This window comes from Chaetodon auriga, chromosome 21 (genome assembly GCF_051107435.1).
Source record: "Chaetodon auriga isolate fChaAug3 chromosome 21, fChaAug3.hap1, whole genome shotgun sequence".
In the NCBI taxonomy this organism is placed as follows: Eukaryota; Metazoa; Chordata; class Actinopteri; order Chaetodontiformes; family Chaetodontidae; genus Chaetodon; species Chaetodon auriga.
The window spans coordinates 8,490,730-8,546,074 of NC_135094.1; the positions used below are offsets into that span (position 1 = coordinate 8,490,730).

Here is a 55,345-nt window from a genome sequence, read left to right on the forward strand (position 1 = left end):
TGGAGGTGAAAATGTTGTAATTTTAACTTGACACCTGCAAAGGAAGCCACTGGTGACTTTATGGTTAAAACAAAATGCACATTGAAACGTGTGATGAGCTCATGAACTGTTTTGGACTGAACTACCCAACAGTGTAAAAAGTAGCAGCAGCTCCTCTTAGATGAGTAACGATGCTGCAAAATGAGTTTCACTCGTAATTGAGTCTTTTCTACATCTTTTTCATAATTAAAGGTTCTGAACTGTGTATATGATTTTCACGGTTCAGATCACAGCAAATGCATGTAAATGATGCAAAATTGTATTCTGTGGGTCTGTGAAATGCAGCGTGCTTTGTTCCGCTGACTTCCATAATATATGGGTGTTGTTTTTTGGGTCCAAACTTAAGTGTGATGAGTTATTGGTGTCTGCTGGCATCTTAAACTTGCATGCAGTTACAGCTATAATCATGTTTACTGTGCACATGTCAAAGATTATATTTGAACCCTGTGCCGCTTCCTGTCTCACAGATAGCACTGCAGCATTGACTGTACATTATAAATAGCTCACTGTTTTACAAGGCATTAAATATTTGACAGAACAGTAAGCTCATAATTACACAAGACCATGGCTGTGTATAAATGTCAAACAAAGCAGGCTGATATATAGCCAGCCATGGGGTTTACATGCTTCACATGCTAGTGTCTGAATGACAAGGCTTGAGATGATGTAATTATAACATGAGAGGCTTTATAAGTGTGTGAACCGTCACAGTGTGCACACAGAGTTAAAATAGCACACGCTCGAGTCTGGAATAACCTGGCAGGGAAACATAGGCTCCCCTTTATTTACACAGTGTGCGCAAGACCTGCTGTGCATGTAGTGTAAGTACACTAACAATGAATCTCAATTACAGTACACATAGAATAAGTTGAAACATAATCAGGCTGCGAAATGCTGTCTGATTTTGCCGTTCCATTCCCTGCACCAATCAGAGAGCTGGCTGCGCTGATGTCAGTGCTGTCCCCGCTCAGCGGAGCCAGAGGAGCTGGCCTTTGGCTAACTATAGACTGAGAAATCCCGAGCGTGTTTCTTTAGGCCTCGGGGCTGTGCGGCCCACACAAATGTTGATGAGGATGAAACGGCGCAACTGCGTGGTGTCTGCACTGTGACCTATGCAGTGTGCCTTCAAAGAGGATTCTCAGGCTGCGGGAATTTCTCTGAGGATTTCAGCCTCGTGGCACTATGTTAAACCAGCATTTATTCACTTGGGTTTACCCAGCAATTTGTAGCAGGCTGTGACATGGATTGTGCAACAGGAAGTGTCATACCTGATCTGCGCTGCATTTCTTTGCACCGTGAGCCAGTTGCATGAAGTCAACGCCGTCCCCGATACCGTCACCATTCATGGAGCCCAAGACCTGTAAAGCAGCAGTGATTTCATCTACTTGTTGGCAAAATGTTGCAAGCTTTCACACAGTGGATGCAGACAGGAAGTCAAAGCAATGTGAGCCACAGATCCGTACTGTTCGTCAGACCGGGATGCTTGGCCGGGGTGAGCATACAGCACAGCAACACCAACATTAAAACAGTATGAGTGAGAAGCTGTCAAGTGTGGCTGTCAACACCTCTATTTCAGCAGACATGACAGGCCCTTTAAACCTTGATGGATATAAATCAGGAGGCCATTTTGAAACAACAGGGTCATATTCAATCCCTGTTGAATGTCCACATAAACCCTGCCAGCATGGGACTCCCCGAGGGCGCGCTGGCCTCCCGCTCCCATCTCTGCCAGGCAACAGTTTCATATCGAATTCTTCTGATTCCCTCCAATAAAGCCCTCGTTACTCCTAATTAAAAGTGTTGGTCTTTAAACTATCTTTAGGATTTTATATGATGGAGAAATGGAGGAAATAATATTCAGCATCTCATCCAAGAAATGATATTTGGAGCTTTAAATGCCAAAAATTAAAACCCCATGGATTTGCTGTTAAAAGTGACTTGTGTTGACACCAAATATACAGAAACCACTCGTTCTTAAAGTGTTTTCTTATTTAAATTATATTAACTTTGACGACACTACCTTGCAATAATTAAGCAGTAAAAGAGCTTAAGCTGTATGCAGTGTGAAATTAGATCTGGTGTGTCTCTGCCAGGAATAGGTGAGCAAACTCTTGTCTGCTTCTTAAAAGGTGAGTAAAGTCAGTTTGAGTGGGTTTATCATCCACTCCATCCCTAGTTAGGAAGGGAAATCAAGCACAACAACAAAACTTCCGTTCTTTCTCTAAATCTTCCGACCCTCTTTCAGACACGTCCAGCCCCTTCATTCCTTTCACCCCAATGGGACTCTACGGAGGGCCTTTGTGCTCGGCAGATCAGGCTGTGTCCACTACTCCCACTCCTTTCAATAGAGAGTAAGAGGACTGCTAAGGGCTGGAACGACAGTGTTACCCATGCAAGCAGAACATCCCTCTCTTTTTGTGCAGTGGGTTGGTGAGGGGGCAGCGGGGAAGGATGCGGTCAGTCTGCTCCGGGATAATAGAGGGCTGGGCAGCTGCCTTTGGCACAACAAAGGGACTAGTCTCCTGTTAGTCCTGTTTACTTTAGTGTTGTTTCTATGCCGCCTGCGTGTCAGAGTACCTGAAAGGGCGGATGGATAAAAATGTGCGTAGGCCTTACAATTGAGACATTTCAGCCATCAGCCTCTCGGGTCTTGTCGGGTTTGTTATAGGTAGAAAAAAAAAATAGTTTAGCACGTCTTTATATTCTATTCCAGGTGTGCTGATGCCATGTTTAAAAGCATATAAGAGGGAAAAAAGCTTAAATGGTTTTTCCTGATTATATTAAATAACAATGCGTCTTAATCCGTGCAGTCCTCGATGTTTGACTGTTACAAAACGTATAACCAGAACAGTGCGTAAATCTGCACGGAAGCTCGGGTCTGTTTATCTCAAAATATCCATTTTTAAAGTATAAATCATTCGCTGCAAAATAAATAAATATATAAATGGTCGATATTTATTAATGCCGACATAAACAATAACTGCTGCGTAATGAAGGAACTTTGCTGTAAAGTGCTTTCAAAGCCACTTTCAGGGACGCGGGCTGCAGAAAATGAGTCTCCAAAATCTTACCAACGCTTAAAAGTCAACATCGTCCATCTTTTCTTCACGCAAAAGCCTTCTTGAGCCGAGCCTTTGATCCCTTTGATCCCACTCCCCCCTTTTCCTACGCCAGATCTGTTATGCGCTAAAATTCTTTGGTTTTCCATAGAAACGTGTCCTTTCCGCGGGGATATTGATGTTTTTTTCCTCGCAGGGGTTATGATATGGTGAATCAGAATTTCAAAGCCGGGGACAATACTTGCATTCATGCGGTGTTTTTTTTTTTTTTTTTTTTTTTTTGTGCTTTGTCGGGTTTTGTCTCGTTGTTCAAATCCTCATTTCTCAAATGAATACAAATATTTATTCTGTGAATGTCGGAGCTCCAGTCACCTCGGATGCTTTTCAACCATTAAAGTCTTTGTTGGAGCAGCAGGTTGCAACGCAAAGACGCTCCAACGTGCGGACGCAGAGACAAGTCTGTCTCTGATTGACCCTCTCTGTCTCTCACACACACAAGATTAGACCTAACGCACCGATTTGATTTACTTTAGGCACCTCACTTCATGACAAAGTGTCTGAATCTATTGGGATGTCACCGAATGTCTCGCAAGATGCGCACAGGTTGGAGAACATCTATATTTGTCTATGCATTGACTTCCAAATACTAATCAATGCTGAGTCTCTCCCTTTTGCAAAAATCCTAAAATCAGCAATATCAAATTTGGACCCTGTTGTCGCCCATGTTCAGCAGATGCCCCCACTCTCCCACCCCTGCAGACATGGATCACAGATGCTAACTGGGAGAATGCTGAAGAGAAACCGACTTGGCCACAGCTAAAAGCTTCAAATTCCTCCAGTTGGGGTATTAAATCGACACCCAGGCCTTTCTCAGCCTCTCCTCCCTCTCCTTTCTGCGGGCTGACATGTCTGATAGACCACGCTCTCTCTGCGCATTGTCATCCTGTCATCTCAACAATGTACATCTTCGGGACACCAATTTCAGAGGCCTTTGATCTGCAGACCGAAGGGAACAAAGTTATGGAGAGAAGGAGATGATAGAGGAGGATTCCCCGCCCCCAGACCCGGTTTGAAAAAGCAGAAAGACAGAAATTGATTACCAGTACAACCCATAAAAACAACACTCCCCCCCCCCCACTGTCATCTCCCATGAAAAATAACTACAATAATTTTCAATAGGCGGCCCACATGCTACATTTATTCAGTTCTATGCAGCTACTGTATGAGCAAAGGTGCCACCAAAAGTCCTGCAGGAGATGCACAGGTGTGACATGCTCACAGCCAGCTCACTTACACTTTCCATATCTCCACCTTCTTCAGGAGGAACATCAGACTATAGCTTGTAATCAGTGTGCAAAGAGGGAAAAGCGAGGGAAAATATGAGTGAGAAAGTGTGAGCAGTGACTCAATTTGCAGGTCTTTCTGCAGGCTAAATGATAGGCATATGAAATTCCACACATTCCCTTTGTGCCCTGAAGGCCGCCAAGAGTCTACGTTTCAAATCTGCCCTAAACATTAATTATGATATTCTGGCAAGTCTCGCGGGAGCTTTAACATTTGACACAGTCTTGGTAATCCTTGTTTTCACCTTCTGATCTTCACCCCTGAGCCACACTGTATGAGCATGGAGTAGCGAATGCTGCAAAGGGTGCAATAGCTCCTCTTTGGGGTCACACTTATACCTCTGAAATGTGTTGGAGGGCGTCTGCTGTTGAGCTGAAGTTGTGTATGCATTAGTAGCAGTTTATTGGTGCCAAAATATTCCCAGTTTGAAGGCACTGCACCAATGGCAGAGAGTTGAGATATCACTCTGTACACATATTAGGGCAAAATCTGGCTAAGTGGCAAGTGTGAGTACATGCCTTTACAGCTGCAAAATTAGATGTTTAATAGATTTTTTTTTTTTTTTTTTACTTTGGCCAGATTGCAGATTTATTCTGCGGATCAGGACAGTTTTTCTGCACAATTCACGGTTAAAAAGCTACTATTAGTAACTCTAAGAAACAGATTGTTGCCATATGAATCATGCCCTTGTATGCAGCTGGGACTTTTATTTACATGACATCCCATATCGGTCCGGCAATCTAGTTTCAGGCAAATGCTGCACGAGCCTCTTGTGGTGCAGCAATTGCTAGAATCTCAAAGAAAGAAATTAAGATCACATGCCCTTCAATGTTACATTTATATTAAGTAAATCTGTGCATGCATGAGCAAAATCAGCCCAAAATGAAGGCTGGCAGTAAACGTGGCAGCACCTCCAACACTCAGCAGTGTAATTATCATCATATAGAGTCATTTGATGAAGCTTTATGGTGAAGAAAAGGGGGCTTCTGCTGTCTCGGGTTTGCATGTCATCTCACACGCTGCCACTCATGATAAATGAACACATTCCTGCTCCCCCATAGGCTGCGACCAACGCAATCATGTCCCTCCTGTCATAAACAGCAGTCGTTTTACTGGCTCCGTTAGTATTTCTATCGCTCCCAAGCAACTTTCCCGCAGTTTACTGAGTGAGTGCTGAGAGTAACTGCAACACAGAAATAAAGATCCTGTGAAAACTGACAACCAGAGTGCTGCAACGTGTCAAAAGCCTGGAGGAAGGAGGGTCTGAGCCACTATGCTGTTAGTGGGTGCATCAAAATAACTCCCCTAGCGATGCTCTCTGCGCGCATGTACTTCTCTCTTTAGCTGATTTATTGGAGTATTTGGGATATAAACGCGACCCATTTTTCTTGCACAGTTTAATCGCGTTACAGTGTTAAGTCCAACCACTGAAATTCAAAACATATGTATGGATTTGATGTGATTGACAAGCCTCGCAGGGACTCGATGGGTAAAAGTTATCAGTGTTTTCTGCTGCTGTTAGGTTACACTGTGAGATTTACACACGCTTTTAAGTGATTAAAACGGGAGAATATGAACCTTTTATGCTCTTTAGTTACACACTGCACCGGATTTAATCAGCACTTATTTACGTAATTGGTGCAAAACGAAGCCTTATAAGTGAATTCTGAAAATTAAAATCAATTAATTCAGAAGGATGTTGGGGGTAAAATTATATGTTTTTATATTTAATTGAATTATATGTTATTTTATTTTTTTGTAAATAGGTCTTGCCACTTAAATCTACAGTTTATGGAAGTTATGATATTATTTTAACAGACAAAAATCTGTCTGAATTTGTCATTTATTTACATTCATTACATTTTAATGTGCCCTACAGCACAGCCGCCTTTGGAGAAATTACCGCTCCGTGATTGTGCGTCCAGGCCAGCGTTTGTTTACACTCGTGAGAGACGCATGACAGAAACCTGGAGGAATCCCACCTCCGAGAGCTCCACTGACCCGTGTGTCCATCCAGCAGAGATGTAGGTAGACCTGCGCGGTGACATGAATGGTAACAAGTTTATCCCTCCCGCGATACGAAGCGTGCGCGTCCTGGAGCGTCGCGGGGGTCCTTAAACGCGTCTTCAACGTGTTTACAGCACACAGAAGCGAGAAATTAATCACCTATGGAAACTCGTGTTTGCCTATTCAGACGCTGTGCTTGATTTTTCCCACCCCTCTCCATCCTGCCCTGTTTCAGTGCTCCTTTTTTTTTTCTGAGCAGGTCACCAAAAAGTTTACAAACACCTATGAGCCATTGACGTCCCCTCCAGCCCGTCTGACTGCGAACATCCATCCGCTCAATGGGACGTGTCACGGCAGCGCATGTCCCCTCACAAAAGACAATTGTGATTTAGACAAACATTGGGGGGAAACATAAAGGCAAAGGTCAAGTCCTCTTTCAGTTCAAGTGTGCTCCGATTCACCTACAACACAACGGGCACAAAGGGTTGCAGCTACCTCCGTTTCTAAAGGGGGATGTGATTACCCGCTTTACGGCGGAGGAGGAAGATGCTGATTCTCAACCTGATTCGCATGGAAATAAGAGGAAGAGCATTCAGCACAAATGAGCAGATGATTCTTTGGGCTCCTTAAAGGCAAGCCCTGCCTCCCACACTCCTCACCTCCTCAGCAAACACACGCGGGAAGAGAGGGACGTTACAACCTGAATTCCTGACATACGATAAACAAAATTATTATCATTTTAATTATCGTGCCCGAGAAGAAAAAAAAAAAAGCATTTTCTACAATTGAGGCATGGGTTCGTGCTTGGCTTTTTTGTATTATTACTGCAACTTCAATTATTTCTAGAACAGAGGGATTAGCAGAATAAGTAGTGTTAATTGCGCGGCAGGTATAACGAGCAGGTCTAATCCTTCTTCCCCCCTCTTTGTATTGAGTTTTTGTGGGCTTAATGAGTGGCAGGTAGGGCTGCTTCCTGCTTTCTCACATGCTCAAATAGGCCTCTCACTGCTTGCAGTCCTGGACCCTGGCTGTGTACAGGAAACAATTGATTTTGAGCATAAAGTTAATTATGCCTAGAAATTAGACAGCCTTAACGTTGGGTGAGGACTCAGAGGTTTGATTTCCTGACAGTTCTCAACACACACTCACATATCATCCACGCATGTGCGTTTTTTCTTTTTTTCTTTCCCTATAGGCTGTGCAATAACGTGAGGGGAAAACGACACTTACCTCGTCTGCTCTTGCACTGGTTGTGCTTTTATTTATTTTATTTTTTTTATCATATTCCTTTAAAAAAATGTTGCTCTACTTGCAGTCATTTTTATTCCAGCCTTAGTGGCGAATTTGCAGAAATAAATGAACAAAAAAGTCTTTGGGCTTGCGTCTGCGCTGGTCTGAGTAGTTTCCAAGGCTACACAAATCAGTATTATGAAGATAGCCTAAGCTCAAAGAATGTCACAGTGGTCGACTTATTATTGAAACCAAGAAAAAAAAAATCTTATTGAAACTTTTTTTTCTTTTTTCTTTTGATGAATTAACTCGTGGACCAGGAGGATAAGCCTCGCATAGCGTCTTCTGCGCTGAAGTGGGAATATGTATATATATTTTTAAAGTGCTGCTTTGTGTTTCTTTGGACAGAATCAAGTGCCTTTAATTCACTGAGACTCCGAAATAAGAGTTTTTAACCAGAATTATGGCGTAAAATGCATTAGGACTATCATTATCATGGTTGCTGCTGAAGTGAACAGTGGCAGCAAAGTTTCCACGGACAGATAAAGACCCGCTGACCCCTCTGAGAGGAACTTTAGCCTACATATGGTTTACGCGTCAAACTGAAATTGCCTGCCGCTGAAAGGGTTTTCTTTAATTCTATTACCGGACGTGGGCTCGCTTTGTTTCAATGCCGTCGTATCAAAATGATTGACAAAGTAATAAACGCGTCATGCTGCTGCATCTGATTATGCCGCGGCATTTGCATCGGACATTGAGGGGAATATGACAACCCTGACACGCTGGGGATTTGCTCTGTCAAATAAACACGTCTCCAAGGATCTATATTGTTGCGGTGACAATGCCTCCCGTTCATTGAATTTCAAAGTATTCCAAGTTGGTGTATCGTTTTGATCAGCGCTGGGTTTCAGTGTGTGTGCAGCTCTGGCGTGCGTTGGGTCGAAGGAAGAGGAAATAATGATATGAACGAATGAATAAATAAACGGTTGGCCTGAGCGGAAATTAACTCTACACCGGCGACACTCTTCTATAATTAATATCCCCCCCCTCCTCCGCTGTTCCACCTCCTCTTCCTCTCCTTCGTTTCACAGGTTCAGTCCTCCAAGTGCCTCTTGACGTTGTAGTGGTCACACAAGCTGCGTGCACAGCAAAAATATCCGTTTTAACAAATCATGCATTACACTGTGTATTTATCTCTTTATTTTTCTGTGGAAGTGGAAAATATCGCAGTGGGATGTTCTCACACTTGTCAAAGTTGCTCCAAAAATGCGCGCAAAACACGGTTGAATTTTGAGCTACTTCTTTAAAAATATGTATATTTTTTAGGTATTTTTTTATTGTATCTTATTCATTTAAATAATAATAATCTCACTGACATTTAACACTTTTTCTACAGGCTACTGGCATTATGGATGGAGGCCATTTATATCCCACGGCGTGCCCACCTCCAGCAGGTGATCCTGATGTCGTAACGTGTCAGCGGTGGCCTGACATAAGTATAATAATAGTTAATAGAGCGTGATAGAGAGAATGGTATTAAACCTAACAAAGATGTGTCAAAAGCAAAAGTCTATGTCTTCATTAGCTGGATCTCCAAGGACCGTCGAACATTTCATTAGTTTGTAATTTATGAATGTTTGACAAATATTAAAGAGTATGTAAATATGAGAGGCATAATGTCTTTCCTGCGGGAGATGGCGAAATGACCCAAAGTCTTCGATACTGCTACACTGATCACATGCATTATGCCTCTTCTCAAACTGTGCATTTGCTTGTCTATTTGGAACATATTTCCAGTCTGACGTGTGAAATAGTGCAGATAAACCAATGATTCATAATACTGGCAGCATTTGCATCCCCTAATACTCTGTGTTATTTTGATATATGATGATATACTGTCTCTTTTATCGAGTGTAGAAACGCACTTTTGCCATTATGGCTTGGGCTAAATCAGTAGGAGGGTTCTTTTTGTCCTAAAACGGTTCATTTCCTTGTTTGTGAACCACTTCCAGTGCAGAACCATTATTTTGTTTTTATTTCAGCAGCACTGGCTATCTCAGCCTCTTCGGGCTCACGCATGGGGTCGTTGTGCTCAGCGCTGAAACTTGAAGCATGAGGCCTGCGGAACTTTAACATTTCTGTCCTTAGTAGAGTTTCATATTCTTTGTTGAATTGAACACACCTGTTCGCCGTGACTGCAGCCTCAGTGTCACCGAACACTCTCCCACATCACGCGGAGGTCAGCAGAGGATGATAAATTCACGTTATGATATATTACTGCGCGCCTTAGTCGCCAAAGGGCAAGTCCTCAAATTCAGAATCATTTATTCTGCATGATGCATGGCCCACTTTCTCTCAATCTGAGGTTTGAGTAGCCTACACCAGCCTTTTTTTTTCCTAAACAAACACCCTTATTCACATTAGGTTTCGAAATCTGAAATATTTTCCTTTGGTTTGTTGTTGTGAAACACTGAGAAGTTATTTTAAAAACACGACTCGTGTGTTAGAGCTCTGCGTAAATGCGCAGGAAGAAATCGAGTGCGCCACCAGATTACTGTTTACACTGAGCTGCGGCAGAAAGAATTGCACGTTTTCAATCCCCCATATTTTCCCTCCTCTTCATATGCACTTGCACGCGGCGACGTCTGAATAGACTCCTGGCAATATTTAGATCTATATGTTTGCAGCAACAAGTTCATATATGGAACGACTTGCATTAAAGAGGGAAGTCATCGTGGCTTACTCCTCCGTTCAGACCGCGAGATCAAGTGAGAGCAGGAGATCTCAGATCAAAAGAGACCAAATGAGCGGGTCGCTGATTCATTCATGCAGCTGCATTGAGACCAAGACCAACAGGCGTATCATACGCTGAAAAGGAGCTGCTATTCAGAGTGCAGGTGTGAAGTATGTGGCACATTCTGCCATATAATGTGGAGGTTGTTAGAAATCCGTGTTCGGGCCTATAGGCTACTGGGGGGCTGATTCGCTTTGGAGGGAGCCAGCTCATCTATGAAAGTAAAATAACTTGGTTTCCTGAAATCTGCGGATGACGGTAATCCTAAAACCTGGGAGTGGGGGGGTGGAGGTGGAGGCCGGTGGTGGGGGTCTATAAGGTCTTATTGGCACAGATTTTTTTTTTCAGCCTCTCCTGACTTATGTGAGGCTTGCCTGCTATATACAAAAGCTACCGCAGGGGTGTAGCCTTAAACCTGCCTCGACTCTGCTTGCTCACCTTTTTATATGCGGAATACAGTTAATTTAGCTTTAAAGGTTGTCATAAATCTTTATGACGGAAGCTCGTGGTAGCCTATACATCAAGAGCCATGTGATCGTGTAGTTAACTTGCGGGTGCGCACGGTTTGCCTTTTGACCTCACTCCTGCACACTCGATCAAAGTCGAAGAAATAAAGTGTAATGCTCCTTTACGGGAAGAAAAACGCTATAATCCTACAATAATATTTAGATGGAGGGGAAGGAAGGATGACGGTGTGAAATCGGGCATTCTGTGGAGATTTTTAGCCACATTTAAAATCTATTTGTTTATTGACTAGAATAAATGGTAAAATCAATGCCCTTCTCTCTTCGACCAGTGTTCCCAGGATGCCAGCTCTATTATAACAACTCTGTCCTGCTTTTCCGGTCTGCTTCTGGTGGCTCTATTGCACCTGTCTGCCTTTCTCCTTATTTTCCATGCCAATTTCGGCCACTTCATTCCTGATAATTATGACCTGGTTGGTGTAGGAGGTGCTGATGGTGGTGTTGGAGCGTGGGGTGGGCGTGGAGGAAGAGGCGGAGGGGGGACTGATGAGGGGTGGTGTGGAAGGAGAGGGGGGGTGAGCCTTTTACTCCTAGACTGCTAATCCCCCTATTAAAAGGGTTTTGTTCAATAATGCCGGACAGTTTCCGGAAGTAGGATTACCGCCTCCATTATTTTACAAAGAAATGATATTTCACACTCAAATGAGCCTTAGGATGCAGCCGTGCTGGTGAGAGGGCCTTGGAAGAAATGAAATGGATTCATTTTCTTTTTTCGAGGCGCTTTGGAAGTTTTGTCCTCCCCTCTTCTTTTTTTATTTTAAAACATCTCCTCTTCTATAATTAATGAGAATATTTCCTGTGAAACTGTGATGCCGCCACCAGCTTCCTGTTTTGTTTCTTGGAGAGGTCTGGCGTTCGTGTTGCTGCTCCACTGGAGAGTCTCTCCTCCTCCTCCTCTTCCTCCTCCTCCTCCTCTCTCTCAGACAGACACACCTGTTCTTGATTCTTGACCCCAGAGCTGATATCAGATCAGAGGTTGTCACTCAGCTGAAGGTGGGAAGCCCCGATGAGTGAACCCAACGGGACCAGTTGTTACAGATCCTCTCGTGCAGCTCTGGCTGCCTGTGGGATCCAGCGTCTGCGCGCCGGGAATTTAACTTTCACAATAAAAGCAAACAATCATCATATCCGCGCTGTGGTGCAAACACCAGTTCACTTAACACTTACATTGGAGCCGAGCTTCCTCGCTACTTGTACACCAGCTTCATTTCTGACTGAACGCAGGATGTTTATATTTGGTCAGAGTCATAAATTGTTCCGCGTAAATGTCACTAAACTGTTGCAGAGCAGACGAGCGCAGTCCTGCAGCACCGGGCCATGATTTTCTTTTACTTTGTGGCTTCTAAATGAACGCAGGGCCTTTTCTCTTTGATCTCCGGCTGCAGTAAAGATCACATTCAGAAACACTTGGGCTAAAAAACACTTTGCCGTACCTTACTGACTCGTGTTATAACTCTCTCCCTCTCTCCTTCTTCCTCTCATGAAACAACCCTTTAAAAATGTTGCCTATCCTTCACTCTCAGCGTTGAATGGAAAATGTTTTTACGCGACTCAGTTAGTTCTTGTCCGTTTTGACGACTGGAACTAAAAGCTTTAGACGGCCCAATAGAGAGGAGCCCAATAGAGAGGAGCCCAACAAATCGGTGACAAAAGGCTTTCCGTGTCATCAACGTCGTTCAGACGACCTAGAAGAATCCCTCTGATATCAACTCCCACTTCAAAGACTCCCACTTTCAATTGAGATCCAACTATCTTGTTTTTTTCGTCCTTCCTTTGTTTTTTTTTTCTTTTCTTTTCTTTTTACGCACAAGAACTGGTGCCAAAATCACCATCATCTTCTTCTGTTTGGTTGGTTTAGTGTTTTTTTTTTTCCCCTCTCTTTTCTTTCATCTGGGCCTCTTCCACAGAGCAAACTGTCATGCACTTAACCAAACTCTATATCAGAGAGTTGTAGCTCTGTTGTTTCCACCCACTTCTGCCTCAGTCAAGGCCGGGGTGAATTTTACCCCTCCGCCAAAAAGTTCTCCCACACAGCACAACAGAGCCCTTTTTTTTTCGTCTTCTGTAAACTGAAAGTTTTCACTCCTCTTCAACTCTATTTGACACTTTTCATTTTATTTTACACTACTGGAAAAAAAAAATAGGACTGAAAAAGAAAGTGTTCAGAGCTGAAATAATTAATTTCCACGTCTGTCATGAACATGTGCAGTCATCATTACAGGCAGCGCAGCTCTTCTGGTTTTACACATTTCATGTATTGAGCCTAAAATATGATTATGGTTAAATGTGTCCATTGAGCAGTTCGGCCCTCTCGCCATGCAAGTCTATTATGGTGGGAGACAACTGCGTTTTAGCGGCTTCTCCTTTGATTGTCGTAAAGTAGGCCTGGAGCAAAAGAATATATTTTTCTTCTTTATACTGCCCTCGTCTGCAATATAAAGGACATAGATTACCGTTTCCTACCCCATGGGAAGCAAATATTACATTCTTTAGAGCAGGCTTTTGAGTCCACGGACTTGGCCCCATATCATTTGAGTTTGACTTGGCCATTGCTATAGAAATCTTAATTCACCATGAGGATTCACCGTCGTGAAAAAATGGCTCTTTGTACCAAATGCTCTTTGAAGTCTGGATCAGAATATTGTAGACCTTCATCAGACTCTGCCCACGTCTGCCTCAGCCCGCAGCTCAGCTCAGCTCAGAAAGTAAGACTTTAACACAAGTGGGGCGCAATTGAAGTCGCTCCCTTTAACCGAGAAACACTTTAGAAAATAGAAGGTTTAAATGTAACGCAAAGGGCTTTTCTTTACATTTATTTCTTTGGGTTTTTGCAGTTTTGTCTGAGTCTGAAAAGCAGAAGTTGGTGCGTCATTTCTCGAGCTTAGCTGCAAGCTGTGCGTAAACAGCAACAGTTTTCTTTTGTTTTCATGGAAATATTATTTTTAAAGGCATAAACAAGTTCAGAAATTTTGCACATATTTTTTTTTTTTTCCCCAGAGAAGTGAGTAATTTTAAGAAAACTAACATAACCGGATGTAAGTTCCAGATAGACGCAGAATAGCTCAGCAGATTTCACTTTAGTCATACAAGATTTATTCAAAATACTCACAAATTACAAGGCAATTCGGTACGCATTTTGAGAGCCGCTCGATTTGAGATATTCAAAAAAGGAAAAATATATATATTGACGACAATGATACAAAACCACAAAATGCCCACTTTGATAAAACATTTAGAGTTTCACGGTCGTATATCAAATACTGCAGGGCTATGAAACAGTTCGATTGTTTACCCTCTGCACAAATGGGGGAAAAAATGCTGTAAACATAAAATGTTTGTACAAATAACGGCAGTAATCGGTAAGAGACTGCTTTCAGACAGATCCTTACAAAATTATCAACATCAACACATCGAAACTTACAAAATTTACAAATGTACAGTTTTGCCCTAATTGAAACATGCACTTTGGTTCGATAATACAAAAAATCCTCCAAGGTCAGATTGAAAAATAAATAAAAACATATTGAAGTCAAAACTCGAATTTACAAAATAACTTTACACCGACATGCCTAGCCTACAGTAACGTACCACATAGTCTAAGGGATTTACACGACTCTGTCCACAAGTGGAGCAGTGGGCCGTCAGGGCGTGTAGGCACCGAGCCAACCGTTTTCAATCGCTGAGGTTTGAATATATATTCTTTTATTGTGCCTGGAAATTAGCACGTCTTTAAGGTTTGCACACTTTCCTTCCAATGCGGTTAAAATGCGTCTCTTGGCTCTGGGTGTCTGGTAGCTCATCCAAAAAGGGGGGACCAGTGGGCCTTCACGGGCGTGCAGGCACCAAAGCCAAACCATTTTTAATAGCCAGGCTTTTCAAACTGTCACTTCTGGCACCGCGCTGCAGCTCTGCTGGGTTAAAACGCGTCCCTCGGTTCCGGGTTTCTGTACGGTGGCTCGTCTGTGGGGTCGGGCGTGGAGCGCCCGCTGGGCGGTGTTTGGGCGCCGCTGGCACCTGAGCTGTGACACACGTACCATTCGCTTAAATTCGCGGCCTGGGAGGCTCCCACCGGTTCCGACAGCACCGAGGAGCCCCCTGGCTCCCGGCCCAAGTCTGAGGAGGGGGAGACCAGGGACGGGGTGGATGACTCGTAGCCCGAGCTGGGCGGGGGGGACTTGCAGTGCACCTTCATGTGTTTCCTCAGGGAGCTGGGGTGTGTGTAGGACTTATCGCAGCCTCTCACTTTGCAGTTGTAGGGCTTATCGCTGGTGTGGACGTGGGAGTGCTTTTTCCGGTCACTGCTGTTGGCGAAGCGTCTGTCGCAGCCGTCAAACTCACATTTGAAGGGCTTCTCACCTGTTAACAGAGATGATGACGCAATAGAGGAGAAATCAATACATTAAACCATGTTATCTGGTTATTTTATGAGACCCCCCCCCAAATTTCTAGCAGCTTGATGTTTGAATACATTGATGTATGGGTGACTCCAGCCTATGGGCACACATGGGCTAAGAATAAACTACGGTAAGCAACAAGTATCAAAGTACCTGAGATCGAAAGAAAGAAAGAAAGAAAGAAAGAAAGAAAGAAAGAACGAAAGAGATTTAAAGCTGGCACTTTCATTATTTTTTGTTGTTTTTCATATGTGGTTTTATTATTATTACATCTATTTTTATTTTTATTTTATTTTTTTTGTATTTACAATAAGCACACTTCCCCCACCTGCACTCTAAAAAGTTTGCCTGTTTGGACAGACCTGCCATGAGTCTCAGCCTGGTGTAAACAGGAGGGCTGAACCCCCACCGTCCTGGGTCTATACCTGGCGTCTGCATGCATCAAGGCATACGTCAAAACAGACAAGCTAAGAGCACAGACCTAGCAGGCCTAAAACCAACTGAAAAGCATGATAAATGAAACCATCGCCACTGCCAGGCTTCACCCACTGCGTGAAATAACGGCAGCCTGTCTGCTGTTTGAAAATCCTGCAAATGGTTGCGGACTGCAACTAATTTTGCGTCTTAATAACAAGTATTCCTACCTGATTATGACAAGGCAAAAAAAAAGAAGAAAAAAAAAGACAATCTGAATAAATTACACGGAAATCATCCACTGCTGATTTTTCTCCTCCGATTAAAGCTTTTGAGAATATGTAATTGCCTCTGTCTAATTACACTTGCGGGTTGAATATCAATTTGACCTTCAGCTGTTGGGTTGAGAGAGCCAATCAAGGATATTAGTGTAGTACAAGAAACCGTCGAGGAACAGACCCCAGGGGCAGCCCCAGTCATAACCACACTTTCGGATAGGTTTTAAACATGATACCAAAGACCAGGCCCCTTGGGAGTCAACACACAGAAATAATTTAACAGATTTGTACTTAGGTAATGTGAGCAAATTATATGAATAATACATAGAGCGCAGAAATGGAGCGGAGGGGGGAAGTGCCATGCAGCCACGAAAAAAAAGAGGGAATGTAATCATTGTATTCATTTACAAGTCTGACTCGACATTTTGAGGCCCTTTTTTTTTTTTCGTCTCCTCACTGGCTCCACTGGGCCACAGAGGCAAGCAGCCATACTACACTGGTGTGTGCTTTTAAAGTTAAAAACCAGAGCTGCATATGTGCACACGTCAGTGCTCATTGACGCTCTGCCAACCTGTTGGTGAATTATTTTAGCCGCCTGCACTTGTCGACTTGTTGCTTTGGCTCCAGGCTATCGAGAGCTGATCATTCCAAAAGCGTTATTGCACCAGGCATCCATGACATATCACTAAAACATAAGGGTAACATAAGCCTTCAAATACTCTAAATCAAAGCACTCTGTGCAGCTTTAAATTTAATAGTGCAAAACAAATTAAAAAAAAATCCAACTATCATCATCATCATAACAACTAATTAATATTATCATCATTATTATTATTAGGGGTTGAAATAAAGCAACATGCTTTAAATAGCAAATAAACAGAGCAACAAGTGGCGGGGGTGGGGTGGGGGTAAATAAAAGCATCATCACCACATCATCATATCAGTTACACTGAACGTGAAGATGCACCTCTCCAACTTTGCTGCCAGTCATGTGTGGCGTGCACTGAGCTACATGGACAGGACCTGACGTGGGTCTCAGTCTTTGTGCTGTGGTGTAAACAAGAGGCTGAACAGTTAAACGCCTGAGTGAGCGTGCCATAATCCCCATGCTCAACCTTTGTGGAGAACCTTGCACTGGTGCAGCTCCTAACAAACAGGTGGCCCAGAAGCTGCATGCGTGCAGATCCATCAGCAGCAGCGCGCATTGATTGATTGGCATGGCTCATCAGGGCTTATTTTGAATGCGTGAAAGCAGAGAAAATAAAATTAAAGCTAAATTAAAAAACAAGATGTAATTTATGCAAACATGACTAACTCCTGTCTGGCTGCTATGCAAAGTCTACATTTGAATTTCAGAATGCGACTCGATTTTATTTTACATGTTACAGAGCATTTACAACATTTCTTTTCTTTTTCTTTTTTTTCTGAATATACAGCTACTGACCTGTGTGCGTCCTTTTGTGAATCTTAAGATTCTCGGATCTTGCGAACACTTTCCCACAGCCAGGGAACGGGCATGGAAACGGTTTCTCCCCGGTGTGCACACGAATGTGATTTACAAGTTTGTACTTGGCTTTAAATGGTTTGCCTTCCCTCGGACACTCTTCCCAAAAACATATATGGTTCGCCTGCTCGGGTCCTCCGACGTGCTCCACCGTCACATGCGTTACGAGTTCGTGCATGGTGCTGTAAGTTTTGGAGCAAAGTTTCTTCGGCGAGTGCTCCGGCTCCAGCCACTTGCATATCAGCTCTTGCTTTATCGGCTGCCTCATGTAGCGGAAAAAGGCTCCGGCTCCGTGGTGGTGGTGGTGGTGGTGGTGAGCGCCCAGATTCATGTTCAGATTCAGACCACCGTAGCCATGCAACGGCGAGGCGGAGAACGGATCAGCCCTGGAGCTTGCCACTTGACTCAAGTGATCAGACCTAACGTACATTTCTCCAGGTAGTCCTAACCTTATTTGTCCATTCAACGCTTGGCCACCCGGTGATCCGCTAGAAGGCTGGTCGTGATGGAGTCCGGAGAAGAGGGTATGGTTCCCAGCGTCAGGGTGATGACCATAGTGTCCGGGATAGCTACCTGTTGTTGAGACAAACATTCCGTGGTGAGAGGCTGAACCAGCAGTCTGGTCAGTCAGTACTGGCATGGCTTGAGCTGTCAGATCTCTCCGGATGAGGAAATCCCTACCTGCGGATAAAGCCTGGGCCGTGTGAGACATAGAATAGGGGACCGATGTCGCCTGAACCGGGCCAAAAGCTCCCGTTTGACTGGAGACCACTTCACTGTGGCCTGCCATATGATGATTGTGGTGGTGGTGATGGTGGTGGGGATAATGATGGGCTGGGCTGATTTTGAGGGCCGCGGAGTGCCCCATGTGTTCTGGCCCGAATGGACTCGGCCCCAGGCGGGGTTCCGCAGTAATCTCCCCAGGGTGCGAGTGAGCCATTGAGTGTGGATGGCTGCTGAACCCCGGGAAGCCTGTCACGCTCTGAGGGGTATGGTGGTGATGATGGTGATGGTGGTGAGCCCCTGCCAAGTCAACTAATCTCAGCGCCGTGTTCCGTTTGGAAAACGTAGGGTCCATCACGGGGCTTCCCAATGCATCCACGCTCATTACTTCCTAATTTTAGAATAACTTGACAGCAGGCAAAATAATAATGATGATGACAAATATATTTTAATCGCAATGAAAAATAAAGAAAAAAAAAAGACTTTATAAAGTTAAGTCTATCTGCAGACTACATGGAATCCCATTCGGTTGAGAGGCAGCAGCAGGACGCTTTGATACTGAATAGAGATTCATGGTAGGCGCTGCAGCCCGTGGAGCTAAACAATCACCCTGCGCTCTAATTGGTCAGAGCTCGGTGATTGACGTCACCAGTGACAGTTTCCAACGTGAAGAAAAATGTCTTAGTGACAGCGAGCAGCCAGCGCGCATGCGCAGTGCCTCGGGCAACGCTTGAGAAAAATAGTTGTTATGCAAAGGTTATTGTACAATAAAACTCCTAAAAAGTTGATCCAGATATACAGTCGCCTTTCTTTGTCGCAGGCAACAAAGGCAGCGCGGCTATGAAATAGCAATTTCCCCACTTTGATTGTGCAATTATACAACACACTGCCTCGAAAGAGTATGCATATTGTCACTATAAAAGTTGTAAGGATCATAAATAATGCAGTGATATCTTCATTTTGCCCCGCAACGTATGAAAGACAGTGTTACGCACAAATTACGCACAACTTTACGCATGTAACAGATCGGCGCCAGTGGAGAAAAACTTGTCAAGTTAACCAAAGGAAAACTCCACGTGGGAGTTTAAAATAGTCCGGAGCACATACCATCAATGTGCGCTTTGATAAATACCCATATTTACACATCCAGTCGCTTGCCCTTCAGCGCGCACTGCAGCGTTGACTTCGTGCTCTGCTTGGTGGGATCCGTGTGTGTAGAGAGTGTAAATAGGGCGAGCTGCGGCCATTGTCCCGAGGAAAAAAAAAATGTAATGGACGGGACCTGTTGTTATGATCCGGGGTAATTTTGTTTTAGACCCAGGACGGCAGCAGATGAGGGTCACAGGAGGTGGTGCCGTTGCAGACTTAAGTTCAGAATAAAACGTGTCTGTACTGTAAGTATCGGTTACTACAATATTATCAAGCAAAGTATAATACTCTGTCTCAGTGGTTCTTTTCTGCTTCCTGTTTGAATGTCTAAAAGGAAGGTATTAATTATGGATCATAACTAGAGACCGTGTAAATGATCTGCCAGTGATTATTATTTCCACAGACTTTGTCTCTTTAAACCATCGGCCGGCGAACAGGACTACTTATCACATTCAGCGTGTAGTCATTCAAATGTCGAGTAATGTCTGGATGTTACTGTACACGGATTATAGTCTGCAGGACGGTGGGCATTTTTCATCTCTGTAACAAACATGGGTGGACAAATTTTTAACTTACTTGAGATCACAAGTTTGAAATGTAGATTTTTTTTGTCTTACCCTTGTAATTCTGTATAATTATCAGCCATTACTGATTTATTATTTTAAGTGTTTTGATTTTTTTCTTGTGTGTTGGGACCAAAAACTGTGTTACCGGACGCTTCAGATTTTTTTTTGAGAGCGGATGTTTGGACTGAACGCTTAATCTTTGTAGCTGCAGACAAAAATAAATTATTGTGACCTTAAAGACGGTCACATGGTGCTGATCACTTTGATGTCGACTGTGAAATGTGGTAATCATTTCACTTCTGTGGTGATCTTCAGTAATTTGTGAGGGTTGTAAAGCTACAACCTAAACTGTCACAGGCGCTCTTTAGTTACACTTTTTATTTTTTCTACTTTTGCTGATAAGAAAATCAACTGGACATAATATGAACTTGTGTTTCTGGATGCCTGATTTTTTTTTTTTTTTTTTTTTTCCAGGTATAACCCAAAGCAATTAGCTGAATATGCTGAAAGGAACTCACTCGCATAGCTGATATTTTCATGTGAGAAACATAGTTTAAAAAAAAAAAAAAACCAACTATATTCCTCTCGGTTATTTCTCTGAATTGACTTGTCAAAATCTTGTGCTGACAGCGTCATATCCATCACGTTAGGAATTGAGTCAATATTTTGAGACATGACGGATCCAAAAGATGTTTATTAAATGGCCTTTGCGCAATGGGATCATGAGGCTCACAGCTGTAGCCTTCAAAGGCATCACAGCCCCAGCGTAATGCAAAACTTTGAAGTGCTATTTCTGGTCCAAGTTGTGCATGCAGTCACTCTTGGAGACAAGTAAGCAGGGGAGTTGTATAAGATCCCAAAGAACTAAAAAATAATAAAATAAAATAAAAATAAAGCTAAGTATTGCAGAGAGGTCTCATAAAACGTTGCTTTGGCTTATTGGCTTTCAATGTAAATCCAAAAAAGCTCCTGGTAGCCATTTTACATCCTGGAGTATGACTCCAGGATCATGGTAGTAAACGATTATTGGCCTTTCAATTAAGACGCATCTTTTATTACGCATAAAAGTTAAATATGTTAGATTCATTTTGAGGCACATGGGTGGCACAGAAACTTTAAATACACTTGCAAAGCAACGCATAATTCCGACGACTCTCTTCTTGGCACACAACTTCCAATTTAGCCTCACTTGTTGCACGTCTCAGCACACGACCTCCGGTCTTGTTCATTGATACGCCATTCTTACCGTTTTCCACCTGTTGAAAGATCCCTCCACATTTTGCATAGCAGAGTAGCGGGCTACCTAAAGCGCCGGTTCAAGTTGTAGGTCTTACTTGTTAAGTTGAGAACAACAAAAAGTTCCCCTCTTTGCCTGGTCTCTCAAGACTGACTTGGAGAATGCCTTGTAGAAACTAGCATAGTAGCCAAGAAGATATTTTAATGGTTCGCATGGCACGTCTGTGCATGTGGCTTTGAACTCTAGCAGCCGGAGGTTCCTGCAGAGAGCGCCGCAAATCCCACTTGATAACTTCGACAACCCACAACGTTTTGCACACAGGCTATGCATCACTGGCCTGCAAAAAAAAAGAGAAAAAAAGAAAAGTAAAAAAAAAAAAAAAAGAGAGAGTAGGTTGCACAAGCACAGACAAACTGTGATGGATACATTAAGCATACTAGTGAATCCAAGTTAAATACCGGCCTACATATTCAAAGTAACCTTTGTGAACGAGGGGTGATGCTGGTAAGCATGATGATGTGGAAATCTAAAGCACAGATGTTGCACTGGTGTGAGCTCCAGTGGACGCAGGAACATTGTTTTCAAAGGAGGCAGAAAACACGCAAGGCGCGCGCACAAGAGTCGGTACAACAAAACGTTGCGTGGACTTCCTCCGAAACGTGGAAGGGATAAGTTGATAATAACAGGCCTTTAAAGACAGCGATGACAGTGGGCAGACTTCATATCAAACCTCAGGGCTTCCCATGGGCTTCCCTGAGGAAACACGTGAAACTCGTCTCTTGCATATCTGGACCTGACACGCGTCATGAGGGTCCACCTTCGAATGCCACGAGGCTTGTTTACCATCCTGCCAGTCTAGCTGTAATAAATTAAATCAGTCTCATAATTTATTCTTCTGGCACTGTTCATCTATCAAGCTCGGGTCAGCTCCAGACAGACAGACAGACAGACAGACAGACAGACAGACAGAGGTAGATAGATAGATAGATAGATAGATAGATAGATAGATAGATAGATAATGTCTGAGTGCTTAATTGCACAAAAACGTCACCAATTACACCACCAAATGGTGTGCTTGGTAATCTAATGCCCCCTTGTTAACAAAGACAATCTGACACGTTTGCTTTACAAACTCTTCATTCAGTATGTGGCTGCAGAACGTGCTTCGACTGCCTACAAGGCCAGTTGTTGTCTTGGTGCCTCTCAACTTTTGTTTTGCTGTTATTCAGCCTTTTAACCAAATTCACAGTCAGCAATCTCACAATATCTGGGATTGATGATGCAAAGAGGCCAATAGAAGTGTGGGCCCTGCACCGTGGATTGTTATTTGGTGAGTGGATGTTATTGGGGGGAAAGGGGCTCCGCCAATGAGCGTGCGGCTCCGCGGCCACATGACTACCCCCCTCCTCTTCCATTCATCAGGGCTGGACTGTGTTGTCTTTTCAATTCATTTATCTGCAGGAATGATTGCGACTATCAGTCTAGAGCTCACCGCCTGACTGAGGAGGTGAAAGTTGCGCCACAGGAAGATAAACCGCAAAAGACAATATTGCATGTATACATGATTTTGCGTGTGCATCGGATGAGCGGTATAGGGGAATTCCTCGCGTCGTAAAAAGTAAACAGAAAATCGGTGGATTTGAGAGTTTGCTCAGTCGAGTGAGGTCCAAGAGATAGAGAGAGGGGGAGGAAGAATATCTGTGCGTGATTTTGTGATTTCTGCTCTCAGTCGTCTCGGCGAGTCTAGACTGAAGATGCTCTTGGACGCAGGACCGCAGTATCCCACCATAGGAGTCACTACTTTCGGCTCCTCGCGGCATCACTCAACAGGCGAAGTCACAGAGAGAGAAGTGGCGTTGGGGATAAATCCGTTCGCGGATGGGATGGGCGCCTTCAAAATAAACCACAGCTCCCACGATATTGGCTCCGGACAGACGGCGTTTTCCTCCCAGGCGCCCGGCTACGCAGCAGCCGCCCTGGGACACCACCACCACCCGACCCACGTTGGCTCTTACTCCACGGCGGCTTTCAACTCCACCAGGGACTTTCTCTTCAGAAATCGGGGATTCGGGGACGCCACCGGCGCGCAACACAGTTTGTTCGCCTCCGGAAGTTTCGCAGGCCCACATGGACACTCAGATGCAGCGGGGCACCTGCTCTTCCCGGGGCTCCACGAGCAAGCGGCGAGCCATGCGTCTTCCAACGTGGTCAACAGCCAGATGCGGCTGGGCTTCTCGGGGGACATGTACGGACGGGCCGACCAGTACGGCCACGTTACAAGCCCGCGGTCCGACCACTATGCTTCGACCCAGCTGCACGGCTACGGCCCCATGAACATGAATATGGCCGCGCACCACGGAGCAGGGGCCTTCTTTCGATACATGAGGCAACCGATCAAGCAAGAGCTCATCTGCAAGTGGATCGAGCCGGAGCAGCTGACAAATCCCAAAAAGTCGTGCAACAAAACTTTTAGCACGATGCACGAGCTGGTGACCCATCTGACGGTGGAGCATGTGGGGGGACCGGAGCAGACCAACCACATCTGCTTCTGGGAGGAGTGCTCCCGAGAAGGAAAGCCATTCAAAGCCAAATACAAACTTGTAAATCATATCAGAGTACACACCGGAGAAAAGCCCTTTCCGTGTCCGTTCCCCGGCTGTGGCAAAGTATTTGCTCGATCGGAAAATCTAAAAATTCACAAAAGGACTCACACGGGTAAGATCCGCACAGAGAGCGCTTTTTACTGCCAAATCCACGCTGACAATATCCCATCCAAAACATGCATGCGATCCGGCTTATTATTCATTAGGCAGCTGGGGTCTCTTCACTGGCATGTGATTCATGTCAACACAAAATATTTCACATGCTTTTATTTTTAAAACAAAAACAACAAAAACAACAAAAAAAGTCTTGTTATTTTATATTAAAAGTTAGATCTGTGATACATATTTAAACGTAATTAAGCGAATTAATCCACGAGCCTAAATGGGTTAAATCCAATTAATTATGTCTATAAGTAGATTATGGTTGTCTGTGTCAGATTTTAAAGTGGGGAAAAAAAAGGATGTCTTTTTATTCTCAGCCAGGATTAAGTTTGAGATAAACAAATCATGTGACGATGTGGGGTTTTCAAATCCAGTGTTAAATATTGTGCTTCCTTTTTTTTTTTTTTTTTTTCCTTCGTTTAGGTGAGAAGCCTTTTAAGTGTGAGTTTGATGGCTGCGACAGGCGGTTTGCAAACAGCAGTGACCGCAAGAAACACATGCACGTCCACACGTCGGACAAGCCCTATCTCTGCAAAATGTGCGACAAGTCATACACACATCCCAGCTCCCTCCGAAAACACATGAAGGTAAAACCCGATGGCTTTTCTTTCTCTCACTCTTCTCTTGTCTTCAGCGGAATCCTCAAATGTTATAACTGCTATTTGCTTGAAGCTGGTTTTTGACTGGAAACGAGAATAAGAATATTTATATTGTGTAATATTATTACGAGGAAAGGTTGCGGATTTATTCCAGAAATATAGAAACATGAGTTAATTTGCTTTGACACTTTCTTTCTTTCGTTTCTTTCAACCGGCAAATCAGATTAAGATCTTAACGAGAATAATCATGTTTTGGGTCTGCTTTGTTTAAGATTTTTCTGCAGACGTTCGTAACAGTCAAATCAGGACTTTCGATTTGTTTTGGCTGAATTTCTCCTGTCATGCATCCGCACCAAAACAAGCCCAGGAACAAGCAGCATGTGCGGAGGGAAAAAAAATGGTTTTTATAAACGTTTTTGTCTTCTCGTTACTCTTGTTGAAGGTCCACGAATCCACCAATCCGGGACCGCAGCCATCTCCAGCGGCCAGTTCAGGGTACGAGTCCTCCACACCTCCCACCATAGTATCCCCGTCCACAGAGAACCAGAGCAGCAGCTCCATATCACCAGCAGCCTCAGCAGTACACCACACAGCCAGCCACAGCACGCTGTCGTCAAATTTCAATGAATGGTACGTGTAAATATTTTTGGAAAAAAAAAGAAAGAGGAAAAAAAAAAAAGACTGCAGAATTAAAAAAAAAAATAAACTGCTTGGAAGCAAAGACTTTATAAAGTCAGCCAGCGAAACGTGGACTGAGAGAATCACGGGAGGCCCGAGCGATCAATTAAAGGCTGTCTTAATGTCAGTGAGAGAGAATGCATGGACAAAAAGGAGGCGAGGACAGCCACCGAGTTCACCCCCCCACCCACCCCCCCTCAATATTTCTTTATTTTTACTGAGAGACTTTCTCAAAAGAGATCTCCAAAAGCATGCTTATCTGCGGGCCTGAATTTTTGTACATACAAGGATTTCACCAAGCTGGGGAAAAAATGTAATATTTTATTTTGTAAATAGTTCTATCACAGTTTAAGGGAATTTGTGAAAATGTGGTCCCTACATATATGGAAAAATGAGATGGTTTTAAGAATATTGCGATGAATAGACTTCATTGAACAGAATGTTATAGTTGTGAACCAAATGTGAATTATTCAGTATTACTACAGTCTACACGTCGACCTAACCGACTCTTAGTATTAATGTGCTTTTGTAGCCTATTCAGTGCAACATTTTCGTCCAAGGTCCAGTTTGAGTAGCACAGTATCATTGTTGTTATTTAATGTCATGTCGATAAATCGTGTAGTGGAAGCCTGAAATTCCGTGTCAATCTGTTTATGTACGTGATAAATATAAAATCTCTGTCAATTGCTTTGTCTGAAAGGAAGTATTATTACATGTAAGTAGCTCAATTTTCCATATTTATCCGCATGTAAAGGACCGGTACCATGTTAGAAATGATCGGTATTTATGGAGAAATGCGCTCGTATGTAAAATTTAGTTTACAAAAAAAATGTTTGGATACATTTCGTACTATATTAAAGGATTAAAAAATATAATGCAATGCGTTGGGGGTTATTGGCTTCATTGGTGTTTGAGGCTGATCTCAACATGGGTGCTGTGTGAAACTAGTGGAGAGCATCAACAGAACAATGTGCTGCACATGATTCGCCCTTTTCAGCATAATAATGCATTTTAGTGCGAGCTCGACGAAAGCATGCACGCGTGTTTAGGTGCACAAATAATTCGAACTCATTACTGTGTGCGTGTGCATGCTTCTGCAAGTGTGTGTGTGTGTGTGTGTGTGTGTGTGTGTGTGTGTGTGTGTGTGTGAGAGAGAGAGAGAGAGAGAGAGAGAGAGAGGGAGAGGGAGAGAGAGAGAGAGAGGCTCATTCAAAGCTAAAGGTTATGTTTTAAACGCACCGTCACAACTTCCCTGACAGTCAACAATGAGGAAATTCACTCCCCCTGCTGCATCTTCTGTTTATCCAAAATTAACATCCAACACTTTGCCCTGCAGTAATGTGCAAATTAAATCGATTAATCACGGCGGTTGTTCCTCAGTGTAAACCGGAGTAGTTTGCGTTACTTAATTGTTCGGGAATCTAATTTTCAAATCTAATTTATTTTCTTTCCCGCGTTTGTCGGATTTCATAGATTTTAGGGAGAGCCGAGGAGTCAGTGTGGCCCCTCATTGTTCCTGGCTGCAGCTTGCTTGACCGCCCCATTAGGCAGAGATCACATCAGCAGCCGCCAGTGATCACGGTTAACACTGCCAGTGTGCACGGAGCCACGATCTGTCAGTCTGCAGCTTTGTCAAAACTGCTGCACACACCGAAAAGAGCCAAATAGCAATTTTAATCTTAAAAAGAATCTACACAGCGGCACAGGAGGTGTGTGTATGCATGTGTGTACGCATGTGTGTGTGTGTGTGCGCGCGCATGCCTCTCGTTTATATCAGCCAAAAAAAAAAAAAAAAAAAAACATCGACGCACTCCCACCATCTTTAGATGATTTGTCGAAATGTATTGAAATGTATTCATATTTTCTTTTCACGGACTATTAAATTTGGAGATAAATGAAGGATGGTAGGTAATAAAATGACTTTTTCGACTCTATTTAACACTATCTATCTAGGTTCCAGTGCTGATGCTTCGCTGCTATAGACAAGACGCACTCCACGCCGTGTGTATTCGTTTGAGAAAAGTCACTTTGCAGCTTTTATAGAAAAATGTTCACATGTAACTGGAAATATTAAAGTGGGTGTGTTAAAAACTAGCTCGTGGATTCTGGCCTGGCGGGATGTTCCACACATGCGCCATATTTAAATCCAAAGCTGATGCCAGTTTGACAAATGTAGTGATAGAAGCTAAATCCACCTTTAAAAAAAACAGCTTATCCATCATGTGAACTTGAAAAACGCCTGAAAATGTACAATTCAGTTTTAGAGTCTAATAATGATGGAAAAATAGTTCCCTGGAATACATTTTGAGTTTTGTTTAGATTGGTGGTTATCTGCCTCTTTGTGGCCACAGGCTTGAGTTTATTCTCCTTTTTATTTGCCTGCACATGTTTTTACTGAGGGGAGAAACTGCGACGTTTTAGCCCCCCAAACCAGCCAGACGCTGCTCCTTAACGCGCCAATGCGAAGCATGAACCCTGACTATGCTGTTTAATTTCCACCTCATGCTTCTGCCGTATTACTTTCCACTGAAGCTACACACTGCTGCTGTCTAAAATAAAATGCTCATAAAAAAAAAGGAGTCGACGACAGGCTGCAGCGCGTCTCTATAGAGCTGATGGTGACTCCAGATCAAATAGGAGCGCAGGAAAAACATCCACTTTAAATGTATTTACGCTCAAGAAATGACAAACACTCAGATATCGGGAAAGCGCAGGCGCCAGCATCATGAATATTTATTACCAGCACTTGTGGCCAGTAAACCGAGCCTGACGTTTGTGTTACCAAGGTAGACACTCTGCAGTTCAGCTGCGCATCAAATATCACACAGAATGGTGTTCAGCCTTTCACTTCATGTTGTTTCTTACACATTTTACAGTCAGATTTATCTCTTGTTTTCTGCAAAGAACTCACACGTTCAGTAAATCGATGCAGAATGGAAAAAAAGTTTACAATTAATACACAATAGGCTTGTTTTTTAATGCAATAAAGGCTGCATTTTCTAAATTCTGGTTCCTCCTCATGTCATGACATTTTGGACCTTCTTGGCATTTTTCTGGTGAGCTTCGTCTCCAGACACACAGTTAATTAGGCTGCTCTGGTTCCAAACATTATACGTGCAGATAAATGCAACTTTCGGTTGGACTTTTTTTTTTTTTTTTGCAGCCACTGACACGCGGAGTATAGTCCAAGATTAGAGGAAAGCTATAATCCGTGCCCCTTGATGGTGGAGGTGGCCATGCCATGTGCCAACACTCTGATCTGCATGCCCAGCTGCCGCCAATGAGAACTAAATCGATAAGTTAAACATTTGCAGTTGGGTTTAACTATCAGGTTTCCGGTTAAATGATCCTGTATGCAAGAGAGAGGGAGAGGGGGGACATGTGATATCTATTTTTAACAGCTCCGAAGTTTAAAATCTTATGAGGCTATATACGCCCCCAAGTTGCAAGTCATGAAATATCTTGGGGGGAAAAAAAAGGTCTCCTACAGTCTCCATCTGCTGAGCTTAAGAGTCCTAATACAAAAAGGTCAAATTCAAGTCAAGGCCACTTTCGTTTATTGGCATGCAGACATTTCAAAACGCCTCCAAGAAACCCTGTCGTATGTGCAGCCATAAAACGATTTCATTGCCAGACTCTGGGTAATGGAGCAATCCATCCCACACTGAACGTCTAAGTTTGCATACAACGATAATCCAGACATTGATTTTTGCAGAAAGTGATTTATAATCTTCATGCATAGAAAGTGACTGGACGATGTGAGGAGCGCCAGCTGCTTGTTTTGTTGTTTGCAAGTTTAGAAACGTGGCTGTTTATTTATTTTTTTTGGGAAGGGGGAGAAGCCTGTGTCCCAACAGCAAAGCAAAAAGGAAAAATATATTAATTCAATTAATTAACTTAAATGTGTAAATATGTTAGCACATCTTTGAGGCGTTAAAATTAGCCCCAACTCCAACGTCAAATCTTAATTAAAAAAAAAAAAAAAAAAAAAAAAAAACCTTTACATTTGATTGACAAAATTTCTGACTGAATTATGATCCACTATTTAAACTCTGTCTTTTAATCTTTATAAATTGCAAACAGCAGCTCGTGCCTGTCGTTTGAGCTGCTCACACCTGGAGCAACTTTCCGTTTAACCCGCTGAATAATTCATCCATCGTCACAAATAAAACAAACTACTGGGAAAATGCGTGAAAAGACAACACAAATAATTCCCCCCACATTTCTTCTTTCGTCTGAATGGCGCTGGGCTGCCTCGCGATAATCCTGACTGGAGCTCATATAGTTCGCAGCTCTTTTTACTTAACCACATCACTGATTGGGACATTAATCTCCGCTTTGCCAGCGCGGTCCCAGAGCCGCGGCTTTGGAGAGGGTTCGTTATCGTGAAACATTAGGCTCACGGTGACCCCCGTTGCATCAGTTGTGGTCTCTGACATGCTATTAAGTTTAGACGGTGCAGGAGATTTGTGGAGGCGCTGACACGGTGTCGTCGCGTCCCCTTTGACGTGTTGCTAAATGAGGCCACTCCAATTAGCTCCTTGCGACAGGGTGAGACTGGCGCACACCTCCGCGCAGAGGGAAATAGTCCCTGCCTATGCCGCGTCGTGACGCACATCTGAGCTGCTCCAGAGCAGGGTTTGCTTACTTATTGTGCAGTTTTGGGGCAGGATGTCTTGCTCGGGGGCACTTCGCCGGTAGTGGCTCTGAGGGAGGGCGGAGTGGCCTTTAAATCCGGGAAATGGCACCGGCCACCGACGAGCTTCCGGTTCCAAAATCTCGTATATTTAACCCTTTCACGGCGCAGCAGTTAAAGGGCCAATCCGTATTTTTTTTTCTTTTTATTTTAAATAACACGTTTATTCACACACAGCACAAACTGACTTATTGATGAAATATTAACCTTTTCTCTCAGTTTGAGAACAAACACTAGGAATCATTAATAAGTGTTTATTATAAGAAGAGTGATGGCAGTGTCTCGTGTTTGTAATTTTGGGAAAAGAGCTCCAGCCTTTTGTTTACACTCTTGCAGGCAAACATTAACAACTGTTAATAAATTCCTCAGGATGAAACTGATCCTCACATTTTAATTTCCCGTGTTAAAAAAGCAATGCGTTCAGTGTGTTAATGTGCTGCTTCAATGGAGAGGTCTTCTCGCTTACAGAGCAGCTTGTCGACATCTGCTTATCTGATGAGTCTTATAATGACTTGCTATTTTACAAAGGGGGATGACCAGCCAGAGATAATCACTGGCAGATTTCTCCTGATCCATTCCACATCGCAATGTTTTTGTCACAGCGCATCATAAGGTGGCCCCCGAGGAAAACATGGCTGAAACCATATGCACTCCAAGGTTTTAATGGTTTCTAATGACATGAAGCCTGATTCGAACTGATGTCGCTTTGTACTCCCTCAAATTTAACAATGAGTCCCAATTAACCAATTTGCTATTGTTCTGTAAAGATGGCATATGGTGTTTGAAATTGATAGCAGACCCAAATAACTTGTCACTGCTTGAAATTTGGACATTATAGTAGACGATTACATCGTTGGTCACCACCAATTCTACAAAAACAGGAATTTCACAAATAAGTTTCTGGTCAGTTTACAGTTCACACTGCATCTCTTCAAAAACTTCAAACGATCAGAACTACTGCTGTTACTAATGGCGGCCATAGCCAAAAACATCCAAATATAATTCTTAATCTCAGATTAGTGGTTGAGTATTTTAACACCAAGCAGCATTTATACACATTAACACCATGTCAGTAACACTAACAAACTCACTAGCCTCTGCACACCATCAGCCTTTCTTTGGATTGCCTGAAAGTCATTGTTTTCCTGCTGGGCTGCAGCCCAAAACCTTCAAATATTTTGCAGAGACAAGAGGCAATAAATATCGCTCCTTTCGCTTGCCTGTTGTTTTGAGTGCAGATATTTTAACTAGAAATGGATTTCATCTTTTTTTTTTTTTCTTTTCCTCACGAGTAAATCATTTCAGAGGAAAAACAACACATGTGCAATGAAACAAACTGGAATCATAATTCCCCTGGTTAGTTGGCTCGTGCATGCACAATTGCAGCTATTTTCAATAGTATGTTAATATCCACGCTTTTTTTTTTTCCCCCACAAACATTTGCTGCTTTGTAATTGTTTTGGCTCACTGTTGTTCAGTTTGATTCTGATAATGGAAGTACATCCATCATTAGTCCATCCATCCATCATTAGAGTCCAGCACGCACTGTGGCTGTGTATGTGTTTGTCATGCCAGTGTGTGCATCTGTAGATATTTTCCATTCCTTACTGCTGAAGCGTTTCTGACATCAAATCTATTCAGAATGGAATAAAGCTGTGAGTCATCAAGCCCAAACCCTGTAGTAAAATGTTACAACTCAAAGGAAGCATGTCAACAGATAGAAACGTATCATCTCACCGCTCGTTTTCACTGACCTTAGCAAAGGTCCACAAGCCATTCTGACACCCTGTAGCCACGTACAGTAAGCATCAGCAGCGACGGAGAGGTACCGACTGATGCAATGCTTCAATCACACCTGATATGTTTCACCTCTCTGCAGTGCATTCATTTATAATTACACTGGCATCACAGAAAGAGAGTGATTAAAAGTAGACTTTGGCAAACAAAACACGGTATGTAAGGTATCATCATAACAGTGCACTTGGCATGGAATATTTTTCAGCAGCTGCATCAGCAGGACACAGGTGGAAATGCAACTCGACTGGTGACGGCAGCCAAGAAAGGCCTGGAAGCTGAATGTGTCTGTGCGTCCGTCTGTGTGTGTTTGTATGACTGTGCAAGTGTTGAACTCCAGCAGAATATCAGCTTCCTAATGTTGCCAGAAGAAAGCTCAAGGAGTCTGTGAAGGACTGTGAGTCATTAGGGGGAAAGCTGGTGACATGCAACACATTATTTAAAAGTGCGACGAGAAAAGCGCAGAAAAAATAAAGAAATCTTAAATCCTGCCTGAAACAAACTTCATTCAACTATATAACAGCAATACAGGACTGTCGAAATTAAATGTCACTTAATAGAAGATGCTTAATAATGTAAAGCGAGATGTACCAAATCCAACTCAACAGCTCCCTGATGCACAACTCACAGTCCGGCCTGTGTGCAGCAGCTGCTCCTGTAAGTATCTCACAGTTCGATTTTATGTCTTTGACTCTGATATTCCTGGATGTCACAGCTGGTCCAATGTGGTTCAGGTGAGAATAGATGAAATGACAGGGTCACATCACTTCCAGAGGCTGTGCTGCCCTCTGTGCTCCTGCGTGAATAGGCCTCTCCAACAATATTTAATACATGCCAGTGGTTTTAAAATTATTTTCAGGCTTGAGTTTAAAGTGCAGAGCGGTGAGCGGCCGGGAGGTGACTGCTCAGTTTCTTATCAGCATGCAGGGTAGCAATCCACAGTGAGCCAGCATGCTAATATGTGAGAAGGAGGCTGAGTAAAGGGCTATTCTGTAAAATGTCAAACACGCACCCCAAGCTAAAAGGTCATTTTTCTTAACATCGTGATGATACGTTTGCTTATATGTTGATGTAAAAACAAAGCATTAACAGATTTCTCTCATTTTCCAGCATGCACAGTGAAGCGCTTTTAACACGCTGGCAGACAAGAAATCCAGCAATTCTAAGTGAATGACCAACTGCAGGACAGAGCTAACTGTGATCATTCAATTTCTTTGCTAATAACAATTTAGAAATAAAATGTCACGCATGTCCGACATTATAAGGTGTGTGTATCCCATTAATTCCAACTGCCCGATGCTCACTCACAGTGTGATTGATAATGATTGGCCCAAATTCGCTTGCTCCAGGTGTTTGCCATTTATTATTTTTCCACCCCTTTCAATTAATCACTAATTGGTGTTTCCACCTGCAATGGAAATTATACCACAACTGTGGCCAAAAGCCTCACACTGCCACTCTTTGTGTGGAAAATGCATCAGAAAGACTTCAACGGCCAGGGTTTTAATGTTTACATGATCAAAAAGAAAATATCCCAAACCCAAAATACAACACTAAAACCACATATTTGTTGTGTTGCTGCTGCTCGCACGGCCTGGCACAGTCAGCGTTCAGAGATTTTGGAATTAATGACAACAATAGCTGATTTGGTTGGAAGGTCACTGTGTGGGATGCAACACCATGTTTGATGTCTACATATGGAAACACTACAATGTTCTGACTATGATGTTGCCTTAATATTTTTTTTTTTTTTTTTTTTGCATCGCTGCGAGTCAGACTATCTCTCAAATTTCATAAAGTCAGCATAAGATGCTTCTTTTCTAATGACATGGCTACTTGTAGCACTTAAACATGCAATGTCGAGTTCTGCTTTACTGAGGTCTGGTTAAAAGAAAAAACACTGTACTCCAGCGAAAAGGCAAATAGCACTCACAAAAGGTCAAGCTCTGAAAAACAGCGAGGCTTAAACCAATGAATAGCATCTACGCTTGATGAAAAAAAACGAAAGGAATGAGGCCTGAAATCTAGATGAAAGTTTGTGTTTTAGGAGCACAGAGGAAAGCAGCATTACAACTGAACAAAAACCCACATCAGAGCATCCATGCTCACATTGCACAAGTAATGTTGCACTGGTGGTTTATGGCTTACTGGGAACTTGTCAGCAGCTTTTGAAACGTAGAAATAAATGTTGAAACTGTGCATGCGCTGCAAACATGCAAGATGGTTCCTCTCTAGGAAGACTAGAACACAGACAGCGTCTCGATGCTATTATTCCAACGATCATACATGAATGAGTAATTATGGCTTCAGTCCTCTGTGTGTCTGTTTACTCATAGCCAAGCAAATAGCAGGACTGGTGTTTAAGTGTCACGTGACTTGTCTGCAACCACTTGTGTTTTTTATTTTTATTTCTTTAACATATGACAGCCCCCTGCACTGCATCCACACTCAGCTATTTGGTACAAAGCCACGCGCAGCAGTGGTTTGTGTCTAATGGACAAGTGTTGATAAGTCCTTAAAAAAGAGCATCCAGCTGAACTTCTCGCTGAAGGTTGTTTCCAAACTTGTGCGACGTAAGTATCCATCTGTCATCGCTTCACAGCCCCCGTCATCAAACAGATAAATGGCGGCATGTTGCTACCTAATGGCGAGTGGAATGATTGTTTGAAAGCGGCCATTTCTGCAAAGCGTTTACATTTTTCTTTTAATCTGTCCACCAGATGCTTATATTTTCTTTTTATAAAATAATTGGTTTATGCTTAAAAACTGCAATCTGTAATTGAGTCTCACTGAAACGCTGGCTTTGTTTATGTTTTGATTTATGTGATTGAGGATTTTTTAATGCAAAACAGAAAAACATCAAATTTAAATGTTTTTCCTTCCTTTTCTCCTCCTTTTTAAAGTTGCTCTTCATTTAGATTGTGTAATAATAATTTGGGTTCCAAGTTAAATAAACAAATCATTGGCTGCCTCCAGTCACACAGTGTGCTCAGGACCGCACTTTATGAAAAATTTCATCTGCTTTATGTGCTGAACCCAAACTACTGAAAATCATACAGCTTTTCTCTCTGTTCTCACTAATGTATTCAAGTCATACCCCCCTGTGATATTAGGTATTGAACTGATAATACATGATGAAGTAAAGAGAGAGTGAACACAAAAAGTACAAAGCCATCCTCGTCTTTTTTTCCCCTCTTGGTGCTTTGCACAGGAAGAGAGACTGATTCAGGATTAGAGCCCATAGAAACATATCTTTAAAATAGTGTTACCATCAAGCACTGCAAGTTAATTATAACCAAAGGGAGTGTGCGTGTGTGTGTGTGTGTGTGTGTGTGTGTGTGTGTGTGTGTGTGTGTGTGTGTGGGGGGGGGGGGGGGGGGGGGGGGGGGATTAGTGTTTTGATCCCCAGCCTTGTTAAACAGAATGGTGACGTACTGTAGGGCTTGAACAGTTGATCCCACTGGTTTACAGGTCGATTCTTTGTACAACTAAGCTGCAGCCTTTGTTTTCTGAGCCTTTAAGAGCGTAGGCCTCATATCATACACCTGCTTAAGTGAAGTACAAGTGTCAGGTTAATATATAAAGATGCTGGAAGTGTTGTGTGTTTAAAAAAAAAAAAAAAAAAAAAAAAAGGTTTCAAATCAGCATTCACAACTTCTTCGCAATCAGCTCAAACCTAATGGACACAGCGAGTCCACTGTTTGGTCGCACAAGCTGTAGAAGATGATTTAGGATCATTGAGGGTTATTTGCATGTCTATTTTGGGAGGCCCAAATTTGTGCATCTGAAGGATGATATGTTGTCAACTCGTAAATAATTTCAAAGCAACATCACTCCGTGGCTTTGAGCTGCTTCTGCTACAACCCAACTTCATGGCCACGTGCGGCGTTTCAATAAATCACTCATTCCTGACACGTTTGCCGATGGTGTTTGACTAAGACCTCAAACATCCATTACAAAGCTTTTTTTTTTTCTCCTCCCTTCCCAACATATGTTTCAAACAGAAACATTCAAAACTCTCATTCTTTGCGTTTTCTAACTCCTTAAAAGTCTTTTTTTTCCTCCCCCTTCTTCTGCAATTAAGTTCATTGAAGTTGAGGATTGTTGCATGTGCAGATGGTTTGGAGGAGCATCAATCTCTGTCAGCAGCGCAATAATGCAGACATTCCATACTGGGACACTTCATGAGCAGAGGAGGCTCATGAGAGGGGGAGTTCCCTAAATCAAATAAAGGCTTGTGTTCTGGCTGAAGTCTGAGAACCAGCACCCCGGTGAGGATGCAGTGGGAATGAAATTATACACAGACCCCCGGTTACACTGTCTGCATTTTTATACATTACAGTTACAGAAACGTTGTTAAGCATTAGCAAATGAAATTCAAATGTAACATGCAATAAAATGTCCATCTTTGTGATGTATACATCTAAACCGTCATAATGCATTTAGAAAATCACTGCAGTTTAATAACAGGGTGGTTTTATTGTAAAAACAAGGCTATATAATAGCAGGATTTTTAGGGTTTTTCAAATTAATGTATATCAACTTTACAGTCAGAATTCGTGGGTATTATGAGTAAAAGATGTTTTGAGTTTCCCCCGATCTTGCCAATCTTACCCCACTTTGTCACACGAACATTAAGCTACATCTCTCTTTACACCACTTTCCTGGCTTTCTGGCATCTCTTAGTGATCTTTCATCCACTGATCAATCTGAACATGGATTCCAAAGCCATAAAATGCTGGCAGCACTTCTGATTCAACCCCTTGTACCTCCCTTGACTTCGGGTCCCGGCTTGATGTTGACATCACATGCAGAAAAATTCTCAGGCACAAACTGGAATAACACATGGAAAGTATTGGGGCTGCAGGGAGACATGGGATGGAGAATGATAAGACTGGATGCCCTTCATCTTTCCCTCTGAATACAGGCCTAAGTCAATTTTACTCTCAGCGTGAGACTTTCTTCAGCCCAAGTTTTGAGTAAATCCAATCAGCTGTCCACAGGATTGAGATGTAGTGTGTCAGTGATGACAGAGTTCGCTGAACAGGGAGGATGCGGTCCAGCATTTTTAATAAGACACCGCACTATAAGCTCCTCCTAAAGCATTAATTATCATTTAAAGGGAATTACGCTTTAAGACTTAATGTACATCAATAAATTATTAAGCATTAATTTTACATCATTTGCTCCCCTGGGACAAACCTGACACACATTCACTGGCTATAAATGCCCATTCTGAAGGCCATTAGCATTTCAGTACATTAAAATAAATCAAAATAAAACAGCAAAAAAATTAGACCAAACTTTCTGATTTAGATAGCAAAAAAAATTTGTCTGAGACCTTTTCTTTTTTTGCCCATCACACCAGCCGGAAAAGTGTGTATATTTATGGGCCCTCCGTCATGTTTTGTGTGTGGCGACCAGAGAATTAAGCTTTGAGTTTAGCATGGCATTGCTTGAGTGCTTTGGCATAGCAGCATAGCATGAAATCCCTCAGCCTGCCAGGTGCGAGTTCCCAAATCATACTTCCCCCAAATGTGCATCAACAGTTTTGACAGGCGGCCCGTACAGTGCTATTCTACACTCAACAGCACTGCTGTTCCAAGAAGACGGAGCGCACATACATCACATGCAACCCACACACCCCGCATGACTTGATTTTTTTTTTTTTTTCTTGGGGGGGGCCTTCCCATCCCCATCCCCATCCCATCTCCACCCTTCTCTCTTTCGTTTTTTTGACTGGCTCAATTCCACGCTCATTAGCATGTACCATTATCTTCTGGAATATTCACGGGAATGTTTCCAGTTGCTGCCATTCCAATTATTATAATACACAACGCAGTTCATGACTTTCAAGTTTCTGGAAGTGCTTCAGCTTTTTTGTCAAGGTCCTCAGTCACATGTGAGGGCTGTAGATTTTTCAAGGGCATCTGTTCCAAGCTGGCCCAGAAGAGAGACAAGGCGGCAAAGAGGGGGTGGGGGAGCAAGCTGGAAAGATCCACCTAGAATTTGTTGAATCAAATCCTTGCACCTGGATATAATTGTCCTGCTGCTGTGCTGGGAGTTGCCACTGCCACGAAGAGACCAAATTAGTGGCTCAAAAATGGCGACCTGTCAAGACACACAGCCTCACCTGGTATCATATTTTACCAAGACAAAACGCTTTCCCTGCATTGCTGGCTAATGATTATTTTGTTTACGGGCTCGGATAAATACGCCACTCTGAGCTGCTGAGCTGATGAACGTGAAATCAAGCTGCAACAACACCAAATAATCCAGTGCAGCAGCAATAGCTACTGCTAAATGAATCATGTGAGCTTCATCAAATGGCTTTGTGTCGTGTTTAAACTTCTTTTGTGTCGACTTGTGATTTTGTGCTTTTTAAAGATAAACAGTCGCTCACTGTAGTTCAGCATATGGATACATGATAAAGCACAGGATTTAACCCAATCATCTAAGAAATTAATAAGTAGTAACAGAAATGTCTATCTGACTCTAGGGTGCAACCAAACTTTAATCACTTGTGTAAGATCAGGGGAGTTGTTTTTTTTTTTTTTTTTTTTAAATCTATAAGCTAAAAACATTACATGTGCAAACTCACTTATGTGCAGCCGCTTTGCGTTGGCCTGCTGATTGTGTGAAGGGAAAAGAATTACATCTTCTTAACTAAATAATGCAGTTTACCAAGATGGCAGGGATAAAGAATTACAACCCTGGGGGGTCTGGACAATACTAACGTTGATGAATCTTATGGAAGATAACACCAGGCCTAGCATTCCTCTAATAATATTAATAGAATAGCCTCTTTTATATCCCTACATAAATTCCAGCTGTATGTGAAGTTTATGATATTCATTTTCATCTGTGACATATTAGTGTTGTTACATTGTAAAAAAAAAAAAAAAAAAAAAAAAAAAAAGTCTCATTCTTTAAAGTTAATTTTTAATCTCTGCAAATGATCCAGTGCAGAGAATATCATCATTTAACGACACTTTTCTCTGTAATCTGGACCTCTTTGTAGTTTGTATCTCACGTGAAACAAAGATGACTCTTTCATATTATAATTAAACTCAGATTTTTGAATTAAAACCGGCTTTGGTGCTCAGTTTTATGGATAGGAGTGGAGGAAGACTTTTCTATTCTGTTTCCATGAATCTTCATGGGAGGCTTAATTTGGGTTGGAGTTGAAGCAGTGTGGTCGGAGTAATGGGTAGGTGTGTAATGGTTGCTGGGTGAAGCCATATAAGCAATGTGGCAGCTTCGCGGCCTCTTAATGTTTTCACTGGGAGAAGGGGACATGTTTTGGAGCTTGAAGAGAGTCGACAGCAGAGTCAGGAGAGCTTCGTTGTTGGTGTTCGCTTTTTTTTTTTCTTTTTTTACATCAATTTTTTTGGACTGGATACAAAGCTTTCCACGGCCTACTTCACTTTCCAAGGATTTTTAATTAATTTCAGGCCGGTGTGAAAACCATCATAGTCACCTCATTTGACTCATGCTTTTCTAACTGATAACATTCCAACAACCATTTATTGCTGCCTGAAAATAAGAGTTCCCAGTAAAGCACAGAAACAAAGCATCCAGTTGTCTCATTCAAAGACGATAAAGGAGGTTTTTTGGAGGAAGCAAATGCTAAATCTGGAGTAATCCATCACAGTTTCTGTGTCTCTGCACCTGCATGGTGAGGGGCATCCTCTGGGGATCGGGGGTACAGACAGTGTGGTGCGTAGTCTAATGGTTGAATCAGCTGGCAGGTGTGCCCCAGAAGTTTCTCTGCCACCTGCACACTGGACAGTCCATAAATGGTGTAACTGTTGTATTGCTTAGCTGGACAGAGAGACGCACCTGGGCCAGGCTGAATTAAATGCTTAATGGGTCTGTCTTCTTCTGCTGGGGAAAAACATCCTGTGAATCTCTGTAATCTTTGTATTAGCTGCTACAATCAAAAATCAAGACGACACATACCCATTTTTATCAACATCCTGTCAGACTGTCGTGGATGTCGGATGATCCTTGAGGATTACTTACTGCAAAAGATATGAACATTGGAAGGTAAATGTGGTATTGAATTGCTCATCTAATGACACACTACATGGATTGAACAGCAGCCTAAGCGGCTTTGAGCTAACAATGATAGAGACGAGCAAAAAGCTCAGGAACGCCAATATTTTCTTTTAAGATGGAATAAATTGACCCCTTTCTTCCCCCAGAGTCTAGCTGTGGAGCTTGAATGGCCATCGGTGCCATCATATAACAAATGAATCCAGCAGAAGATCCAAGAAAGCTGATGCTAATTTCCAACTACAAAATTCAAAGTAAGCAATTACAGGGAAAAGGCTCCTGGTACATACTCATATTCCCTCCGCTAGCCTCGTTTGTGTAGAAGTTTCTCAAAATTTGATTCAAAAATGTGACTAATTAGGTCGCTATCAGAGTCACACTCTGCATATATTTGGTTTCTTTTCAGGTTTAAGATTGAAGAGTCACATTTTTTATCACTGTTGTAATAATGATAATGATATAATAATAAACTGCTGTCGCTATTGTTTCTCAAAACTGGACACACTTCCCATTAACCCTTTCACTTGCTGCAAAGAGGCTATTCTTGCTGGTGCCTGTTCATCCTTTTTAGCATCACTCTGCATGTAGTCACTGTAAAGAGCAGGAAGGCCAATAAAGGCTACTAGCAGCACTTGCACATACTGAAGCAAATATGGATTTTAGTGAGGCGGCTAACGATTGTATTAGTGCTAACTGCTTAGCCGTGTTGCGTTAGCTTAAGCTAGTCTGTGATTGTTTCCTGCTTTCAAAGTGAGGTTTTGTTCGAGATTAAGGAAGATATTTTGAAATGAAGGCTTTTGGGGAAGTCGTGGTGTATGTGGAGTATGCAGTGAGGTGATATGGCGGCAAGTGTCAGTTAATATATATTCCTTATGTACTGTGCAGGTTTATCATTGACAGTGCTTTGTTAGCTGAATGCTCAAATCAAGCATTAACTACGCAAAACTCAACCTGATGAAATCTTACCAATGCACAATCCACCATCCTTCTCCACAGACATGAATACTAAACATTCAGTATTTACAATAATTACAGTTTAACAATTGTGGTAATTACAAATGATTATAAAGATGACATTATTGTAATTTGTTCTTCATTTCCAACTTAACAGCCTCATCACACAAATCCAGTCAAACTTTCAGTGACTAAAACTACAAGGCTGGTTTTGAGTTGATCTCATCATTAGAGTGATAAATATGCATTATGTCTCACAACTGTTTGTTTTGATAATGTCATTTATGATGTTTTGAAGCTACTTTTACTAATTATGATTCTCTTTAAATAACAGGTGCCAAAATGTTAGCAGAGTTTTAAAGATGATAAAATGAATAATCTTCCCGTCTTTCACATAAATGCATGCATGCAATGCATCTGTCTTATTATTAATGCTGTGTGAATAATTTGGCCTTGTCACAGCTGAGACGTGTGATTTAAGAAAGAACAGGCGGTGGAATGGGAGGCAGATTTTACTCACTACAGTGTTGATGGGTGAAAACATACATGAAAAGATTTGAAGTTTATCTCCTCAAAGATATCTGGTACAACACTCCGAGTTGATTTCTGAACTTGATACAAACAGAAACACAGTCACTGCTTTCTGCACGGAGCTCCCAAGCCAGCTGGAGCTCCCAAGTGTACTCTTTGCGTGGGCTAACCCCGTCTGCGGCGCATTAGTTTCTAGTTCTTGAGATTTAAACTGTAGCAGCAACACATATTGTAGTGTAACAGCTCCCCAGAGAGAACCAGTGATTGCACTCCAGTGCATGAGGTGATATTATGTTTAATGTGTCGGTTTATTCCTTGAGGGGTTTCCAACATCTGGCGTGCTTTTAATTCTTGGGACGTTCCCACTTCCATGTCTGTCACTTGTCCTGAGTATCATTGCTACGAGGCTTAGACTGCATGGGTCAGATTCATGTTTTACACATTTGTTTTTTACAGTTGTCAGTGCGGTTGTCTTGATAGATTAGGCAAAAAGAAGTGCCATTTCCTGTCGTATTTTTCCAGTTTCATTTTTTGGTTGATTTTTCTGCAGGTTTTTGAACAGAATATGGCAACATATGCAATCTGGTAATACAAAAAAGTGTTTGTACTCACACGTGAGGATACTGGTTTTAAGTTTCAGTGTTAGCCAGTCTCACAGGTACCTTGCGCAGCTCTCTGCATGCCCCCTCTTGCAGCCATCTCTTAGTTAGCCGTCCCATATTAGAGGCCAGCTCTCTGCAGTAAAAGACCCTGCCGGAAACGGGGTTTGATTTGTTGATGTGAGTGCGCTGAGGGCAAAGTGGGGGCCAAGCATTAATGGGATCGAGACAATAGGCCATCACTAATCAGAGACCTCAAGGTTGCCATGAGGTTAATTGTAATGCAGGTGGCACTAGGGGAGGGGGTGAATAAGAAATGTCGACTCCTTTACTGCCTTGGCGGCCATTGTGTTCTAACATTAAGCCCTAGGGCTAGGATTTGGCTTTCTCTCTTGCTCTTTCCCCTGTGTCCTCTTTACCTTTTAATTTCTTATTATCCACCAATTCACATTCAACCTCCATGGGTTAAAGAAAACCTTTTGCCAAACGTCAAAAGGAAATGTTAATATTGAGCCTGTCCTGGCTGTTGTGATGCGTGGCAAGCCATTGTGGGGCTCCACTGGTGATTCAACAGTGCATTTCACATTCACTGGAAGCACTCCTGTTGCATCATTGTTATTTGCTTAAACTGACAGAAACAGCAGAGCCTGCTTGCTTTTGTGTCACTGAAAGACCATCTCCAAACAAGAGCCAGGTCATGAATACACAATAGGGCAGCGGCTTTAGAGCAGCATTTGTTTTAGGTTTTGTTGTTTCTTGTCACCATTTTTCCAGGAGGTTGGACTGAGCTGCATTTACCATGCTCATGTTTTTCAGAGTTTTCCTGTGAGTTGTTTGAAATATGGTGGAGCTTACAGAGAGGGACACATCACTGAAACATTGAGGTTATACACCAGTCTCACAAATGTATGTACATATATGTGTGTGTGTGTGTGTGTGTGTGTGTGTGTGTGTGGTTTGTGGTGAGAGCTACCTAACCCTGCCTCCAAGCAAATACATTTGTCCTCTGCTTTTTATCAATATAATGAGGAAATTAATTTGTAAAATATTAGTATTGAACATCTCTGTGATATTCAGAGATGATATTTCATTACATTATGGTTCTGCTCAGGCACTCACAGCACGGTTAGGAAAGATTGGGGTTTTGGTTGAATATTGATCCAGCAGCCAGGCCAGCTGCTCCATGAGGCTTTAGACAAAGCGGTTCTTTGAGCTAAATGCTAACGTCATCATGCTAACATGCATGCAAAAACAATGCTAACATGCTGATGTTTAAGCAGGCGCAATTATCGTAGTTTAGCATGCTAGCGTGGGAGGTTAATTGATACTTAGAAGGTTGTTTATGTTTACTATTTTGGTTTTTCATTCTCTTAACTGTTCAATATTGTTCATAAGGGACCAATTGCAAGTTAACTAATAGGTTAATTTGCAATTGCATCCTTTTTTCTTTGTATGCAGGCACATTTAATTGAGAACCTCAATCTTTCTCTAAAACTAATCACAGTGTATCTGTTCCCTGACTCAGAATGCGAACCTTGGTCTACAGTTCCACAGTCCTGCCCTTTGTAAGCCCGCCATCCACCCACACCACCAGATTGTGTGCGCTACAAGAACTTTGTTCTCTGCTAAAAACGTTCCTACCAAACATAATCCAGGCAGTAATTACATTTCCCTCAAAACCAAACTCGAAAAACAAATTAGTAGTAATATAAATGTAATTTCTGGAGGACAGGATTGGGGCCACAATAGCGTTTGATGAAATGATTCTAATCAAATATCAGGATTCTTTATAGATGTGTAATTGGTTAATTAACCTGAGTATCAACATTTGCTTTTTATTCTAATCTGTGTCTCAGTTTGCAGATCGGATTTGTTATTACATTGATTAATCATTCAAAACCATCTCTTTCATCCTATTTGATTTGATCCCTTTGATATAACGTCCTCTAAAGTTGGATTTTTTTTCTCCTCTTCTTCATCAGCCCTCTCCCAACTTTAAATTTTGACATTTGAAACACCACCAATGCTGCAAACTCATGTCAGTTTCAGTTTCTCAACCAATCACAGCAGCTCTAGTACTGGAGATCTAGTGACTTGTAGCAGTTGTAGGCTCTTGCCGCCTCCTTCCTCTTTGCGTTTGAGAGGGAAATGGTCAACTGGAGTAAAGGGAGGGAGGTGCATTGCCTTGAAAGACAAACATCTCAGTGTCTGCCAACCTGCAAATGGCCCCTGTGTTTATTCAGCTGAGGATTGGACAACAGCCAGAGCATCACTGTGGCAGACTCCTTCTTCCACAGCATATGCGAGGGCAGTTCGTTCAAATTTGCGTTTGATACCTGACAAATGAGACGGTATTGAACAGCAGGGATGCTGGTAAGGCATGGCTGGAAGAGGTACAGCCGGTATGGTGGAGGGTAAGAGGAGGGACGGGGGCACCATGTTTCTGCCAAGACCCTTCCTCATCAAAGTATCGTGTCAGGGGAATTGCTTTTAGTGATATTTATGTCATAAAAATGTGGCACAAAAATGCAAAGTATGAGGAAAAAATGGCCAATGTATTGTCTTCATTACTGTACACTGACATGGTGCTACTGCAGAACAAAACTCCCATTGACCAAAGGATGGATCTCTACACCTGTCTGCTCTGATCACCTGTCTGTGTCGAAAATGCTAATTAGCCTCAAAGCAGCCGCCTTTCATTTTAGAAAGCTTTTGCATCTTGCATGCAAAAATATGCATTTCGCATTTCAGCTTTATTCTTAATCCAAGAGTTTCCAACTTGCACCTTCCAAATAGTATTAACCTGGTGATTATACAGTACACTGGCTTTAAAAATCGCAAATGTTATGTACACCTTTCATCTTTCACCCGCTTCATGTGACCAAGACCTTGGTCTGACAAAACCAGATAAAGTGGCATTATTCCAACTATGTGCTGATATTTACCACATTTATCCGGATATGTGACATTGAGAGGGACAAGCAGAACCAGCGGGGCGATTAAGGCCCTATTATCACCTGTGCCTCCAAGACATCCGTGACTTCGCCACATATCCACATGGGCAGGAAATCTGTCGAGCAGTGACTTTGAAATCAACCTCTTACGATGAGTTGCGATGTAAAGCACTTTGAAAAGCAAGATGGTGCTTACCTGAGCAGATCAGCTGTTGTCACTACACGTCTTTTGAGGGGGTTGGTCGATCACATCCGTCAGAGTGTTTAGGAGGGTTCATATCAAGCGGAACATTCTTTCATCTTGCTTCAAGGAGGAGCGTGGCGTTTACGCCTCCAGCTAAGCTCTGCAGTGACACCTCCGTCCGGATCGGTTGGCCTTAACTGGGGGTTGATCAGCAGCTCTCACATTCAATCAGAGTGGAACCTCGTGTCAGTGTCAGAAACAGGAATTTAATCCAAACCTGTTTGCAACTTCACACCTCAGTGACGTTCTTTCAAACTCAAGTTGCAATTGCAAGAATTGGGTGAAGCTAAAGAAATGAATATGGATACTGAAGCTGTATTTTTAAGCGGTTTTGATTGGAAAGTCACATTATAGCAAAATATTATTGTCATTTAAGAACCAGACGTTCCAAACCTACAGTATGTATTTGGTGGCTGAAGCTTGTGACAATGCAATGTTTTTACTGTTAATGAGTAACAGTGATTCTGAATTTTTTTTGCAAAATAAAACATTCTAATAAATACACTTTTGGACATTTATTGTAACTCTTGCTTATCATGCAAGAGTTCATTTGAAAGAACAGATAAACGCTATCCCTCAAATTAATAAAACAGCATTAGTTGGACACATAAATATGATAAATACTTCAGATATCTTATCAACACAACCTAATGCCAACTATTCCCTGGAGAGCACAAAAAAACTTGCTTCCTCTCCAAATTGATTTTTAGTGGTTCGACAGGGAAGCAAACCATAAAACTGTTAAAATTAACGGTTTACAGAGATCAGTGATTGATAGCCTTCAAGTTCAGGAGTCACTTTGATGTTTGTTGATTTGAAAGCATAGATAACAGGTTGCACAAACTGACTAATAATCTTAGAATGTTTCTGCCTCTGAAGACCTAATCACTATCAAGAGTGTGGTGCAACAAGTCTCGCTCTTCTGATTTCTTCTGAGATCCTCATTGTTTGTCACCAGGGAGGATCTTGTCTTTTAAACGCCACCCCATACCATCACTCATCTCAGATATAGCACCTATTGGGAGGTGCAGACTGTCTTAAGTGAGACTGTGAAATCCCTCGACGCTCAGTGATGGAAAATGTGTCTAAATTCCCAACTTGACACCCAGCTCCTGCCACCTCTGCTACTGTGGGATCCAGTGTCTGTGGGTGAAGGGGATGTCACAGGTTACGAACTGACTTCCTTGTAGCTACTCGAGCATAAACATGAGGACGCCTTCATTAGGAGATGTTTCCACTTAAGGTATGTAGGTTGACTGAAACGTGCGATCAATGTAATCATGACTGTCTCTTGATAGCATTGATTACAGAGTGTTAAATACAGGAGTGAAAATGTAGGTTGATAATTGTGTGTTAGCAGGATAAATGAAGTTGTGAAAGCCATCTGGCACATTTCATTGCAAAATTAAGGAGCATGGAGGTTTCTTTCTGCAACTATTTACCTGAACAGGAGTGAAACGCTTTTAGGTTGTTTGTACTGAGGCAATAAAGACATCTCATGTGTATTTAGCACTTGGTCTGGTTTCATTATGTGCGTTTACATTACGTACAGCACTGAATTACACTATATAAATGGCCCTGTGAGGGGGGGTTGAAAAAAAAGAAACTCCAGACTCCCTGCCTTCTTCCGTGGAACCAACCAACTGGGATGGTTTTAATGCCACAACATGATTTGTATTTTTACATTTGCTTTACATATGATTATGTTATTACATATTTTCAGTTCGCAATCACAATCAGGTTGCATTACAGGGTTAGATGTAATCCCAAAGTAATACAAATTCAGCTCACAGCTAATGATATTCATGAGGTGCAGCGTTTCCCAGCGCTCTGCCTGTAGCTTGTACCTATTGTTAAGCCTTCCTATCTTCCCCTGAGGTATAGGCTAGTGGCAACATTTAAGGAAATGACATAATCTACACTTATGCATAGAAAAGCCGTCATTGAAACTGAAAGTATTCCGGGCCGGTTTGTTAATGTTTGCATTATATCAAAGGTTTTCCCATTTTTAAAACATGGCCTGGGAATAGACTTAAACTCTTTAAATGATGAAGTCTGAACTCATCCTTTAAAGAAATTATCAAGAAAGAAGTATTTTCTCTTTCTTTCAAAACATCAAAGCAGCTCAGTCCGTTGTTATCCTTCATGTCACTATCAAGAGCTTTTCTAAAGGACATGAAAACACGCAGTCCTCATCTATGCCACTGCCTGCCATTTAACATAAGACAATAACCTCCTTAAGTACGAGACTAAGTCTCAGCTCCGCCTGCATTAGGCAAAAAAAGGACTTGTGTAATTAGTCTTGCACTATAAATCAAGTGGTGTGAATCTACTTCGCCATGCCCTAATTGAAAGTGCTCTCTCTTTTTTTTTCCGGCGCTGTAGTCGGACACAGAGCTCCATCGGATGGTGATAGATGTGGAATCCAGCACAAACAGTTTGAACCAGTCAGGCCGTGATTGATCAGTGCCCTCTGGGATGTCGGGTGGATCTTTCTCCTTCAACCAGAAGATAAAAGCCTTAACGACTCTCCAGTCTTGTTGTACCTCCCAATTGTGTGTTTGTGTGTGTGTCTCTCTGTGTGTCAGTGTTTTATTATTTCGCCGTGTTTGACCTTGAAGGTTCTGTGTGCATTTGGGCTGTGATGTCTCAATGATTTCTCTTTTAAGTGCCAAAATACGGCTTTTATGCGCTATTGATGCTGCTATACACACACTACATAAATGCCCCATGGAGGAGGCCATTTGCATGAAAATTTAGTTGATTTATGACTGGATTCTATAGCATTTTCTATAATCACCCAGCACATTTTTGCAGGGGCTTAGTAGTGGCCGTAGTGATGCCACAGTACAGTGCTGTAACCCAACTTCAAAGACCGTTTTGTTCACACGCACCCTCACAAAAACACAGGGTGACTTCACTGGCTTCCAGTGGCAAAGGTGGACCAGCTGGGTTGTTTTGTTCTCCACTTGTGTTTTTTTTTCTTCCTTTCTTTCTGTTTTTCCCCCTCTTCATCGTCCCCAGTTGTTCCTCCGATCTTTTTTTCCCTGAGCATTTGCTCCGGAGATTTACACTTGCTCTTGTTGATGGAATAAAAAAAAAAAAAAAAAACTGCAAGCAGGAGAGCGGGCGATGCTGGTGATTCAGGTTTGGTGTGTGGTATTTCAATGAGGTCTAGGCTGATTGTCCTCTAGTTGCGATGGATGTGGCTTTTGGAAGTGGAGGTGCGTCGGAGGGGATCACTCGGCATCTGGCCCAGCACTCTTGTGTCACCGTGACCCTCCTGTGGGGGAGGCAGTGAGGGCCACAGTAGGGGGTCCCACAGAAAAGCAACATAAATTTCAGAGGGAGAATCAATAGACTGTGAGAATTGTAAGAGATGCATTGGTTTGGACTCTCTGACTGCGACCCTGGTACTTTGCTATATCGAAGTCGGCAAGGACGCACCTACAATCCTCAACAACAGTGAAAATAACAACATAAAACGACAGCATGTATGATCCACTGAGACTAGCCGGCTTTTGTACGTCTTTCGATTATCACGCTAACTCAGCTAACCTACTCCCAATTCTGTGGCATGGCTGAATTCTAGGGATAGCCTCAGAGAAAAAAAAAAAAAAGGAAAAAAAAAAGTCTGTTATGTGGGGGAAACCTATTCTCCCACAAGATGTATAAATAGCCGCAGCCATGGCTCCCTGTGTCAAAGTTAGGACACTCAGTGGGGTGCAGACTTCAAAGCAACCAGGGATTTCTCCAAAACAACTGCTGGCAATTTCGAATCAGCATTCCCTCTGAAAGCAATGTAACCTTTCACCTGTATTCTGGCACGAGATAACTAGAGGAGAAAATGTCAAATTCAGAATATACAGTACGGTTTATGTAATGAAGAAAAGGCGAAGCTGTATATTTAGAACTCAAGAATGGGGTTTTTCCATTTAAAAATGCTTTTAGGATGATAAAATAGATTTTTAAACAGCGTTGAGGCAGAAATATGCAATTGCGTGCTACATAATGGTAAAAAACAGCAGCAGATGTCATCTTAAGAACCTGAAAATGCAGCTGATCAGGCTTCAAAAGATGCCTCATTTGTCACTTGGTGGGAATTGAAAATGACCCAGAAGGGTTAAAGGCCAAGAAACATGTCAAGAATTTCCCGAGAATATATTTAAAGCAGCCAACAGGACAGCGAGGCTCCTCATTCTAATTTGGACAAAAACGTGTGTTGTTTTTATTTGTTTTGGTCTTCAAACCAGACAGTTGAATTCACTGTAAGCAGAAAAGGAGAGAAAGAAAGATAGAGCTAAGCCTATTCAGTGAAGACATGGGGTTAACATAGTATTGTGCCTTTGATGGAGTCCGCCTGTGGTGCATTGTGGGTAGTGGGGTGCTCTCTGGCCGCAGCAGGAGACTGGCTGCTCTGTCCAGTTTTCAGGTGCTGTCCCTCTCTCCTCAGTCATATTAATTATGGGATAGAAAAACTCTAATCCCTCGGCCTTTGAAGCGCCAGGCCACTTTTCAGAGCTGCACTTTGGAGTAGAGCTACAATATCACACACACACACACACACACACACACACACACACACACACACACACACACACCACAATATATGCTCCTTCAAAATACAAAAGATAGCATATGCACACTTATTTTTATGCTTCTTGCATTCCATTTTAGTCACCAGCCGGACTATGATTTCCTGTGTTTGTCCTGATGACGATCTTTTTCTAGCTACTAAAACTATATGGATCATAGTTTCTTTATCTACCTAATTAAACCTAGACAGCATATAATTTTCCTCGCAGGATTAGTTCACCTAAATGCTTTGCTGTTAGTCATTTAGCATTCAGCGCCTGAAGCATCTTCAAGCTATGAATGAAGATAATATCGATGTTTAAGTTATTTTCAACAGCATCAAGGTGCACTGTATTCACGTTTCATCTCCCCCATCGCAGGTGAGTGCTCCACGGAGAGCAAAAAATCATTCACAGAAAGCTACGCAATGAACATTCCCTGGATTTAACATTTCTCAACTCATTACCCATCTTCTCCTTAATAATCTTCTCAAAGAATGAAGCCAGCGTTCGCAGAGGCCATGCGCGCACATCTTGCTCCTTTTTCTCTTTTATTAATTTGCTAGTAACTGTTTGTTGTTATGTGTGAAAACACATTCATGCAGATGGAAAGTCCTCTCCTCCAAGATCAAAGTGGAGCCCCTGCTGAACGGTCATTCAAGACTGTCCCCCCCGTCTCTCGTAAGCAGACTGTGGTCCAGTGTTCCCCTCTGTAATCAGATCTCAGGCCTGCGTTTCGTGGAGGAAAACAGCCACTGGAGATTGGCAGCCCACAACAGGTTTTATGGCTGTTGTTTCAGGTGGGAGGCAAGTTAGTTGTATGGATGGCTGTCAGAGGGATTTTACACTGCCCTCTTGTGCTCTGACACATACTGTACTCCCTCTCCCCTGTTCACGCTGACTAATTTTTACTGCTGTATGTCCCTGCAGCTCAGACGGCACGGCAGCAAACAACAAAAGAGGCAACAGTGCAGTTAAATATTATGTAAATATTATTCAAAATGCCGAGGGATGTGAGTTTTTGTTGATCTGTAGTCATTTTTTTGAAAAGCTGCAGGTTATAAAACATACAGCAACTGTGACGTGCATTCCCGGCTTTAATGCTCAGCCTCTGAATGAGCTTCTTAGCCCTCATACAAAGGGATATGTGGCATATTGCCTTTATGTAACAGTTTTACTTCCACCTCGCAGTGCTACTTGGGTAAGAAATTGATTTTTGCTTCCATTTGTCTGGGTCATGTTCTAAGAAAAAAAAGCTGACCTTTCGCTTCAAAAGATGTATCTGTCTCTTTAAAAACTGTATCTAAAAAAAAAAAAAAACAGATGTTTTCTGAGTCCGTTTTTGAATAAAAAATAAACCAGACAAAACCACTACACGATATTCTTTTCTATTAGGACTGATTAAAAATGGTGGAAATTCTGAGCTGCACTCTTCCTGCTCTGCCACATGTCAAAAGGATAGAGAGGAGGGTGAGGAGGAATAATTGTTTGATCTGTCCTTTTGCCTGTCGCTGCCCTAATCACTCAAGACTGATTCAGAAAATGCAGGCTTGAATGTCAGAGGGCCTCCTGTGGAGAGGTGGAGCATTTCAGCGGCTTTGGACAGCCGTGCCCCGGTAATCACCACTCTCAACCTGGCCGGGCACTCCAGCACTCCCCTGATTGAGCACCTCAATCTAACAAGGTGCTATTGCTGGAGCCAGAGATTCTGCCAGGTTTTGACAAACCAGTGGATTGTCCCTGATCATCATGGGACATTGCTTTTTCGCAGCTCAGCCATGCATGCTGCAGGCAGCCTCACAGTCAGGCACACCTGCCAGTGCTCTGAATGTGAGCGCTGCACGGGAAATTAAAAATGAGCTTGAAGGTTACCGTCCTAAAAATAAATAAATAAATAAATAGATCAAATAATTCCACATCATTTGAAGGATACATCAGCAGAGATCAGCTTGTTTCCTGTCATGTCGTACGGTGGAGCCATTTTGGGGAATTCAGTTTACATTTCCCCTGTGATTTCTGACTGCTACCACGCTTCCTCTGACCTTGTTTCAGTCTGTGACACCAGGGCTTGCCCAGAGGGAATATACATCCCGATCTTTGCTAGATAGCAGCATGTTTACACTTACCTTTAACCTTAAGCTTTTGACTCTGGAGACATAATTGATTACAGTAGCAAGCTTCAGTTTGGCGGTCTCTGAATTGTGACATTTTCTAAGATTTAAGACAAGTAGGGCTGCGACTAATAATTACCCTCATCATCAACTAATCTGCCAATTATTCTCTCAACAAATCCACTAATTTAATCTATGATGTGTCAAAAAATAGTGAGAAAATGCCCATCATTATTAACTAGAGCACAAAGTGACTTCTTTGAATGTCTTCCGACCAGCAGTTGATATAAGAAATTTACAATTTTATGCTCTCAAGCATGTATATTAGTTGCATAGTGGCTCTTTATTTACTATTATAAAGCACTTATTAATGCCTTATTCTGAGGGTTTGGGTTTGGGTGATTAAGGGTTAGGGTTAGTGTTAAGAGCATAATTCATGTACAACAACAGCTTTCTTATTTACTATCATTAAGCAGTAATCAGAAAGTAGTTGAGGGAAATTCTAATGGTGTAGTAGTTGTAGAATATGGTCATGCAGAATAAGTCATTAATAAGTGCTTTATAATGACTTATAAAGAGTCAATAAGCTGCTAATATGCATTGCTAGTTAATGGTGAGTGTGTGCACTTTAATATAAAGTGTTACCAAAATCAAGAAGTGAAAGATTTGCATTTTGCCTAAAAACAGCCTGAAAAGATTATGACTGTTAATCAATTATCAAAGTAGTTGCCGGTTAACAATCTGCCAATCTGCTCTGACTGATCGACTTATCGTTTCAGCCAACAGTGTAACGCTTGTGCAATATGCTCAGTGACACATTTCTGCATCTCGCAAAATCAATGCAAATAATATGCTACGGATCAAAATACCGCTGCCAAATAGTGACAAACAGCAGACAAAAACAAACCACTTCGGGCTATCAAAACACAAAATAATCTCTTCTCCAAAGTGTAAAATCAGCCCCGTTTTTCTCCACTAGTGTATAACACAACTCATCAATACAGCATTTTAGCAGGACTAATATTAACGTCTAGGCTTGAAGAAATGGTTACTCATAAAGAATTCATGTATTTTACTTCAACAGTCTGGGACGGTCCAATGAATATTTATGCCAGTGAACAACTCTCAAAGCAGCTGTAGATGTAAAACTTGTGATGACTAGTAACTGATTTCACACTCCCATGACTTTTGAGTTTCAGTCAAAATGGATTTCTGCCTCGAAAATCTGTCTGGGTCCGCAGACCGACTGCAGCTAAAACAGAGCATCACAAAGCCGGGAAGGGATCACAGGTCTGAGTGGGCAGAGGTTCATTTAAAGTTGGGTTTTTTTTTTTATATAAAATGCAGTCAAGGAAGTACAGTTCATTAAAATAGGCATTTTTTTTGTTAAAGTTGGTTGAAAGTTGAAACAAAAAGTTGTTTTGCTCGAATAAGTTTAACTGAACTTCTGACTCAGACATGCTGAAGCAAAATGAATTCCTTAAAGAAAATAACAAGTCTGAGGACTGTGGTGATTTTTAGAGTAATAACCTTTACAGTTAAATTAGGGCAGTTTAAGAGGTAATTCCTGATGGTTTCAGGCTGCTTAAGAGGTTAATAGTAAAATCCCTCTCATTGAATTTTAATATATCATAACACAGCTGCAGAAGAAAGACTGGAGTACTTTGAAGGGTTCAAATGCATTTGGAGTAACTACTAGCTGTAGGATGTTCGGCAATGCATTCAGAAATTATGGTCAATTGTAGTTTTTACAAAGCTGGATTTAAAGTGTCATAAATGTCTCCATTCAATGGGAAATAATAGCCTTGTACAGACTTGCGAGAGTTGAAATTCATTGTAGGCTTGCCTCCAGTTCTTTAACCTCTCATCCGTTTTCAGCTTAATATAATATTGTTGATTTATCTGTGATATATTTGGAGCTGCGGGCATTTTCCCGCTCCTATTCTGAAATGAATAGGTGGTCTTCAGAGGGTGTGGACGGGTGTTTCATTATTCTAGTTGGCTTGACTGTGAATTGTGGCAAGAACATGGCGGTCACTCCATCAAAAGGAATTATGTTCAGTTTCTCACAGAGACATTTGTCATACGGGGACAGGAGGTATTAGAGCAATGAAAGACTCTTAACTCCTGTTAAAATCAGCACCTTGGACTTCTTGCTGCAGGAGCCGGGGGAAAACAGCCACTTGGTCTCCTGCGTTCCTGGTGGCATTTTCAACGCAGATCCTCATAACTTGATGCTGAAAGTTGATTAATAGTACATTTAGCACAACTCTCAGCCTTCTTCTCGGTAATAAATTAGGGTCATTAATCAATAAAGAGCACAGCAATTCCAGGAGACAGGGGACATGCTGGTTCCTAATAGAAAAAGAGAGGAGTGACGCTCAGGCCTTTCCCACCATTGACCACCCTGGCTGAGGTGTTCATTGTGCACCTGCCTAAATCCAATTAAATGACATAATTAATGAACATCTTTCTCAACAATAATGGGCTTTGCCTCTCTGCCAGCCTATTGATTTTTTAGTGACAAACCGGTTAGGATAGCCCGTCACTGTCGACTTTTATTTACTGGCTTTCTGTTACTTCATGGCTTAAAAGTTAGACTAAACTTTGTATTTGGGGGTAGTTTTTCAGTTAAAAATGGAGGATTTCCTCAAAAGAGAAGCACAGATTTTGAGATGTCTGTTGGGATTAAATGTAAATCAGGAGACTCTTTAGTTGACAGCAGCAGGGATTTGATAGCCAATGCAGATGAAATGGCACCCAGAACAGACCCAGAAAGGAATCCTTGTCCTTCATTCATTTAAAGATGGCCTTGATTTGTTTCCCATAACATCCAAACATGAGTAAAATTACTCAGTCGGTTAACAGGATAAGGGAAGTATAGCTAGGAGATAGAGTTGTACACTGGCAGAAAACAGTTACATGCTTGAGTAGTGGATGAATGACTCTCAGGTTCGCCTGGCTACCTGAAAAAGCGCCTTCCCCATCCGACGCTGTCCAGAGCTGTCACACTGCCTCTGCTTCATTCAGCTTGATTAATGATAAGCTGTGGGGCACAGCTAGAAGGTCTAGTCTCAATTATGAAAAAGGCTGTAACTAGCCCATTGTGCCTATGCCTTTATTCCACTGACAACGCTGAAAAATAGCAATATTTCTAATCAGAGTTGAATCATTTATCACTCAAGTATTGGCGTTCTTTGACTCCCCGCCTCATCCATCCAAACCTGACCTATCCTTTAAGCCATGGAGGTGCATGCTAGCCCCCTTTTCATCCTTTATCAGTCATTCTTGTGTTAAAACTGTTTTACCAGACTCATAGGCGCTGCTAATAAGGAATAAAATACTATGCTGTGCTAATCTCCTAAATGGCTATTTGCATCTCTAAAGCATTTGCCAGTGTCAATTTTGTATTGTAAATAAATTCGCCTAGAAAGAAAAGAGGCAACTTTCCCTATTTCACCATTAAATTCACAACGCCTAGAGTTTATAGGGGAAGATAAGTGAGTTTAATATGCACTGGAGGGTA

The 55,345-nt window shown here is 42.2% G+C and overlaps 2 protein-coding genes across 3 annotated transcripts; one reads left to right on the top strand and one right to left on the bottom strand.

Moving 5' to 3' along the window:
- Nucleotides 1-13,095: 13,095 nt before the first annotated feature.
- Nucleotides 13,096-19,875, bottom strand: zic4 (zic family member 4). 2 transcript variants are annotated; one of them, XM_076761304.1, is made up of 3 exons: nucleotides 18,269-19,504; nucleotides 17,528-18,160; nucleotides 13,096-15,353 (listed from the first exon to the last, which is right to left on the bottom strand). In XM_076761304.1, the coding sequence occupies exons 1-3, from the start codon at nucleotides 18,693-18,695 to the stop codon at nucleotides 14,914-14,916; spliced, it is 1,500 nt and encodes a 499-aa protein (XP_076617419.1). In that variant the 5' UTR covers nucleotides 18,696-19,504; the 3' UTR covers nucleotides 13,096-14,913. The 2 variants fall into 2 exon arrangements, with proteins under 2 accessions (XP_076617419.1, XP_076617418.1); XM_076761303.1 differs by having other exon boundaries at nucleotides 17,528-19,875.
- Nucleotides 19,876-22,524: 2,649 nt separating this feature from the next.
- zic1 (zic family member 1 (odd-paired homolog, Drosophila)) lies at nucleotides 22,525-26,179 on the top strand. The gene is made up of 3 exons (XM_076761305.1): nucleotides 22,525-23,977; nucleotides 24,451-24,614; nucleotides 25,069-26,179. The coding sequence occupies exons 1-3, from the start codon at nucleotides 23,017-23,019 to the stop codon at nucleotides 25,264-25,266; spliced, it is 1,323 nt and encodes a 440-aa protein (XP_076617420.1). The 5' UTR covers nucleotides 22,525-23,016; the 3' UTR covers nucleotides 25,267-26,179.
- Nucleotides 26,180-55,345: the final 29,166 nt, after the last annotated feature.

Bases quoted from the DNA above. Each gene is read 5' to 3' on its own strand.
- zic4 (XM_076761303.1), bottom strand. From the start codon at position 18,695: ATGAGCGTGGATGCATTGGGAAGCCCCGTGATGGACCCTACGTTTTCC. The intron at 15,354-17,527 runs GTCAGTAGCTGT...CTCTGTTAACAG, and splicing joins TCACAAAAGGACGCACACAG to GTGAGAAGCCCTTCAAATGT.
- zic1 (XM_076761305.1), top strand. From the start codon at position 23,017: ATGCTCTTGGACGCAGGACCGCAGTATCCCACCATAGGAGTCACTACT. The intron at 23,978-24,450 runs GTAAGATCCGCA...TCCTTCGTTTAG, and splicing joins TCACAAAAGGACTCACACGG to GTGAGAAGCCTTTTAAGTGT. The intron at 24,615-25,068 runs GTAAAACCCGAT...CTCTTGTTGAAG, and splicing joins CCCTCCGAAAACACATGAAG to GTCCACGAATCCACCAATCC.